Consider the following 72,089-nt stretch of genomic DNA (forward strand, 5'->3'; position numbering starts at 1 on the left):
CGGACTTGAAGATCTACAAGGTCCCTTCTGACTCTACTTCTATGATTCTATGATCTCAGCATGAAGCAGGTCCCTGGCACAGAAAAAACTCAAATACAGAAAGCTGTTAAACAATAACACGGGGCAAACAATTTCGCAAAGTTGTAGACAACTGAAAATATGGTCTTAAAATGGGAGATTCCGTGTTCCAGTGATGAAAGGACTCTGAAATAGCTTGGGCTATGTTATACTAAGACAGTGTTTATTAAAAGCCCACTGAACTGTGGCTTTCAGGTGGTAAGAAGAAGCTGACTGGATTAAGACCCCCTTGAGCCTAAACAAACATTTAATATTCACAAACTAAACAATAATATCATTTATATTGGATTAAATTAGCCTTGAAGGAGATTTACATACAACTAAGTTTTTTTTTCACTATTCAAAAACTTGAAAGTGACACAGAGGAAATAAAATATACATGATTAACATAGGGATTTTATTCCATATGTACAAAAGCTTCCAAACAAAGCCAACTGGCACAACAGTTGTCTAAGCAGAAAGTGTTAGACAGGAACTGTCTTTGCTGGTTTTGCTTCGTCCACATGAGCATCCAACCAGCGAAATCTGCGGTGACGGCGCAGAACTTCAATTGCCTTTTCTTCTAATGGAGTTGGTTGAATGCCCAAGTCCTCAAAGCCGAAAAGATCAGGGAGCTTCTTGTCTGTTGTATGAAACTTTAAAACAAAGCAATAAGAACAAGTTTGCCAGACAGAATAGGCAGACCTATATCATTATTTAGCTATTACAGGAAATTTATCATTCACGTTCTAAATATTACTGAGCTCTCCTTATTCTCTTAGGGAAATAAACTGGTATGGATCACAGCACTGGAAACAAACTTCAGTGAGTTGCATGCAATTTGCTGCAATTGCCACAGTATCACTAAATCCTGAGAGGTTCACCTTTAGCCAGTTGGATCTTAATTTGCAAAATCCCCTTTAGCAAAAGCTGCTGGCATAAGATAGTTCCCCTAGGAAAGACTTATGTGGCATACTGCAGTATATCATGTGCCCTACCCACAAAGAATTAAAATAATGATGAACTTGCATTCACAAGAGCATATCTGGGTTGGAAGCTTTTCTTTTGCACTTTGACAGAGAAATAACACCAAACAACCAGTTTGGGACTTTGTACTGAGCTCACAGCCCTGTACTCATTCTGTTACTGATATGATCTACTAGTATTTAGCTGCCTGGTCCCACCTCTAAGGGCTGATGAAAAACTGTGTCAAACCAAAGCTCCCCAGTGCTTTAGGTTCAAATCTAATTACTCAAGGACAGGGCTGTTAAGAGTATTCTATAACATCGCTGGCTAACTGGCAGATATGGCCCCTGAGGGGCTTACATGCAACACCAGGGCTCCTGGTCTGGGTGCCACTCTCCCCTTTCCTCTTCCACTGCTACTAGAGCCCCTAAGCTTCCCCTCCCTCCTCCAGCTTCTGCTGCCTGTTCACAGAGCGGAGGGAGCCTGTGCCTAGATAGCAAGTAGGAAGAGACTGTGAAGAGTAGAGGCACCAGTCCAGAACAGTAGGAATTGCCTGTGGCATGATGGGGAGGCCGTACAGTGCACCTCTGCAGTGTGTGTTTTTGGGGGGATGGGACACTGCTCTGTGTGCTTCTGTTGGGGGGCAGGCAGGCAAGGGCTCAAGGAGCTCATGTGGCACATTAGTGACTTATATGGCATGGCGGCAGTTGAGGTACACATGGTCCCTGGCAGCTGAGGTTAGATGGCCCTGTTCTACCTCTTCCCAATCTTTCATTTCCCGGATAATACCCAAGTTTGAACTTAAGGTCACAAACAGATAAAGACATTCTGTTAGTTTAGCAACTCTGGGGTTGACTGAGCTAAAGAAAGGGCACCCCTGAGTATGACTGCTGCTCACAGCTAAATACATTAAAACCCCATTTAAGATCAGCATTTTTAGCTCTTCTCTTCACCAACATAGCCATAACACAGTATGCACCATTCACATTCATTTTATTTGCTGTAGCACTTCAGCCTCCCATCAACTGCACCACAGCTCCAAAACCCAGCATTAAAACGCACTTCCACTCCTGCTCAGCCACCTAATGCAGCAACTGCAGCATCAAACACTGATGAAGCTTGGCTGCTGCAGCTGCTCACCTCAAAACAGGACAACAGATGAAGGCTAGATTTGGATAAACACCAATGCTGTAGGCATCCTGCTCTGGTGTGGCCACAAGGGAACCAGAAGTAATTTAACCAACTGAGCTCAAAAGTGGCATGCCTCTGAGCTGAATGAATGCAGACTCTAAAAACCAACATAGGGCAGCTTTTTTGAGGGGAAAGAGATAGTAAAATTTGGAGTATGCTCTGGACTAGCTCATGAATAGAAAAGGTACAGCTACACTTAAAGATATCAGAGTAGTTTCCAAAGAGGATAAGAAACAGTTTTTGTTTCACAGATGGGGAAACAGATGGAAGCAACTTTGTCAAGGTCACACAGTGAAAAGATCTGGAAAGAGGATCCTAGGTGTCTTATATCCCCCCCAGACCATTCTGCCTTTAATTAAGACAGATGCTAGCCAAAAATTGGAAGACACACCTACAAAAGGTGTAAACACACAGTGGCTAACATGCAAATGGAGTACCTTGTCTTTGGTTTATTAACACTGGCTGAAAGCCATGCTTACAGTTGCAACAAGTTTAAGCAATAGCCACTTGACTAAAACCATCTCTTTTAGAGGTGTTTTTTATATGCAAAGCAATATTTTGCTTATGGGCCAGAATATCTTAGATTTCAATGTAAAGTTAGAATTTTGGTCATGCCCAATGCTGAAAGAGTTCACCTTGAGTTCTTATGTTCAGATGGTGCTGTGTTTAAGTCAACGGTCCCTCCTCCCACTATAAAAGATTTTTTTTTAAAGCATCTGCAATGTACTGCAGAAAAGACTGATATAAGTTTAAGTACAATGCAAGAAAGAATATAAAAATATGGAAAACCAAATCTCAGTTGCTGCAACCAGGTGGATAAACCTCTAAAACAGGAGTCAGCTGCACCCCACATATCTATTTGGACTAGCCTTCCCCTCCAGTCATGCCCATCTCTGACACTCCTCCCACACTGCTTCCAGCAGACTGTAGCTCCTTCCTTATGTTTTGAGACAGAAATGCCAACCCTGCCCACTCCTGTCCTTCCAATTCAACAGCGATGTAATCTACTCCTCAACCCACCTTCAGAAGTCTCAGCTTGCCCCTATTTCGCAACACATTCCCCTTGTTCCATGGGCTGCTAACAAGTGTAACAAATAATGCTTTTAACACTTTCCTGAAGACAATTATCTCCAATGGACATGCCCCACACCTACCCGATCCACTTTGTCTCTTGTTATCCAGGGTTCAAATGGATTCATCTCAAATAACCTGACAATTAAACTGTAAGCAAAAAGAACAGTTAAATGAGAGTATTATCATCTTATGCAGATGCACAAAAGAAAATACAAATGAACTTTTCAGACTTAATTTATCAATGAAATTAGCATGAGTCTGTTCTGTATTTAGTTTTTCTAACCAGGAACTCCACTTTAGACCGTTCAAAATGACAAGCAAGGGTCACTGTGGGAGTGAAGAAAGTTTAAAAAAAAACCCACATGAGAAAATATTGAAATTAAATGCTGAAACATAACATTATATGTTTATCCTTGCTCAAAATCAAGTTTCTTTGCAACTTTTCTAACAGCTGGTCCTGCAATCTGAGCCAGTGCGTGGAAAGTTGAGCTGAGTCCTTTCTTTCATCAGTTACATGGTAATGATGCTTCTGCAGACCAATTTGCACCCATTTCCAAAGGGAGCAGAGCAAGGTTTGCTGCTGTAGAATGAGCCAACAGTACTTGATAGAGCTCAAGGGCAGGAAAGATTCCAGTTTATTCCCTCATAGCTCCATTGTCTCTGTTGTGCTAAAAGTTAATTCACTTTGCTACTGAATGACGGACTAAACAAAGGGAGACTTCACTTTGTTTTGATTTACTACAGAGGAGGCTATTCAATAATTACGCAGTGAACATGTAAAGTAGAAAGTTACCTTAAAAGACAACCACAATAAAATGGACTCTGAATTAATTTTTGGCAAACCACAATGGTTATAATATCTCACAAGTGTTTAAGGAAAGTCAGTCTTCAATTCCACACATTGAGCCTATAACAGTATTTAATGACCAGTCACTCTTTACACTCCTACACCATAACAGTTGGCCATCTAAGCAAAGGAAGGAATCTACTTACTGATAGATGGAACGTGGAAGTGGATAGGGACGATATATTCTGTAACTAAGTGCATAAACATATTCTACCAGGTCATAAAGGAGGTATCGATGAGGCCTTAAAAAAAAAGAAAAGAAAAAAGAAGAAGTTGGGTAAATAGGCGAGGTAAGCTGTTTTATGCCTTTCTGCCTCTTATTGCAAGCATGTATGTAGATGACCCAATGTACCAAAATCTCATTTTCATCACTAATTTTAAGAGGGCAGTATAAAAGCAAACAAAATGACTGAAAGAAGATACTGTGCTGTTTGAAACAGAAGGGTACGAGTTAAGTGAAATGAACAAGCATCAAACAGAGCAGGATGATTCATATGTTTCTTCACACATTTTATTAACAAAAGTAGCTTAGCAACACTGAACTAAACATAACCATCAGTGCAAAGCCATTGCCTTCAGTAAGCTTACCATGGGTAAAAATGGACCTAGTACAGTTTTCTGACGTTAGGACTGACTTGCGCATGCCGAGCTAGATCCTATTCCATCCATTAGACTTCTAATCTATACTAAGCCATGTAAACACAACTCTGTTCCACCCCTGCTTGAATCCCTGAAAATCTGTTAATGCAAAAGATGAGGTGGCTCTTCTCTTCCCCTTACTGTTTCTGAGACTTCAGCCTTCAAGTGAAGATGCAGGCTCATTACAAAAGCAAGTTCCTGGAGCAACATGAAATAAGACTGAACTAAAGATACTTATGGTCAGATCCCATTCCATCTATTTGTTGCTTAATTGGACTTAATCACCTAATTGCAAACTTATTCCACCCCCAAGTCCCTGAGAAAAAAAAACCCACTCAATACACCTACTTTTGTAATACTACCACCATCCTAGCTTTACGACTAGATCACAACAAGCAGCGATGAAGAGGACCAACTAATCTTTTGAATCAACCTTTTTTCAGGTACTTAGGCACTTAAGTGTGATCCTATTCCACTCTGCTTAACAGAGAGAAAGGGATCAGGGTCCTTACCTGCTAACTGCCATTGAGAGGCCTAGCAAGTGAATAGGATCTGGCCTGCAGTGTCCTAACACCCAGGGCTTTATTCAGATGGCTTGGAAGGCAAAACACTCTCTCTCACAGGTCACCTATGTTCTGGGGCAGAGTGCCAAAAACATGTGCAATTTCAACTTCTAAGATGTTAGTGTGCAAGGAGCAGATGGTGGCGGAGCTGCAAGGGGCCTGATGCTTGTTGTGGCAATGCAGCCCCAGCCCTTTCCCTGCTGTCCGACCCGAGATGCGTGCGCCAAGCAAAATGCCTTTGTGTACCATGCCCTGGCACCTGTGCCAGGAGTTGCCTACCTCTGCTGTGTCTAAAAGAACTCAGTTACCTATCTTTAGCCCATAGCCTACAACAAATGTCGGCACTATATCTGTATCCTCTACTCTTTTGTTTGACTCAATTTCCCAAAATTTCTTTGCCCAAAAACTTGCTACTGCTTGGAGGATTTGATCCAGCAGGGAAAAAGACAAGGATAAAAAGGAAAAGAAAAAAAAAAAAAAAAATCACTGTAGCAGAAAGTGTTTTTCTGAACGCTAACACTTCTGGGAATAGAGAAGAGATGATGACACTTCCAAAGACACACATCCACATGGCTGAATAAGAGGAATGTAAGCTACTGAATTCCATCAGCCCTCCCTGGCAGTTCAATACCTCTCATTGCATAAACGAACAATTTATACAGTGAGTCTCTTCGCCCTACAGACTTCTCAATTCTCTGAAATAAATTCTTAACTATATTAGTCTGAAGTCAGTCAGAAAGTGGGATAAATATACACTTCTATAAGGCTAACTTAATAATATATATATAAGAAAGAGTGCACAAGCTTTTGTGAACCCAAGTTCATTTCATCAGATGTTGTGAAAGGACAACCTACAGCAGAGTATAAAGTGGAATAAGTGATCAGAATATAACAGGTGAGAAAGCAGGAGGGATATAGGGAGAGTGGCCTGAGGGGCATATAAGCAAAGAACCCATAGGAATGAAGGGAATGGAGTAGATTCGTCACCTAGAGTCCCTTGAGTATGATATTAATTTGCTTGTACCTGGTAAGAAAGATGATATCCAAGTGTACCTGAGCAAGTTTCTTGCACAGATCTATTCTACGTTGTCCTTTCACACCATCTGATGAAATGAACTTGGGTTCACAAAAGCTTGCACATGTGCGCGCACGCACATACACTCTTCATCTCATTTAGTCAGTCTATAACGGTATACATCTATCCTGCCTTCTAACCGACTTCAGACTAACATGGCTCTCTCTACCCAAGGATAGCACCACACTGAGCCAAATGACATGAACTGCAATCTCCATTAGGATTCTTTACCTGCCACTCCCACTGATTTCACCTGGATTTGTAGTCATGGCAACTCTACCATGGATTTCAAGCCAGTGGTTCTTGTACATTGCATTCTTATAAAGACACATAAATTCTATGCTCTACATAAAATGCTAAATGTCAACAATTTATGTCAAAATTTGCCAGAATTCTATCATTACTTCTTATGAATAAATCAAGTTGTGAATCAAATTCTTAAAGCTTTTTACTGAGCTTCCTACTTTCTAAGTTAGTATCAGATTCAACCAGCATAAACTATATTCTATTTTGATGGCTAAAAATCATTTGATCTAATACTGTAGATTTTTGGGTGAGGACATTCAAATACACTACAGCTTTAGCACTTTTTTTCTTTACTGTTCCTTGCTTTTCCATTCTTCTCATTTACCTATTAAACATTTAATTGCAGCAATGCCTATCAAATAATCAGACTAGGTCCTTACTGTATTAGGCACAATATAATCATTCAGGAAGTGACTACCTGAAGGGCCTATAGTTGAAAGGACAATATATAACAAACAAAGGAGATAAACAAAACAGACCAGAGTTGAGAAGTAAGGGGGGGGGGGGAAGGGAAACAAGGTATCAAACAACAGGATGGACAAACTCTTTAAGTGTTCAAGAGCATTTATAACATCACTTGCCTTTCACAATTTAAACACATCCCATAAAGTGAGGAAAGTATTAGAAAATATTTGTTTTTAAAAGTTTAGCACTTTATTTCACAACATTGTTAAACAACTTGAAATAGTTGCCAGTTGCTTCTATAAGAGGTCTTGTGAAGCTTTAGCCAGTCAAAAGTTCAAAAGATGGCCTTCCTGTGCTTTTCCAGAAGTGGCCTGAACTTCAGCTTCAAGAACTGCTTATTAAAAGGCACCTCAGATATTGCTATGTTCTTGAACCTCCAAATCCTTTGCAGAAAAAACCTGACACTCTATCAAATTCCTGCCTCTGACATCTGGGCACTGAACTCGTGGCATCTGACAGAAAGCCAAGATCTTAGACTTTGGAACTGTAAAAATGTTTGGGCGTTAGCTGACTGCTCTCTGCATTCATGTAGAAAGCTTGTCATCTAGCTAACTCCCTCCCTCCCAAAGTCGGGTCAGTTGCTCCTCCTACTGGGCCACAGCGCTGTAGTCCAACATATTTTTTCTATTCTAATAGGACTTTCTGGCTAAAGCTGAAGTGCATGCAACAGGGCTTGTCCTCTTGATTACTCCCTGTATTTCTAATACCAAGAAGGTAAAATCCCCTGTGTTCCTGCTGCCCGAACAATCTTTCAAATCTGCTACTTTCTTGTGTCTACTGTGTCAATCCATCTTCCTCTTGCACTACCATTTTGAAAAGTTAAGCATAATCTTCAGGTAGCATGACAGTTCAGGTTGGTTTCAGACACATAGCCTGGCTGCTAGGACACTGTTGCTCTTGAGTGGCTGTGTTTGAGCGCTCAGCTATATCATCATGGAGAATGACATCATAAAATGAAAATACTAACTCTCAGTGACCTATGCACATAACCCTGGAGAGCTTACATGGTAATAAATGTCATAAACTAATGAATATGGCAAAGCAATCAAGTCATAAATAGGCTTTTTAAATCCCAAACCTAGGCTGCTAATCCTTTTTTTTAGTATGATACTGTGCAGCTTTTCAGGAGAGTGCTTTGTAAACTCAGCTACTCTTTTGTTTTGTTTTCCTTTAAAACAGTAAACTACACATTGTACTTAATTTTGCTCTAAGCCTTGTCACCAATCTTATTTTTCCCTAGCATATTTCCACTTTTCCTACTAAACAACTGCCCAATTTGTTACCCTACTGGGCTCTCCCCGATGTTACCTTTAAATGCCAAACATAACCACAATCATTTAAAAATAAAGAGAAAATGAGCTATCACTACTTCATCAAGAAATTCAAAATGGAGCTGATAACTAACACACTTGTTAATTTTCAAGGAGGAATTCATAACTGACCAAAATTTTTAAATGTAAAGTGTGATGTTAAATTATACTTATTGCAGTGTTATTCAAGTGCTGGTGGTTTTCTGTACTACTAAAATAATGCATAAAAGCTCCTATTTAAAGTTACTCCACTTGCTTTGAAAGACACCCTTGACAGTATATACAGATTATGTTATTTGGTTCTATATAATGAGAGTTAGTGATTATAAGAAATGCTGCCTGCATTAAGCTTACCATAAATCAGAAAGACAAGAGATAAAATCCACAAGATAACATGCTGAATCCTATTTGCCTGTATGCTATTAGCCTTTCTTCTCCCTCTGAAGTATTAAAACTGTGAGTTCTACATGGTAAAACCTCCTATTTCTCTATATGTTCACAATACCCAATTCAAACAAAAAACCAAACTGGAATAAGAATGGGGGGGGGGGGGGGGCGCCGGCTGGGAGGTGGGAGCAGGCAAGAAAAAAAATTCAGCCATTTTATTATAAAATGGGGGTGGAACTTGCTCAGATTCAAACAGTATGCATAATGGGATGGATAAACAGGACTTGTGTTCTTTACATGTGCTGTGCAGTAAAAGATAACTGTAGTACTGTTTTAAGTGCATTTAGAAACAAAAAAAAAATAACCTACCCAGTCAATGTGTATGTTTTTCCTTTAGAATCAGGATCCTTAATTGCATTAATAATTGCCTTGGCTACATCAATCACCTATGAGAAATAAATACAAGTTTGGGGAACAGTAAATTTAAAAAAGCAAATATGCATTTTCAACAAGTAATCTGAAAGCAAGAGATTTTCTTTAACGAGGACTTACATATACAGGTTGCTTCTCTGTCTTCTTGCCAAAAGCAATAAGAGGCACACCACCAAGCCTACGCATGTCTAATAAAGAAAATATATCTGTAACTTTTCTGAATGGAATTAATAAATTAAACTATAGGACAAATATTCAATACATTTCGCTTCAGAGCAAGTTAAAAAAAATCCCAAGTGCTCCTATTGCCTGGATCTACTCTTAATACATGGTGCTTAGGTCAACTGATGAGCTCACAGCATACCTTCAGTTTTCTGTTTGACTAGAGTAATAAACATTATTACTGTTTGTTCTGATTAGCAGTGCAGAGCCCATGCAGTGTTGGGAGAGGGACATAGACTCACTTCCAACTTACACATCAGTAGCCAAATTCCTAAACTGGCTGCAGAATCTTAATTCTTGCTCATGCATAAGCCCTAAAGAAAACTCAGCTAAGATTCTGCAGTCCTGTACTGGAAATTAGGAATGTTGTGACCATACCTGTAAACTGAACTGGCTCTCTCTCAAAGACACCAGATGAGAACAAAAAATCTTAAAGCATAATGTCATTTTATCAGCTAGAAACTCTGAATATTTTTCCAGATCCATACAGGTCATCATTTTAAACACAGAGGTGCAGTTTTATTAGTTGACATAAATCATGTTAGCATGACAAAATGCAGAAAAGTTTTAATACAAATGTACCAATTCCTTTTAAGAGAGATATGCTCCCTTCTTCCTTCTTGGTCCCCCTAGAGGCAGTTATACAGAATACATATTGTTTTATTGTAAGAATGCATACTTGCATAATGATTCAAAAAGCGGTCTTCTCTTCCAAACATCTCAGAGGGCTTCATAATGATGGCATCTGGAAATTCTTCCCTCACTGCCAATTCTCCAACAGCCTGTCAATAAACCAACAGGAACAAAATGACACAATGTCTCATGAATTAGATGCGCTCTAAGCAGCCTGGAGTGATTTACAGTGTTGTTACTTCATAACATGGCAATCCTTCACAACATTCCAGCTACTAACTTCTGACAATATGCTACAATCCTATTTCATTTAGTCATTGGCTATGATGAATGATGTATCAATGCACAGTTCTCAGGGCAAGTCACAAAAGCACAACAGGCAGTTCATTACTAAATTCAAATGTAAATCACAGAGCTAATGTCTTCATTGGCAATAAAACAAACATCTACAGCTACACAGTTCGACAAGCTTGACTGCTGAAATTTTCTCCCATCCACTACTGTTTAAGACCAAGATCTGAAACAGGTCATGGGACTTAGGCCCCCATTAAACTATCCAAACAGTTGACAATTACACACACACACACTCACACACACACACACACACACACACACACACACACACACTTTAAATTCAGTTTCAGCTGACCTGTCTTCAAAACGCCTGACTGACCTATATAACAAGGCCAAACCATTGTACTTTGGTCCTGGTTTTTAAACTGTTGTACTATTGTAAGAAAGGCCACAAAAAGCCTAGCAATTAAAAAAAAAAGAAAAGAAAAGGAAACCTCAAGGTGGGACAGAAGTCATCACAGAAGAAAGGAACAAAAAAAAAAAAAAATCAGTACCTCCTAATAAGGGAGAGAGATCAAGTCCTTCTATGGATAACTGTATTGTAAGAAAGAGCTTATAATTACTGAATTTACTAGAATACAAGACAGTTCCCCACCATTTCACAAGGGTTGGGGGGGAACCCTTGTCTTGAATTCAAGTGAGGCATGGGAGGAGGGGCAAGCTGAAGCTGACTTTGGCCTCACCCAGGCTCAGTCAGAGCTGCAGCCACTCCTCCGCCCCTACCTGCCCCTCACAGCCTCTGCCCCGGTTTCCCCGCCCACCAACTCCAACTAAGGGCACAAACACATGGTTACTTTGGCTGCACATGGTGCATGCAGCAGCAGTGGCAGCAGCTATGGCTCGGAGCTGGCATCACCACAACTGCTGCTGCATGGCCAGGCAGGGCCACAGCGACCGTGTGCTCCATGTCCCAGGACACTGGATAAGCAGAAGCTGGGGGAAAGACAAGCAGCATAGAGGTTCAGGTGCTGGGGAGAGGGGAAGGAAGTAGATAGAGGCAGTAGGGAGAAAGAAGTAAGAGGTCAGGTTACTTGACCACCCCCTCCCCGCTGCCTGGCTCTCTACCACCTGCCCCACCCCCCACAGTAGGTCTGCAGGACAAATTTAAGAAAACCCTCCAATAATTAGCTTCAATGCATGAAAAATTATAACAAATTTATATTTTCCATTTCTGGAATCTAATTATTGGGAGGTCATCCTTCAATTCAAAGTCATCTTCAATTCAGGTACATACAGTAAATTCAATTATATGATCAATGCAAGACCACACTGTTGAAGTTATTCCATTCCTCATCCCCCTAACTCCTTCAGGCTGCCTACCAACTTCTCTGTTCCTGTGCCACATGACTCCCAACCTTTATGTCTGTTCCCAAATCTGAGCCTATTTTTGTTGATCAAACCTATTTCTTTTTCTTTGTGACAGTAGTTGAGATGAGGGATACTTGCAAAGGAAGTTATATTAGAAGTCTAATTCCTCTCATTTCTCCTTGGAACTCACATCAAGAACAAAGTAGATTTTTATATACACGTTAACTGTTGCAGCAGAACCTCATTCATTGGGTGGAAGCCAAACTTTAGGAATTTTCTGTTAGGAAACTGCCTCCCACTAGTTATATTTCAATGTTCTTCAAACAATAGGGATATGCAGCTAAGACTGGATACAAACAGTATGCCAGAAAACACAATTTAACAGAAGGATTCAAAAGTAGAAGACAATCAAATAGATGTTCTTCAAGCAGATCTGACAAATGAAACTTTTCAGCCCTCTGAATAAGTTATGTAAACAGACTTCAGACTTACTTTATTCTTAAGGTACTTGGAAGGACTTTTCATGTCAGCATTCAGGTGAGAGATATGAATAAACTTTTCTACACCAGCTTCCCTGCTTATCCGGGCAATATCTCTAGGAATATTTACAAATGTGTCTTCAAAACTGAAGCTTCTAAAATTTAAAAAAGAGTGACATTACTTTAAGATACTCAACGCCAGCCAAATGTGTTATATGGCTCACTGCTGAGCATTTCCTGACCACATTGCAGAAGCCTGTTACAATACTATTTGTCAAAAAGCATCTTTAACCAAGCAACTGTCAGTAGATTAAAAACACAAAATGCAGCTCAGATGTGGCAGAACAGTACAGTAAAGGCAAACATACCGTGTATTCTTACTTTCACTATAGTTAGACTAATGCACAGCTTGAAAAATCCATTTAAACATAACAGACTACAACAATCCTGAAACTTCCTCCAAGGGAGCATTATTAATTTCAGCAGAAAATACACTTCCCTTTAAAAACATGTTTCTAGCCCTTTTGGAAAGCTACCTTTCAATTAAGTGTGGAAATCTTTTGAAAGCCATCTAACTCCAGCGCCACCACTGCTGCCCCATTTTCTGCAAACTGTAGGATTGAAGAAGGCGTAGTAAAAACTGATGTCTATTTAAAATATGTGGACAGCACCCAACCTGGCAAGAACAGAGTCAGATTCATTAAGCTGCTACTCAGGAAAATCTGAGCAGCTTCAGAGACAGGCTTGACACTATTCACTGAGAAGCAGGACAAACTGAGGCAAGGTTTCAAATTTATCAAATGCCTATTTACTGAGCAAGATAGCAGCACCTTCGCCAATTCTTGCAAGCCAGGCTGATGCACTATAATCTAGCAGGGGTATAGGTTGTAACCATGTTGGTCTAAGGACACAGGCAGACAAAGTTCTTTGTGTAAATCTGATATCTTTTATTAGACCAACTAAAATAGTTGGAAAAAATTCTTCTTTGCAAGCTTTCGGGTACAAACACCTATTGTTAGGCTGAGGAAGCGTCTGCAGTTGGTTTGTGCAGGAACTCCAGCAACCTTCCAGTTATACAAAAGCTGAAAAAGGAAGGATTTGACTTCTCATTCCAAGAGGCTATTGGTGGAAGCACTCGGGCCTTCCATTTACATCCATCTCTGGATACCAGACACCTTGGTCAAATGCCTCTCTCTTCCTATTTGCCAGAACTCTACAGATCATTGAAAAACAATGCCATCAAAAAGTTACTTTCAAACAAGCTAAACGTAATTTGGTGTTGGACAATTCTAGGAATTTATACTTGCCCAACTCATTAAAAAAAAAACAAACAAAAACCAACAAGGATGAACGTTATGTCTTTGGGAACTAATAAGCATCCAAACAACAGGGTAAGACTGGATACAAACAGTATGCCAGAAAACATAATTTAACAGAAGGATTCAGAAGAGAGAGTGTCAAATAGATTTTAAGGCCATTATGATGGTCAGTCTGACCTCACGTACAGCCCAAGCCACAGAACATCACCAGGCAGGCTCCTGCATCAATCCCAATTTTTCAGCTAAAAGCATGTGAGCTACTTATTAATTGTATTATTGTAACAGTCAGGGCCAGGACCCCACTGGGTAAGGCATTGTAGAAACAGACCAAAAAAAGGACTGTTAAATTTTTGTTAATATTTAGTATGGGTAAAAAGTGGTATTTCAATAACCAGAGAATCTTCTCCTAGATAAACCATACAGCAGAGAAAGAGCTGTTTAAATAAGCACATGATCTAAAACAAATGGAGATTCTGTGGGTAGATCAGAGACTGCCTAAAAATGTTATCTACTGCCACAGTTTAATCAATTTTTGCATTTCCTGAGATGAACAACAGGAGTTCAAAGGTATTCTTCCAATTCTAACAATAGTGGGCATGAATCTCTCAACAGTTTAAATATACATAATCATTCATAAACCAAGGGTCTAAAGCAGTGAGTCTCAACCAGGATGCCGCCAGATCCAGTTCTTGTGAGGTGCCACGCAATGTTAGCACTGTTAGGCATACAAATATGATTCAGAAGATAAATCTAGAGATTTCAAAGAGGAATTTATTACATTATAAACATTCTGAGCCATCATGGTCTTTCTGAGATCTTTGCAACAAATAAATTGCTCTATTTTTTTTTTACTCTAACTACAGAAAACTAAGACCTGGAATTTTCTGAAGGATGCCTTCAGTCCAAAATGGTTGAGAACCAATGATTTAAAAAATAAGATATTAAATAATATGGACCCTATTAAATGCCTGGAACAATAGACAAATGGTCTTTGAAGCAAGTAGACAGTAGACTTAAACAGCATAAAGAGGCTAAAATGATTTTTTTTGCAGAAAAAAAGGGGGGAAAAAAAAAGAGTGAGACAGTGCCTTTATAAACTAAACATGAAAGTCAACTTAGTGCATTAGGCATGTCCCTCAAAAGCTACACAGCAGGCTTGTCTAGAGCAGAAGCAGGCAAAGTCCAGCCCACAGGGTGAATAGGGCTCATGGTGGACTCCAAAGCCCCTGCCCGTGTCATTCCAGCCAGTGTCCATGGAAACCCCAGGAACAGCGGGGCTGTGACAGTGCAGGACCAGGTTCTCCATGGACACTGGCCTGAGAGGTGCTGGCAGGGAGAACGGCTGGATGGGGAGATGCTCTGGTGCCAGGATCTTGTGGCTGTGACAACGTGGGCCAGAGGCGGGGCAGAGCCATGATCTGCTGCCTGCATGCCCCTGGGACAGCATAATCACAGCTCTGTCCTGGCTCTGGTCTGTGTTATCACTACCACAAGGCCCCAGCCCCAGCACACTCAGCCATGCACACTGCCAGCGTGAAGAGCCAGTCTCCACAAAGACCCTGGCCCCACACTGTAATGGCCCTACTGCTCCTGGGGTCTCCATGAAGACCAGTCAGAATGATGTGGGCAGGGCCTGCTGGGAAATGCAGTCCAGCCACTGTCCAGATCTGCCATTTTGTCTACCACTGACCTAGAGTCAAAAGTAACTAGAAGTAGATAATTGCCAGTCTGGAAGGCCATGTCAGCTTCAGAACCGTACTCAATACCAACAAGGAGGGGGAAAAAAAGAGTAATACGAATTCAAGTCACACAACTAATATAAAGTCTAGTGGGGGGAGGGGGGTTGTGTAGACAGTACTTAAAAAGCAATGTTAAGCAAGTGCTCAGATTTACATAGGAAGAGATAGAGCCTACTAAAAGTATACTTTCAATTTGAAACAAACATTAGGTTTCAAGGGGTTAAAACTTTGTTCTAAAAATTGCACAAATATTAATAAATTAATGGTATTAAAAATAATGAGGGCATCTCCTTATGAAACTAAGAGCATCCATTACATTTATTTCAATCAGATGGAATTATTTCAGCCACAGCTGGAGGAACTCTCTGCTAGCTAATTACCTTTATTACTGTGTACAAAAGAATACGAAAAACCTGATCAAAACTTATGCTAGGCCAAAATTTAACCCTGTATCAGAGTAGCATTTTTAATCTGAATACCTAGCTCTTGCATCTGCTGCAAGTCCTATGAACACTCTTGAACTACAAATGTTAATCCATGCTTACTGTCTTAATTGCCACAAGTGCCAACATATATTAGGATTCTGAGAGAAAGGGCATCAAGCTCATCCAGCCCCATGGGCCAGGTAAGTGGCATGGGACTGATTTGTGGGCCTGTAACAGGACGGGACCCCATGGGAGCTGTGATGCCTCCTAGTGGCCGTACAATTCCTACCCAGCTCAGTCTATAAGATACCATCCCTTTACTTTTCACCTGCTATGCCTTGTTCTTATTAAGAGATTGAAGAGGGCCTGGCTTCTTGGGCTGCAGCCCTTGTCCCCCCACTTCCTGGAATCTCATCTCTGTCCCTCCTAGGCTCTGGGTCTCCTGGCCCTATTTGCCTTTCACAGTCTCTTGTCAGGATTTGGGCCCCTGGCCCCAGTCTGCTGCTCCACTCTGCGCTGTGGGCTCTCTAGCCCTATCTCCGCCCATCCTGGGCTATGCTGAAGTTTGCATCCTGCTCTGGTAAAGCTAGAGCCTCATGTGCCACCCTGGCACTCTGGAACCTCCACATTTCCCTTTTTAGTCCCACACAGTCCAGCAGTTTAAACTATAAACAAAACTATAAGCTTTCCACCTGTACTACAAACTACCCCACTTCGGTCATATTCCCCTGCCCTACTTGCAGGGCCCTTGTATGTTCAGGAGACCTCCAGGCAGTCCTCTGTAGCCTCTCAGCTTAGGAGCTCTTTCCCTTATGGCTTTCAGGGACAGACTGACTGCTCTGGCTCAGCACAAGGCCTGTATCTTGCAGGACCTAACCTTTTCTGGTCAGGTGACCTCCCCAGCTTTCCACAGGCACTTTCTGATTAAGCTTGTTGGCTTTATCCCATGGTAGCTTACTGTTGCTGCTGCCTAGGTGATGCAGAAGTGTCTCGTCTCCCTTCCCAAATTCAAACTTACTGGACTATTGTGAGGTAACCTGCTCTGCAATATGGCCTTCTAGCCTATATTTTTCCCCCGGCTTACAATTTTCCTTATAATTAGCTCCTGTTATTTGAGGAGGAAGAATCACCAGGAAGAGCTTTCTCACTCTCTGTTACAGGGCCTAATTGGGCCAACAGACCAGCCCTCACAGCCTGGAATCAACGTGTGCCCCAGACCAGCCCTGAGAACAGTATGTGCCAGCCCCTACATGCACCACACAAGGCCAGGGCACGCAAAGCATATGCGGCCTGTCTACGGGCCCAATCCAAGCCAGCCCTGGACCCAGCATACAGGGGTGGTCTAGCACAGTGCCAGTCTGTGAGTCCACTCCAGTATGTGACCTGGATGCACTATGCAGTGCACAGGGTCAGGGCTTGTGCCAGTGCATGCTATGCACACTAACTACATACAGCATGCAGGGCCTGACCAAGAACCACAATCAGCACTGCGGGCCAGAAGATAGGTTTCAGTGAGCAATATCTGGCCCAAAGACCTTATTTTTGAGTAAAGGTGTCTCTCTGGAGTAAAGGTGTCTCTCAGTAACAGAATAGAACTCATGTGCCTTTAACTATGGAAAGAACGTTCAATGTACCACAGCTTATCCTCAAGAGCCCTGTTAACTATTTGAAGAAAGAGAAGAACTGTAACATAGAAGACTTCAGTCTTTTTTTTTTTTTTTAAATACCCATCTATATATATATATATGGGTAAGATAATACCAGAGTAATCATGTATTGCATATGTGCTGCTACAGTACCCAATACCTGTTACGAATCTATCCAAACAGAGACAAAGAAGAAAATTACTTTGTTTCCCATTCTTTTCCAACAAGATTAATGACCACATTGCTGTTTTCCACGGCTCTTTGGATAGTGTCTTTGTCCCTGCAGTCCCATTCCTGTAACCAGAGCATGAAAATGGGAGAGAGATGAGACAGCATACAAATAAGCATGATTAAAAAAAACTCTCTCGTCCATCTTCCATGCAGAATTTAAACAACCACTAGAGATCTTGCGACATGAATTCTTAACAGACTGCCGAGAATAAACCAAATGTAAAACCACTACTAAACCCAAAGCCAAAAGACTTACCAAGAACACAATTTGTCCCAGATCACCCATTGGGCGAAGATACATGAGGTAATACTGATCACAGCGATAGGGTAGGATTATGTTGGATCCAATACGGCCTAAATGTTCCAAAAAAAAGTTTGATTTTTTTCATACAATTACATAACTTCAAAGAGGTACTGTTGTGAATGTATTGCATCTCTTGTTTCAACTATAGTCGGAACAATAGATAAACAAAATATCTCAGAAGCTAGTAGTAGCATAAAAATAAGTTTATCAATGGCCAGTTATAAAAAATTATAGCTGGTATGAATGCATTAGACGTCATCTCTTTTTTTAGGTTTACAGAAGTCACTAACTGCAAGAGAAAAAAAAAACCTGCAATCATTTACCACGCACGGCTTATTTGCTATAATCATACAATTAACTAGCAGAAAAAGTGCTGTATCTAAGGAAATTTGATTTGCACAACGGTTAATTCATATTTCCTAAAAAGAGGAGCATTGCTTGAAAATGTAAATCAGAACAGACAATTTTAAAATGATTCCTGTTTAAATGAAAATTAAAGCATACTACTTCAAAAAAATACCCGCATATAATACATACCTGTTTTTACCCATAGTGTGTGTGTGTATCACCTGACATCTCATTTGTGCCATAAAAAGTTTTATGGAGGCACAAATGGTGAGATAATAAATAGATGGTGCTACCCTTTGTCACATCATGTCAAAGGAAAATCAGTGATGCAACACAGAGTAGTAATAGATTCCACTGCTTTATTGTGACAGACATCTATTAGCTCTATGGTGAGAGAGTAGAGCAGCCTGAGCAACTGATATTCTCCAACTATCCTGGGTAGGGAATCTGGGGTGTTTCTCTGTAAGCAGGGAAGTTGGGGTTCCCTGCTCAACCAGACTCAGACCCCACCTGATTTCAAGAGCAAGTCTGGCTTAGTAGGGAACATCCCTCCCCCAGTCAGCTAGACCATTCTGCCACAATTGCAGGGGGACAGGTCTAGCTGAGTGGGGAAAGCAAGGAGATCACACTGCCCCTTGTTTTGCACTGTCAAGGCCATATCAAGGGGTGATTTATGCTTAGCCAAATGAAGCAGATCAGCTGTGCTGCAACACATCATGGCAATGCTGATCCACCTCATTAGGCAACATCTGTTTCTAGCCTTTATGAACAACACTGAAAGCATAAGAACTACGGGTGCACCGACAGAGATTTTGAGGGCCAATACCAATAGGTGATATTTAAAGAGGCATATTGGCTGACACTGATCCAATTTCTGATACAGCTGTCTCCAGCTGGTAAGTCCGGTGTGGAGGAAGGGGAGGCGGGAGGGAAGAGGAGTTTGGGAGGGGGGCAGATCAAGGCCCCTTACGGTGAGGGATGGGGCAGGGGCAGCTTGCACCCAGGGAGGGCATGGGGGGTGCAACATGTGCACCCTGGATCTGTGCGAGGCGGGCAGCAGCTGCAGGGTGGAGCTGGAACCAGCGCTATTGGGGGGGGGGGGGGGGGGGCGGCTCTTCTTACCAGGGGCTGGGCTCGGAGTGGGCTCTGGTGGTGCTGGGAAGAGGCAGCAGCCACCCTAAATTTTGCTGCAGCTCCACTCCCAGCCCCGCACCATAGCCACGGCTTTTCCCAGTGCTTGGGTGGAAGTAGGGCATTCAGCCAGGACTGCACCAGACAGCAGTGCAGGGCTGGGAGTGGAGCTGCATTGAAATGTGAGGTAGCTGCAGCCTCCTCCTAGCGCCGCCAGAGCTGCTTTGAGCCCAGCCCCCAGCGTGAAAAGCCCCACGTGGCGCCGGCTCCACCCTACAGCTGCTGCCTGCCCTGCACCACGCAGATCTGGGGGTGCATGCCCCCCCACACCTGCAGGGTTCAAGGAGTGGTGGGAGCCACCCCGCGAGCCACGCCTCTGCCCCATGCCCACCCTGCCTGGGCAGCACCTGTCCCTGCCCCCTCCCTCACTGTGGGGGACGTTGATCTGCCCCTCCCCCGCTTCCAATTTACCAGCTGAAGGCAGCTCTCCACACTTCTGGCTCTGCTCTGCACTGCAGCTGCGCGCAGCACAGACATTTATTGGCCAAATTATTGGATGCATCGGGCTGATATCCGATATATACAATTTTCTTTATATCAGTACTAAACTAATATCAGACTGATATATCAGTGTACCTCTAATAAGAACTGATCATAAGCTCCATCTAATCTTTGAATTCACAATTCTCCTCCAGACATTATTCCCATTAACTTTAAAATGTCTTGGAATTCTTCTGTACCTCCTTGTTCATAACCAAAGATCTTGTGAAAACAAGCAAGATCTCACTAGCTGTCATACAGTCATAGAGAAGTAGGGCTGGAAGAGACCTCAAGAAGTCATCTAGTCCCACCCCCCACCTGAGGCAGGATCATCCCTACCCTAATTATTCCATATATTAAACACCAGAAACAATCCTGTACTGGTCCATTCCTAAGTTCCAATGCTCAGATGTCTATCTTAACTGTGCAGGCTTAAACATGTCCCTAATTTGGATGCGTGTCTGCACTTGCAATAGTTATTTATGAGAACATTACCTAGGCGGTTGACAACGTATCGCCCCAGAAACCCTGTGGCCCCAAAGACTGTGGCCACAATTCCACTAACAGAGGAACGGCCGCTTCTTCCATGAGGGAGCACAGCATAATGCACATGGCGGTGCTGCTGAAGGACAGGTGATGCAGATGAAGATAATGCAGAAACCCTAGAACCTAAAACATACAAAGACAGACAGCATATAAACTCACTTCAAGAGGTATTATTTGAGAGATGCAGTTGAAGCTAAGCTGGCTTTTAAGTGGTAGCTTTTTTTTGAGGGTAATAAAATGTAACATTTACAAAGAAACCAACCCCCACTCAAGTTTCCCATGATTTACCTCATGTCAAGATAAAATATTTCAGGGAAGTTAGGAATAGTCAGAAAAGTAGTGGGTTTGGAAGCAGAGAGAAAGTTCAGGGGAATAAAAAAAGCGTAAGCTCATGCTAAGATAAGCAGAAAAGGGGTTAACAGAGGGATATTTAAGGTATTGCTATAAACAGAAAAGGCAATTTTGGTAGAGACCCAGAAGAGAAGAATGTTCTTCCCTCCTAATCCAGAAGGAACCAGCAGATTCACTACTTTGCTACCCTGCTTAAGAAAGATTTTCCAAATTAACTCTTTTGATCCCCTGTGCTTGTTTTTTTCCTTCCTGGAATAGAATAGTAAGAAATTAATCAACTGTATGCAAGTCACAGTGACAAGCTATATATTTGTTGAGGCTAGCACAAACAAACCATCAAAAACTGTCAACATACAGATTCAAGATACACAAGCAAGATCCTTATAAATATACGCAAAGCTACTTCATTATCTTTCAAATCCTTCCATAGAACTCTTTTCCTATTCTTCCCACAAAAGGACTGACAATAGCTTAGCCACTCTGACAGTGATACCACTGTTTATCACATTGACCAAAACAGTCTCATATATGAGAATAAGTCAGAGGAGTACAAGGAAACACCTGCTGTTTCTTGTCTTCATATTTCGCCTGTACGATCTGAGACATGGACTACTTTTTGTTCTGCAGTTGTACATTATCTACAACAGCAAATAGGAGTCTCAAGTACTAGCACTATACAAACGCTAAAAGAAAACAACACCCAGAATCAACATCCAATTAGGAAGCACTGAGTCAATTTGAAGCTCTCTTGCTATTATTAGTCCGTAACAATCTGACCATGGGGTAAAATTTCTTCCTGAAACAAAATATGAGGATTGGTCTAAACCTGAGCAGAGGGGCAAGACCCTCTAATCAGGAACCTCCAGCTTTAGTCCCAGCAGAAGCATTGGCACAGCCCAGTCAAAGTCCCTAGTCTACACTAGAAAATTTGTACTTCAACTATACTGATAGCTGAAGTACAGACAACTGCTTGCTGTATACAACAGTATATATGTCCAAGAAGGCAGGGTGAATAAAAATCAATTATTTTTTAAAGTAAAAAAACAAATAAACAGATTTTTTATTGAAATCAGATTTGTTTTACTTAATCATATTATTTTTAAGATGCTTTTTATAAAAAATAAACCTATGTATAGTTTTAAGATACGTTAAAGTTCAAAGATATCATGATAGAATACAGATTATAACTTCTAATTATATATTTGAGACAATATATTCATGTAACCTTTATAGAAAAGTTTTATTAATAGGTCACAACAGGGCATGGGTTATATTAGGGTCCCAATCTTATAGGGTTCCCAGAGGCTCCTCTATAGATTAGTAAAGACTAAAGAAACCAACTCTACCCAATGGGACTCAGTGCTCAGTCTAGAAGACCCCATTAAGCATCTCTGTGATGCTTAGTTTCAGTTCTCAAACTGTGGATTTGTCTCTCCAGAGATAACATCCTTGTTAACAGCAGTATGTAGAGATAGTTTCATAGTAGCTAGGGTCCGGAGGGACCTGAACAGATCATCTAGCCTGACCCCCTGCCACAGGCAGGAATGAATGCTGTGTTCACAAGACCCTAGACAGGTGATCGTCCAACCTCCTCTTGAATTTGCCCAAGGTAGGGGTGAGGACCACCTCCCTGGGAAGTTGGTTCCAGATTTTGGCCATCCTAACTGTAAAATATTGCCTTCTGATCTCCAACCTAAACCTATACTCCATCAGCTTATGACCACTGTTCCTCGTCACCCCAGGTGGTGCTGGGGAGAAAAGAGCTCTGCCTATTTGCTGTTGATCCCCCCAATGAGCTTGTAGGCAGCCACCAGGTCCCCCCTCACCCTCCTCTTGCTGAGGCTGAAAAGGTTCAGGTCCCTCAGTCTCTCCTCGTAGGGCCTGTCCTGCTGCCCTCTCTCCAAGCGGGTGGCCCTCCTCTGAACCCTCTCCAGGCTGGCCACATCCCTTTTGAAGTGCAGTGCCCAGTACTGGACGCAGTACTCCAACTGCGGCCTGACCAAAGTCACACAGAGGGGGGAGTATCACCTCTCTGGACCAGTTTGAGATGCACCCTGCCTCCAACTGCCCTAAGCCCAAGCCCCAAGCTAGGACAAGCCAGGAAGTACCGGGAAAGCAGAGGCAGATGAGAGACAAGAGACCCAATTACCTTCTCATCAGCCTTCTTGTCTCTCTGCAAGTTTGTGTACAAAGAGCCAAGCCCTTCCCTCTTTCTAAAAGTGCAAAGCTTCAAAAAGTAAAAAGAATAGAGGATGTCAAGCAACAAGAATGCACTTTTTGCAGAAAACAATGATTAAATTGAGGCTTCCTGACCAGCGATTTAAATCACAATTTAAATTGATTTGAGTTAAATCAAATCCACCTGACAAGCAGGGAAGAGACTATTTATAAAATAACTTTAATACCTAGGCTAAAAAACAGGCACAACAGTTGAGGTGGACTGACTGATCTCACTGATTAGGGTTACCATGTTTAGGTTTTCCTGGACATGTCCTCTTTTTGGGTTTTCCCCATCTCCATCCAGGTGTTGTTTTGTTTTTTTTTTTTTAAATATCAGCAAGTGCCTGGGATTTTGCTCTGCCTCTGCTTTCCCGGTACTTCCTGGCTTGTCCTAGCTTGGGGCTTGGGCTTAGGGCAATTGGAGGCAGGGTGATCAGGAGGGATCCTGGTTTTCTTTGATAAAAAAAAATAAAAATCACAAATTCTCTGACAAAATTTTTTTTTAAATAAATTGCAAGTTCTCTGATAAAAACCCCAAAATCCATTATTAAAATTAAAAGCCCCCCTGCAGCCCCTCCCCCCCCGCTGGTGCCCCTCAAATGCCCCCTGAACAACCTCTGAGCCCTGCTGGTGCCACTCACTTGTCCCCAAAGCCATCCCAACCCTGCAGGTGCCTCTCATTACCCCACCCTGCTCATGTCTCTTGCCCCCACCCACTGCCCCAGGTCTCCAGCCCTGCTGGACAGTATCCCACGCTGCCAGGACTATGGGGCCAGGGACCCAAGTCTCCCCAACAGCAGGCAGTTGCAGCAGAAGCAGCATGGAGTTGACTCCCCCACTGCTCTGCCTGCTCGGGTGGGGGGGGAGCAGGCTCCTAGCCCCCCCAGCCCTGTCAGTGACCCCCAGCCATGTCCAGCAACTCTGCCCTGCCAGAGGGGCCCCCAGCCCCCTGCAAGCCCCACTTACCTCAGGCTCCAGGAGCGAAGAGTGAAGCAGAGCAGCGCCTCAGGCCCTGCCCGTCCCCTCCCCCTCGGGGCAGGGCTGGGAGCGTCCTACCCTGTTTGCAGACAGCACTTGCAGGTTGGAGCTCTACCAGCCTGCAGAGCTCTTTGCAAAAGCAGGGAATACGCAGGTCTCTCTGCTAAAAGGAGAAACCCATGCTGGAAAACCAGGATCCCTGGTGATCAGGTGGATCCACGCCCCCAGCAGCTACAGACAAGGTGTGTGGTGGGAGGGGAGAGGGGTGATGCTTGCCCCTCCAGCCGGGGAAGGGGGCAGGTTTGCGGGGGCACCAGGTTCAGGGAGGGAGGGAGGGCGGTAGATGCAGTCAAGAGTGAAGGGCACCAGCAGGGACAGGGGTTGGGGCTGTAGTTTGGGAGTGAGGGGCAGCAGCAGGGCTCGGAAGCGAGCGGCAGGACCTTCGCAGGCACCGGCGGCGGGACGCGCCCGCGGGCTCCGGCCCCGAGGGGCTCCCGGACCCAGGCGGGCCCCCGCCAACCGCCTCGGGCGGCCGCGGCACAGCGACAGCCGGGCGACAGCCCCGCCCCCACCTGCCGGACGGGCCCCGAACTAAGCCAGAGGCCGCGGACACTCACCCGCCCTTGGGAGCGCCAGGAGGACGCGGGGACCCTGGGCGCAGCGAGCCAGGGCCGCCATCTTCTCCTCCCGCAAGCCTCCGCGGCCAATGGATGCCGCAGGGAGACAAACTTGGCCAGAAGTCAGCAACGCAGAAGCACAGGCTTTCCCTTCAGGAGACCACCCCCGAACTGCGCATGCGCCGATCTCAAGGTGAAGGCTTCTCTCGTGACCCCGCAGCGCGGCCAATCCGAGCCCGGGAGCTGCGGGCTTGCGCGTGCGAGCGGGTTGCCATGGTTCCGAGCGGCCCCGCCCCTCCACTTGAAGGACACGCCCCCCGCTCCTCCCCGCCTTGTTCCTTATTCCCGGTCCCTTCCTCACCACTAACCTTTGCGCGGTGGCGGCTGTTCCCAGTGGCCGAGACGCGCCGGAGAGTTGTTGGGCTCTCACCAGAACCGCGCGTGCACTGATACACGTGTAAATAACGTCGCGCTCGGCCCCGAGTAACGAGCTGAGGTTAGGCTGGGATTGTGGGGACACAATCCTTTCTGGGTCACCCCAAGCCACCGCTCTCGGGACGGCCCTTCTGGAGAAGGCGGCCAGGGCGGGGCCGGGCCCAAGCTGGGTTTTCACACGCCGGCCTGCCAGCCCACACCTGGGTGCAATGGGGGGCCTCAAGGAGCTGAGTTTGGGCCGGGCTTGTGGGTAAAACCCACTTCTGCTCACCACAAACCATATGTCTCTGTGCCCCCAGGACTCCCAAAGAAGTCAGGGCAGGTGCCAGCCTGACCCTAAGCTTGGTTTTCACATGCCAGCCTGCAATGTACAGTTCCCCAAATAAGGATCTGCTTTTGGGCTGAGATTATGGATGAAAACCCATTCCATGTCACCACCAACCACACATTTCTGCTACTTGGAGACTCCTGAAGACGCCTGGCCAGGACGCTGCCTGATGCAAAGCTCCATTTTCACACGCCTGACTGCCAGCCCTCCACCCAGGCCTGGGCTAGGTATGTAGTCCCGAATAAGGAGCTGAGTTTGGGCTGGGATTATCAGGCAAAATCTTTTTCAGATCACTCCAAAACAAATGTTTCCATCACCAGCAGACTGTCCTGAAGGAGTGTTGCCTGACCCAAAGCACAGCTTTCAAGTGCCGGCCTGCTAATTGGCAGCCCCACAGGCCTGTGTGCTAGCTACATTTCCATGACGAAGGAGCTGTTTGGGCTGGGATCCAAAACCCAGCTCCTTATTTGGGGCAATGTATTTTTTACACAGGCCTATTGGTTGTAAGGTTGGCACTGAAAAACTGAGCTTCGGGTAGGGCAGGACTCTGCACAATCTTTTTAGGGAGAGTCCCCTGGTGGCAGAGATGTGTTTTATGGTGACCCAAAGCAGGTTTTCCCACATAATCCAAGCCCAAATACAGCTCCTTATTCATGGCAATGTTTAGCACACAGGCCCTGGGGGCCGGCACTTGGCAGGCTGGCACTTGAAAACCAAACTTCAGGTCAGGCAGTGCCATGCTCAGATTTCTTCAGGAGAGTCCCCCAGGAACAGTGATATGTGGCCTGGGGTGACCTAAAATGGATTTTTCTTACATCCCAGTCCAGACTCAGCTACTTACTTGGGCCAGTGAACAGCACACAGGTTTAGGGTCCTGTCAGATGGCAGAGTGGGACTTGAAAGCCAAGCTTCGGGTCAGGCAGAGGCCTGCCCAGACTTCTCCAGGACAGTTCCTCAGTATTTTGGGGTGACTCTAACACAATTTTGCCTAGCAATCCGGCCCCAAACTCAGCTCCTTATTCAGGGTTATGTCCATAGCACATAGGCCTTGGTGGAGAGATGTTAATTGGCAGGAAGGCATGCAAAAACTGAGTTTTGAGTCAGGCTTCTTCAGGAGCATCTCCCGGTGGCAGAGACATGTGGTTTGGGGTGACCCAAAAAGGATTTTCACCCGTAATCCCAGCCCAACCACATTTTATTCAGGGCATTGATCATAGCGCACAGGTCTGAGGGGCTGAAAATTGGCAGGCTGGCATGCAAAAGCAGAGCTCTGGATCAGGTACTGCCCTGCTCAAGAGTTCTTCAAAAAAGTCCCCTGGTGGTGGAGATGTGTGGTTTGAAGTGACCCAAAAAGGATTTTGCCTATAATCCCAGCCTAATCTTAGCTCTTTATTCAAGGCTATGTAGTTGATATATGATATTATTTTACATTTTTATTAGTAAACATATATTTCTGATTAAATTCTAACTCTTTAGCACATCTAATTTATTAATAACAATCTTGACTTGTGTAAAAATTAGCTTTGAAAAATGAAACAGAAACCAGGAATAAGGAACTGGGAATAAGGAACCAACTTCAGCCTCACTGCCATGCTGGCCAGTGTTTACTTCAGCCCCCTCCCCATTATGCCCCCTTCCTCCAGGCCTCTGCTTAATACATGTTAACTCAACATATGTTAACTACTTAAATTGGTGCAAGGCATCCACTTCCCCAAGCTATTGAACTGGGGCCAATCCTGCCTCCCCTTAGCCCCTGATCACTGTGCCCAGCTCAGCTCATTAGGCAAAAGGATAGACATTTGTCAGGTACTTGTGCCAGAAGGACTCAAACTGAGACCACCACAATGGCATTATAATTCAGAAAGAATCCCTCAAGTGGAAAGCTCAGGATGCTGGAATTTGGGAGATGACCCCTTGGTTGACTGAAGAGTAGTTGGTTGGGTAGGGACCAGGGGACTGCAGAGACTAGCCTGCCACTGCTCCACAATAAAAGTAATTTAGTTCTCATTCAGGCCTGACTGTCTTTACTGAACCCAGTAAACACTATGAATGGTCTAGCCCTGATTTAGGCCATGCACATAACCCACTACAGATCCCTAGAACTAGTCAGGAAAACATCAGTAAACCCTCAGCTACGTAAATTGTACATGTTTTCTGTCTCCCGTGGCTAGCCAATGATGCCTAGATTCCTTATGCAATCACCCTTCTTCAGTTGGTTTCTTCTTCCAGTCTTTTTTCTCCCCCATGAGTATGGTTGTGAATGTAGTATCTCAGCCCTACGTAGGGTGCTCTGAATGTGTTGAATACGTTGGGGGAGCTTCCATTATCCCCCCTTTTCTGCTTAGATGTGTTGTAGCCAAATAACCAGTCTTTTGTAATCTTACTGAATTCACTACGGCGAGCTCTCATACTTGCTTACAGTTGTTTAAAGTCATGAACTCAGAGCATTCCAATCATTGTGAAAACACAGAAGGATTTCACAGTAGCAAGAGATGGGCAGGAGCAAGATAGTAAATGGGCTAGAACAGAGGGTCTCAACCATATCTGGTTGAGCGTGGCCAGATCCGGCTCCCAACACCCTATCATTCAGCCCTATAATTTGGCATTGCGGGAGTGGTTCAGGTTCTGACATAAATAGTCATTGTTCACACAAATCCCAGTCAACCAGTACAATTTCTACCTGGTATGAGTAAAAGCTTCAGGATCTGGTCCTACAACAATAAATGTGATAATAGGCACATCTATATGAGATGCTACGTTCCCATAGCAATGAGCTACAGCAACGTAGCTCATCACTATGGAGACGTAGCATTGGCAGGCATGAACCATGACCCTGAAACTAATGAGCAGTAGCAACAAGCTACTGCTCAGTAGTTTGTTGCTACTGCGCAGTAGGGACAGAAACGACCCATGCACTGCTGGGACTGTGCAGTAACAGTGGTTACTGCGCGGTCATTTAGTATATGCTAAAGCAAATAATAAATGACTGTGCAGTAACAACTGCACAGTTGGGTGGATGTGTAGACGCACCCAATGCATGTTCAGGAGGAAACTACAGTAAGTTACAGAGGATAACCAGAAAACAACTTCATTTCAGCTCAGAAATGAATGATGTGTATGTACGTGTGTGTAAGGCATGTAAATAGTTGTGTATGTATGTGTATTTTAGGCACATATCTATGTATTTTAGGCACATATATAGAAACAAATTTTAAAAATACTGAGCACCATTCATTTAACCTACACAACCAGATGGACCTACATTAAGTTCCCAAGTAACTGTTCACTCTCATCTTTTACCTTCCTCCCCCTTAGGAGCTAATTCTCATGCTGCCCTATTGTCTTTGCCTTAGCCTAGGCAGGAGAGATTTTCCTGCAGAGACCTGATCTTGATTTGTGTTCTCCCATGCCATGGAAAAGCAACTGCGGAGATACTGGTTCTATACCTGGATTTTCCACTGACTTCCTGAAAGTCGCCTCACAGCTCTTGTGCCTCACATTCACCACCCATAAAATAATGCTTTCGTATCTCACAATGTTGTTGTAGAGGCAGATTTGTTTGTTCAAATAGTATGCTCAGTTATTAGTGATATTCTTCATAAAAGAGGCTACAAAGTGATACATATGTCCCATTTGCTTTGATAAGACACCACATTGCATAACAAGTAGGGTTATTTGTGTGGCTTAAGATCAACAGGATCTGGACTTATTTAAAAAGGCCTGGGGGGGGAAATGGAGTGTGAAAGAGTTTGGTATATATGAAACACAGGAAAAGAAGGACCAGGCAGCAATAACCAGCCTTGTGGTTATGATCACCTGAGGTATGCAAGGTTCTAATAAAAAAAACAAAAAAACCCAGATTGCAGCTGTATTTCTGCCCTCCCGAGGTAGGAGGAAGCCTTATTGCAGCTTCTATCTTTCCACGCTGGAGGTGTGGGAACCACGTATAAATGGCATGCCTCATTTTCCATTTGCCTGTCAGTCTTGATCTCCTCCTTGTGGTGTTACTGTTGCTATAGGAACAGTGATGCCCCCTCACAGGGCATTGTGATGTAACTCTGCATTCTGGCAAGAGGAGACTAAGAGCATAGATCTTGCCTTGCAAAAACATCCAAACAGTTTAGTTGCTCAGCTTGTCCTTTGAGACCCTTCTGGGCCCTCCGTTTTGATGGTGCAGAGGTAGGAAAGTCTCACTGGGTCTTTAATTCCGTAAGTTTTGACAATGTGACGGCTTAAACAGCAACATGGAGCAATAGAGTATAGGCCTGCTCCTACCAAGGAAATGATGGATGGTGTACTCAGTGGACATATGGGAGAAAGAATTAGACATTACTCCCTACAGGTTCCTCTTCTTGTGGCTCATCACCCTTCATATTAACATAGATGTCTCAATGATTTTAAAAGCAATAAACTAGCATATAACTATTCCCTGCAGAGGCCTCCCTTCCACATAGTCCCAAAGCTCTCCAGGATCCTAATTTGATTTTTGCACTGGGATAGGATACATACCTCTCTTTCCTCCTTGCTCCTTTCTCTTCTCATCTCTGCTAATAAGGTCAGACAGTTTGGGCTGATGGCTAAAAGGATGGACTATGATGCATTATGAAGTAGGATTCACGTGCTACGCATGTGTTCATGTCCACACAAGAATATTCAAACAACAGGATTACCATCCATTCAGAAAGACATCTGCTTGTGGTTTCTCATACAAGAGGTATAATTACTTCCCCAAATTATTAACATTTCACATTTCAGTTAAAAAAACCTTGGATAGAAGGGTTTCCTTTTTTCTGAAACTAAGGAGATGATGGCCTTATTCTGTGGAGATCTGAATACTGGGATGCTTTTAACATTTCTCTTCTATTGTTACTTATGGAGCTGCTTACCTGATGTTTGACCAGTTGCTTTGCATGACAGATAATAGAAATGAGTTCAAGTTGTTGCTGGGATGTAGACCCACTGTGGGCCTGCTGGGTGACCTTGGGAAGTCATGTCATCTTCTTCATAGATTCATAAATGTTAGGGTCAGAAGGGACCTCAACAGATCATCAAGTCCAACACCCTGCCTAGGCAGGAAAGCGTGCTGAGGTCAGAGGACCCCAGCCAGATGCCTATCCAGCCTTCTCTTAAAGACCCCCAAGGTAGGGGAGAGCACCACCTCCCTTGGAAGCCCATTTCAAATTTTGGCCACCCTTACCTTGAAGAAGTTTTTCCTGATGTCCAGCCTAAATCTGCTCTCTGTCGGTTGGTGACAATTGTTCCTTGTTACCCCAAGAGGTAACAGAGCATCTCTGATCCCTTGCTGCACCCCCATAATGAATTTGTAGGGGGCCACGAGATCACCTCTTAGCCTTCTCTTGCAGAGGCTGAAGGGGTCCAGATCCCTTAGTCTTTCCTTTCTTTGTTAGTTTCCCTATTTGTAAAACATTTGAGATAATCATACGTCATGTGTAAACCATTTTAAGGTCTTCTGATGCATTGTATAAAACTTGCTCTTATTATATTATTACTAGTGAATTGCCTGTAAAGGATGACAGGGCAGGGTGGGGGGAAGGGAAGCTTGCACACGGCCACTACCACCATCAGCTACCAGCCCATGCTGCTGCCACTCCATGTCTGGCCGCGCACCCCCACCCCCCGCTTTGCGTCCAGCCCTGCGCCCCTTCCCCTGCCCATTGTCCAGCCCCATGCCCCACCACTGCCCCACTCCCCCCCGCCCCGTGCTGCCGCCACTCCGCGTCCAGCCACTTGCCACGCCCCCCAGCTGTACATCTGACCCCGCACCACCCCCCCTGCATCCAGCCTCATGTCCCCCACCCCCACCCCATGCCCCCAACGGTGTGGGGAAACAACCAATCAGAGTTCTCCATGAGCATTACTGACAGACAGACACACAGACAGACAGATGGACTAAGCCCTTCATATATATAGAATTGTTCCTTTCCACACCCCTGATAGTATATTTTTTAGGATATGATCCCAACTTTGCAACTTCCCCTATTTTTATAGTTACATGTAATTTTTTACCACTTTCATAATACTTTGAATTGTTCCCTCCACCCCCCACCTCATTTGTCACTGTAATAGCAGAAGTGTCTCCCTGCTTCTTTCTGCTCAGGAAAGTGGTAACAAAAATTATCCCCAACTTTGTGAAGAACTGTCCTACTTAAACAAAACATTTTAGCACCCATGTAAAGTCCTGCTTTTAATTGACCTAGCACTAAACTGAGAGCTGTAGCAAGCTGAATTCAGTCCAGAGTTTATGTTCATGGAACCTGATATTCAGCAGTAGGCACTGGGAGCCATGATGTAGGAAATTAAATAGCTTAATGTGCAGGGTGCATACCCTTTTTCTACTATTGGGCTAGGAGAAGCCCAGCACAAAGCGGGTGCAGAGTGAAGGTGAGAAGTGTTGAAGTACCACCTCCTCTACTCTAGGTCTGAAAATTTACATCTTTCCCATGAAAATTCCAAGGTGATCAGGGAGCAACAACAAACTGTACCCTAGCTGCAGCTCAAGGATATAGGCTGCTGGAAGGAGATATAACTTACATTTTCCTGCAGCCTTGATAAATCTAGTCTGGCATCTAAGTTAAACATTGCTGAACATGATTAGCAAAACTCACATCTTTCTGTTGTCTATGCTATATGAATCTTAAGTACATTGCCCTCTCCATAGGCACCAAAGGATGCTATTTGCTGATGGGGGATTCACTTGTCTAGTCAGTCAGATAATGACACGGGGGTGGACCAGGATCAAACTGTTTGTATATGCATAATGTCATAGATCTATTAGATCACAGCATCTCCTGGGTGCCCTGTTCCCATCTGCTTCTTAGCTAGATCTGCCCCAACCACCTTTATATATATAGCTGACAGCACGGGGCTTCCATTCCACTGTCACTCAACCAGGACAGGCTTTCTACCACCACTGGCTCATGGCCAATGTTCATTTAATGCAACTCAAAGAGTGAATAATGCCTCCACACTTCTTTTTTTTTTTTTCTTTTAGGGACACAGTCAACTTGAAACATAGTTCTTTTCAAACAACTTAGATAAAAGTTATTTTGAGGACCACAGCTGTTGCTGAGTCTCCATGACCATTTTTGTGGTTTTTAAGCAAGTTTTTCCAACCATTCTAAATGTTTTTGCCCATCTGTTGCACTTTGTAAAATTCATGAAAATGAGAAAATACAGGAAGTGGCTATGAACAAAACATCAAATGCACAAAGTAACAGAGTTTTTCTTTCTTTCACCACTTCTGGTGATTATAATCTTAGTTGGCCATTTGAAACAGTAGTAGATAAACATAATGAGCAATATAAACAAGAACTTGACAATGGCTCTCTAATTCATCTATTTGCAATATAGATTGTGAAGGGATATGTAATATAATTGAAACCAATGATACAGTGGAAACTGTTTGTGTTTACTTTGTGGCAAGCTTCACCTGAATCCTGTCACTTGCTAGTGCAGAGGACGAGTTTCTGTGGCATCCTCAGATACATAAAAAAAAAAAAGAAGCTTTATTTGTTGAAATACAGCAGAATGGAATTTTCCAAGGAGATGTTTGCATATCCTTAACCTTACATGCTGGAGGTTGAACTCAGTAGAACATCTCACTGGGTACATCTACATGTGTGCTTTACTGTAGAGTTGATTAATTAGCTCTGCAGTAAAGCATCTACATGTGTACCAGTATTAGGACACAGTAAATTAATTAACTCCGCCATTGGATAGTACTGTCTGGGACAGTACTATCTTATGGTAGAGTCATTTACTGTGCTGAAATCCACGTATGGACATTGACCAGGACCACGGCAGTTTGAGCCGGGGAGGACAGGCTCAGGGAGTCAGCTACATGGCTCCACAGTTGCAGCACTCTCATCCCCCAGACAACCCCTCCACTTCTTGACACTGCCACCAAAGCCCGAGGCTGACCCCCCCCCAAGCCTGCTGCTGGCCTGGGGCTGCTCTACCCCAGCTCAAACTGCTGTGCTTCCGAGCACACGTACAGATGTCCATTTCTGAGCTTAATGGCATCTGTGTATAAAATTAAGCACACAGTCTTGATAGGACAGAAGTCTAAAAGAGTTATGAATCCATCTCAGTCTCTCATAATGAATAACACTGGGAGCATCTACACAAGACGTTTATTGCGGATCTGACTAATGAGCATCAGCATCTACTTATGCAGTGCTATTAGGCCAGCATAAACTAATTAACTCCACCATTGGATAGTACTGCCCATCACAAGTGATATCCTACTATTTATACCTTATTTATTCTGCTGCAACACACATGTAGACTCTGACCAGGACTGGCTGGGGCATGAGGGTGCTACAGCGTGGGGCTGCCTGCTGGATAGCCCTTCATTGTAGCACCCTCGTGCCCGAGCCAGCCCTACCACAGCATATTGAGTCAAGCCAGAGCAGCCCTAGGCTGGCAGGCTAACCCCAAGGGCCCCCTGCCAGCTAGGGCTGTTCCACCTCACCACAAGGTGCTGCAGTCCCAGGCACATGTGTAAGTGCTGCACCCAGGATCAATACCATCTAGTGGAAACTGTGCTGCACCTTATTAATTTCACGTGTAGATGTACCCACTGAGAGTACAGTGTCCTTTCAGTTATTTTGAAACTCAATTTAATTTATGTTATGCTTTGTCAGAATATTATGGTGATGCAAGATTTTGTGTTGAAAGTGGATAATGCTCTTAGAAATTACTGTCTGGTATAAGCTGGGCATTTTGAAACTAGTTGAGCACAGCTGAGGCCTTTGGCACTTGATGTGTGGGATGCGATTAACATGTGAAATAAGCCTAATAATTGATTTTGCATAATTAGATAGATTAAAGGCATCTCTCAGAGTTCATGTTTTTAGGATGCTTGACCATGACTATATTGTGTTCATTTCAGTAGGCTACCTCCATTATAAGTAATAAGGTGGCAAATCTACAGCCATGTAGTACATAGCACCCTGACAATATCCAATTGATTATTGACATCTAAACTATTTTTGTATCTTTCTACAATTTTAATAACCATGACATTTGAATCTGTTTTATTTACACTGTAGTAAGAGTACTTGAAAGGTTAGGTATTTTGTCCTGAAATGCTTCTGTTTCTTTCTTTCCTCCATATGCCTCGTATTTTATTTCTGGCATAAAATAGAACTTTAACACAATGACACCATTGCACAATGTGATTTTCAATTTCTTCATCTCATGCATATGGAGACACTTGTAGTCCTGCAAATTATTTCGCAAGCTAGATATAAACTGGAGGCTAATAGTGCCACTTTTGAAATATATTTTAAAATCAGATATATTTTTTCTCTATTTTAGGTTCTGATTTTACATGGCTGCCTACAGGAGCAGTTCTTCAACACTATAAGGACAAATCATTATTTGTTCAGACTTTCCCTAAGTTTCAGAACATGACCTAGAAAAAAGTGAGTTTTTGTATTTTATATTTGTTTATGTTCAGTTCTGAAAATGTTGGGAGAGGTATTTTGAAGCAAAGGTTTGGACTGGAACTTTTTGCTCTTTTGGGAAGTTTATGGAATATGTTCCTTTGCCTAGATTTTCAAAATTTGCAATCTTATTCTTCAAAATCCTGGCTTATTAGCTGACAGTGGGATCCCCTCTCAGACTTTTTAAAGGAGTTCAAGGCATCTCTCAACATGCTCAAGCTCTCAACAGCTGTCAAACACTATTATTTGATATATGTAGTCCTCTATGCAAAATCCTCTCTAGGTGATGACTGCCAAGTTGAAATTTTGGTTTCTGTGTGAAAATTTTATTCATCCTCAAATCATACATCTAAGATTTCTGTAGTTCTTCACTCATTGTCCATGCATTGTACACATTCATCCCTGTCTCTCCTCTTGCAGTGGTGGGACACCATAGTCCTTATCCCCCTACTTTGCTTGTGGTAGGTTAGGCTGATTTTGATGTCCCTAGGCAATATGACTTGTAGTTGTGTGATGGGATTAATTATGTAGTTTTAGGAATACATTAGACAAGCACTTATATGGAATGGCTTGGATAAGGTTCATACTGGCTCAAGCAAGGGATTGGACTAGATGACCTCTGGAGGTCCCTTCCAGCCTTACTTTTCTATGATCCTATAATTAGATTTCTTTTTGTCTTACCATAGATGGCAGATAACATTGACTGGATACAAAGCCAAAGGGGACTCTGTAAAGTGAAACATTATTTACCCGGACATGAAAATGAACAAAACTGGACAGTAAGAAAATGTTTACTTTTCATATTTTATACATTTATTTTCCTTAAAAGAACAGGAAAGAGAAATTGCTAACAAAGCACAACACAAACTATGAAAAGTGAATTGTCTCTGTGTGTTTATATTCAGTTCACCAGAGAATTTATTAGTAAACAGGGTGCTCTGCTGTGCAATTAGTTTGATTGAAAACTAATGTTTGCAATGGTATATCCCAAATTTAGACTCCTTTGAACTGTATATTCTGTATCTTTCATCATGGGTAGATCTAGAATTTTGAAAAGCAGGGTGCAGATGGTGAGGTGCATCATCACATATAAAACAACACATATTCTTCTCGAGTTAAAAAAATAGAAGCTTTACTAATAAACTAGGTGCCTAGGGCTGTATTATCCAATTTAAGATTGAAGTAAAAACAAATATAACTTCATTGGAATGATTTAAAAACCATCTGCAGGGCTCTGAAATAGGAGCTTCAGGAGCAGCTAACAGAAAGTAAAATTTCAGAACAAAGGCTAGCTTGAGCAGGGAAGACAGTGGGTGCATCTATGTGAGATGCTTTAATGCGCAGTAGTGTAGTTCACTGCACAGTGAACAAGCACGTCTACACATGTGCAGTAAACTTCATTCCTTGTGAGTAAATTTGCTACCCACAAATTCAAGTAGCAAATTTACTCAGGAGTAGTTACTGCACAGTAATGCACATGTAGATGCTGACCAAGAGCAAATTTGCTCCCAGTCAGTCCTGCCACTAGCAGGGATAGCCTTAGCTCAGGCCTAGGGCCCTGGGGTTGGGAGCCTCTCCTGCCCCAGGGCTGGACTGCCTCTATGCCTGCCGCAGCCTTAGGCCCTTAAAAACCTACACGCATTTTAAGCCCTGGAACACAAAAGCAGGGAACCTGGGGTGACTGTTGGCCTCTGCTCCCCCTGCACAGGCCACAGGCTACCTGTGGCAGCTTGCCAGCACCCCAGCCCAGCTGCAGGCAGCTCCTAGCCACCAGATCCAGCTCCAGCTGCCCACAGCCAACCCCCAGCATCCTGCCCAGACCCTGCAGGTGCTGTGGGGCATGGCTGTGCCATGCAACTCCTAGAACCATGTCTTGTCTCTGAGTTGGGTGCTGCAGGGAGCTGCCCAGGCCCAGCAGTACAGGGACAGCCACACAGAGGCTCAGAGAGCTGGCGTGGAAGGCCCAATGGCATCATCTCTGATGCCACACCCCACCACCCAGGGCCTCAACTGGCAGAGGAGATTGTCAACCTTGTGGTGCTGTGGGGAAAGGTGGAGATGCAGCAGCAGTTCATGCAGGGCAGGCATTCCATTGTGCATGTTTACAAGGGGCTGTCAAGCTGGATGTGGGGGCACTGGCACAACTGGTTGGCGCAGCAGTCATACATAATGGTCAAGGTCTTGTAAGCACAGTGTGTTATGATCACTGACCACAACTCTCAGTTGGGGGGTGCCCATAAGTCCATGCCCTTTATGCAGCAGCTGACTAACATCCTTGCACCCCAGGACCCAGGCCTCAAGTGTGCTGTGTACTGCAGCACTGGCAGCCTGTCCAAGCCTCCACTCTGGCCTGGCAGCCACAGTGATGTGCCACTGAGGGAGGGCCCCTCGAGCTGCCTGCAACCTGTCCCACTGATCTCCTCTCCCCCAGCCTCCACCAGCAGCTTGGGGAGCCCAGGCCAATGCCTGCCCCGACAGCTCTGAGACCTCAGCCCCAGCCATGAGGCATGAGCAGCCATGTCACTGCTGGATGCCAGCAGCGCCAGCTTCTCCCCAGGGGGGCCCCGGCCTTGGGTTTCACATGCTGCACTCCACTGTCTGCTGGGAGCCACATGCCATCACTGCCAGCCAGAACCAACCAGGGCCACCGGGCACGCCAGCTATGCCAATATGGTAAGCCACACACTGAGGGAAGGCCTTCCCTGGCCCCCAGCCCCTGGCCTCTGGCCTGGGCCCTGCCCTCCTGTCTCCCCAGCCTGGCCACAATCCGCTGGCCCCCTGGCCTCCTCCCCCACAGCAAGTAGGGAGGCAGGAGGCAGTGCAAAACTTTATTGAGCAGCCTGTGCCCCCACAGCTAGATGGGCATGGGCCTCTCACACCCTGAGGAATGCATTGATGCTGGTGGCAATGTTCTTCTTGACTATGGGGGAAACGTATGTGTAGTGCAGCCACAGGTAGCCCTCCACGTGGTGGCTGAGGCTGCAGAGGAACTCGGGCTTGCCCACCACACCATCAAAGCTCAGAGTCCCATGACAGAGGCCCAGGGCACCATGGCACATGCGTCTGGGGCACCATGGCATCAGCAGAAGCAAGGCATAGTGGGTCAGGCACCCTCAGTCTGCACAAACATCTCCTTGTGCAGTGCCCGAGACACATACTGGGAGGCATGCTTGGGGCACAGAGCAGCTGGGGGTGGGGTCAGGGGGCAGGTGGGAATCTGACCCTGGGATGCCTCCCTAGAGAGGACCCCTGTAGGGAAGGTGGGAGCATCAACAGCTCCATGTCCCAGTCATCAGGGAGCCCCATATTCCCCCAAGCCTGGGTGTCATGGGCTTGGTGGCAGCACAAGAGACAGGCTAGCCTGCAGAAGAGGAAGGGTGGGGAGCAGGGTATGAACCCAAGGCAGCAGGTGCTGCCAAGATTCAGGTTTGTCCTGGCATGGGAATGGGGTGAGGGAGTCAGACTACCTGCAACCAGCACTCAACAGCCCGCTGGCCCCTGGGGAGCAAGTGGGAACAGGCAGCTTGGCCAGCAGCCACCTGGGCCTACGCCTGCCTGGCTGATTTACCATGGTTCATTGGCACCCGTGCATGCACAACTCCCGATTTGAGTCCAGGTAGTGCATGGGCCCCTAGTACAGAACATCTTATCTCAGAAATGTTGCAAGCTCTCACAATCAGCTTCTTTCTCATGACTCTGCAGACCCTCCACCTGAATGCAGGGGAGAGGCTGCAGTTGACAGCCAGGATGAAGCCTCAGGGTCACTGCCACCCACAGCCAGGGCCCTGCAGATGCACCAGCTCTGCAGGAGGAGGGCCCAGGGTTGGAACCTCCTCCTGGCCCAGCTGGTGACAGCCATGGAGGATCAGCTTGCGGATGCATGGATGTGGAGGGTGGAGGACATCACCCACCAGGAAAGGTGATGGGTAGAGGACATTGCTCACAAGGACACATGGGAATTCAGGGCACAGCTACTGACCCAGGAGCAGGACGACATGGAGGTGCGGAGGGACCAGGTTGCACTCATGGCCAGGGCAGTGGAGATCACAGAGGAGGACCATCAGGTGCTAGACACCATCCTGGCCCTGGTGGGTGCCTTCGTGCCACTCAATACCCTGCCACCAATCACAGCCCTGCGTACCCCCTGGCAGTTGGCCCCCACCCAGCAGCACAGCCCCCTCATAGGCCTAGGCAGAGGTCCAGAATCACCTCCACTGAGCAGGAGCCCCTATTCCGGCCCCCCGCCCTGGGTCCCCCACCACCCAGCCCCTGCTGCCTGGGTCCAGGCCCAGCACTCATCCTGGCACCATGAAGGCATGGAGCCAGAGCTGCCTGCAGCAGGGCCAGGACTGTGTGCTGGCCCTGACAGCCCTGGCAACCAACTGCTGGAGAAGCCACCTGCACTAGGGGATGAGCCATCACCATTTCCCCTGGGTGAGCCCCCTGCCCACCAGACTCACTGTAGCATGTGCACCCATGAGGGAACAGCCAGAGGCCAGGGTGCTGGCTGTGTGTCCTCAGGCTCTGCCCCCTTAGGTGCCCCCACCCCATGGCCACCCACCCTGGGAGTTCATGCACACAACCATAGCACTTCACTTGTTGTAAATAGCTTGCATTGAGAAGAGGGTGTTTTATTGCTGGTGGAGGGGGTGGATGATGATGGGGCTCTGTTGCTGGGGAGGGAGGGAGTGCAGACGGGCTCTCCTGTTGAGTGGGGAGGGGAGATCTGTTTGTTGTGAGGTCAAGAAAGTATTTTCCTGAGAACTGTCTGCAGTGAGCATGGTGCTGAGGGTGGTTGTCCAGGCAGGCTACAGCAGGGAGTGCAAGAGAAAGTGGTCAGCCAGTGCCTCTCACAGCTGATGCCTTGACTTCCGTTGGCGGGTGTGCAGCTCGCCTGGGGCCTCAGTGTCTGGGGCCAGCAGGGCCAGCACCATGGCCAGCAGGAGCCTGGACACTGGGCGTTGTTGCCAAGGGCAGGGGATGGAGCAGCCATGGCATGGGAAGGCAGTCGCTGCATGCGGGCCCCCAGCCAGAAAAGCGGTTGGCCAGGGAGCAAGGAGTGAGGCTGCCTTTTGAAGATGGCTGCCAGCTGCTGTCAGGTGCAGCTGGAGACTCAAGCAGCAGGGGCCCATTGTAGGGCTGCAGGAAATGGGAGCAGTTTACAGCTAGGAGCAGCAAAATCTGTTCCCACATCCTTGCACATGTAGATGCCTGTCCTGGACCATTTACTCATGAGTAATATACTTGCAAGTAAACTGGTCCTGGTTTAAATGCATGTGTAGATGCACCCAGGGCATGTTTACACATGCATTTACAGCAGCCTAAATTTACTGCACAATAAGTAAGCAGGAATAGGCCAGCATCTACATGTGCAGGTGTTAAAGCACATTAACACTGTGTGTGTGGCTGTCTTGGGACACACAAAGTTACTGCACAGTAACGCATTTACACATGCATTACTGCACAGTAATTAATCAGATGTAAATTCGATACCTGCATGGCACAGATATAAAATTTACGCTCAAGTTGGTGTAAGTCACCATACTTACTGCACAATACGTAAATACTAAAAGATACCTATTCAGGAGAATAAATATTTACATTTATGAATAAATATAAATATGTCTGTTATTGGTTTCACTGGTGGAAATCTAAATTCACTCATCTCGTGATAAGGGGCATGATTCTTTATTTGTGTAAATCCAGACTAACTCCACTGAACTCACCAGACTTACTCTGAGTTAGACTCAGAAGATGCATTTCCTGGGTGCAAGGGCTAGGAATTCACCAAAATTACCAATATTTACAGAATAAGATATGTGTGTATAAGGTTGACAGAAATGGATCCACAGAGAATTTGTGGCACATTCAAAAGCAGAAAGCAAAAATCATAGTGAAAGTTGTTGTTATTCTTGGCTTTTGTTAGATTGACGCCACAGACATTTTCTATCCATTTAGACTTAGGGGGGGTTGTACACCTTCCATTTTGCTGACAGTTTCAGGTTCATTTGACTCTCTAAATAATGTTACAGGCAAAGATCAACATGAAACCAGCAGGCTGTTGCAAAGCTCTTTGTATAACGGATCGGTTTACTAGGTTTCAATCTGTTTGGAATGAAACTAGATACAGTAGATGTGAACATACTGGAACTTTTCATTTGTGGGATGAAACTAACAGTAAGGGAGATGAGGGATAATGAGGGGAGGCAGAAGGATGAAAGATGCACAAACCTGGAATAGTTTTCCTTGCATTTAATCTTTATTTTATTGTTGGTATAGGTTATATGCCTGTGAGCTTACAGTACTTAGGAAATCATGGAGCAGAAAGGCAAGTGGTCCAAAGTGGAAGGGTGGAATGAGGATGTGTATGAAAGGAGACCCACAAGGAGGAAGGATAAGAGGAAGACATGGTCTTATACATATATACACATATGTATGTGTAGTTGTGTGGGAATATCTATATTCATATCCATATCTATCTATCTGGATAGATAGATAGATAGATAGATAGATAGATAGATAGATAGATAGATAGATGTAGCTGTAGATGTTATTTACACATACACATATAGACAGAGCTCTGTCACCAAAAGTATAGTAATGTCCCAGCCCCACCACATGGCTGCCCCCCGCCCCCCCAAGCACCAGCCCTTTGAGGAAAAAAAAATCAAAAACCCTGGACTCACCTTTTCCTGCCTGGTGGGGGGCAATCCCCGCTTCCCCACCCACTGCACCATGCCACATAGTGGGCTCTTCCATTAGCCCCCTGAAACCCCAAGGCCACTGCAGGAGCTGGTGAGCTCTGGGGTTTTTTTTCAGTTTTTTTATTCTTAAAGGGCCAGGAGCTGGGGTGGGCAGGGCAGCCATGGGGGGGGCTGGGACAGTGGGGGAGAGGGCGTGGGGGCTTGTACAGAGCCCCCCATGCAACATGGGCCAGTGGGGAGCAGAGGGCATCACCTCCCCACCCAGCAGCACCCAATGAGTGGAGCTTTTTTTTAAAGCACTGGCAGCTGGGTGGGTGGGACAGCCATGGATGGGGGCTGGGGGAGCAGGTAGGGAATGGGGCCTGGAAAGGGTCCCCCCATAGTCCCCTCCCCCCTCTCCTGCCCCCTACTTACCAGCTCTGAGTCCAGCTCCAGCTCTATGCTGCAGCAGGCGGGGACTGCCCGAATCATCGAAGCTCTCTGAATCTTTTCTGAAGATCTGGAGAGCTTTGAATCAATTCAGACCTTTTTATTGGTCCCCTGATTCTATTTGGATTTGGAGATTTGGCTACCGAATCAGGCCGGATCTCCTCTGAATCAAATCAGCACCTGAAGCTTCGCACAGCCCTAATATGAATGAGATGGTGCCAGTGGTGGAATATACTGTGAGCATGTCTACAAAAGATGCTTTACAGCTCAGCCGACTAATTTGCTATGCAGTAAGGCATCACCATCTACACATGCACAACAATTAGGGTGCAGGAGACTAATTTACTGTGCTGCTGGATAATCCTGTCTGTACAAGTGGTATCCAGCAGTGCAGTAAATTACTGCGCTTAAATGCATGTATAGACGGTGATGTCAGGATTAGTTTACTCCAGCTCAGATTGAACCAGAGTATATTCAGTCACATTAATTCCCCATGTAGACATGCCCTGTGATGTAGCAGGGGAGTAGGGAGCCCCTTAGAACAAGTCACTGAAACTCAACACCAACTACTTCTACTGACCACATCTACAGTGGATACAGCACCAACCAGACTCCTGATATGCTCTTCAAACCAGCACTGGACCTAGTGCTAAATCTGGAGAGATTCTTCAGGTGCAGGCTCTTCGTAGGCCAAAGTCTACAGTCTGGAGGGGATTTCCCCAACATGAAGCTGCTAGAAACTTGTGCTAGCTGGTTCAAAGGAAGAAGTGAACACCTGTGGCACTTCAACTCATACCACTATTGGCCAGGTATTAAAGGGATACTATCAAAATGAAAGCTAGGTCTCTGAACAATGGCCCGCATATGTTTACTCATGTAAGTAATCACATTCCAGGCGATGAGGCTGAGTCACAAAGTTAAGTTAGGCTTGCAGGTGCAGATTGGTAATTTTAGAAGTGAGATAAATATAGCTGGAGATACAAGTCTTGTCCCTGAATCCCTTTGCCAAGTCTCATGGTTTTATAATAACATATTCCTATGTTAAATGATTTTTTTTCTCCCTTGTTGCTGTGAAAAAAAAATCCATGCACAACAGGGGTAGTGTCTGATTGCTTGAGAGTAATTACCAGAGTTAAGCATGTTATGCTGACATGACAAAAGTATTGTTACTAAGTGAACAGCAGCATGAATATAACTGCTGTGTATTTCCTTCACTCTCTACATGGGAAGCTTTCAGATCCACAGTAGGCTCCTTGCTTTGAATCTGAGGAGGTATCAAAATAGACTCATGGAAGAACTTCCTGGCTATTCACTGTGGCTGGGAACATTTTGTTCTTGAGCCCCAGGGAAAATTAGTTAAGAAATCCCTACAGTACAGACCACTGCTAGATAAATTGCCTTCGGAGCTGTGACTAGAGCATTAGTTCTTCAGCTCCACACACAGACTTGTAACTGGTGACACTAGTAAGAATCCTTATCATGAGTGAGCCAACTACTGGAATGTGGCATCAGACACACATTACAGAGTAAGTACATTTCAGAAGGAAGGAGAAATGAGAACAGGTCAGGTTTACTACTCTTCATTCTGTTGTTGCCATTTCGTGACAGCAAACATGCTTGTCAACGCTGCCAGAAGACTAAAACTAAAAAGCAGTCTCCCAGTCTTTAATAGGCACGGGAAATACTTCTTGATGAATCATGTGAATGACATTAAAGTCAAATCTACCTATGCTTTGTACCATCTGTGTGCACAGTCATTAAAACACCAATGAGGCCTTGTCATAGGCTTTTTTCAATCTACACAGGGAAAGAGGCCAGACTCCTTCCAAATACTGTCGCTGATCTAACTCTTACCCAATTCACCAAGAGTCTTTTTATTCACATCATTAGGTGAGTCTGCACTAGAAGTGAGGGGTAGTTCTTCCTTCACTTTATTCACCTAAATGGCAGTTGCAAGTGTAAATGCCATTTTTGTGATTTTAATTGTGGGCAGTGTTCATGCACAAGCATTGCACAAGTGCCCAGGTGGCTCCTGAGCATGCTCAGTAGGACTGCCCTGGCTGGATAGGTGCACAGTTCTGTAAGCTCACCTAGATAAGTGTGTAAGACCAGGTGAATACCAAAATCATAGCTGGGCAAAATCCCAGGTGGGCAGGAGGACAATTTTATGCTTTAGCCTGATAGCAGAGTAGGAGGACCCATCCAAGGAGTAGGGAACCAAGGTTCTAGACCTATCTTATCCATAAATAGTTTGAACTTGCATCTTCCATTTCTCACCAAAGTGCCCTGGCTACTAGGCCATAGATCAGGCATTAACCAGGTTCCTCTTCAGCCCTCCAGTGTAGTATTACTGGCACTTGCTATGCAATTACTCATATTTTGGTACAAAAAAGGCCAGCAAAAGCTACATCAGGCCTTTACATATAACTCCTAGAATTCTGACAGGCTTTTTACTGTAAGAACCCAACTACTGGGGAAATCAACCATTGTACATTTCTGTTTTGTTTTAATCCTTAGACTGATTCAGCAAAACTTTTCAAACAAGCTGCAGCTGATCCACTTAAAATCTTGATTTGGCTCCGAAAAGACCTTGAAAGATGTGCACTTGGAATCCAGGATGTGCTGAATTCTACTGGCAAACAGAATGCTGAGGAAACTGCAAGGGAACCTTCCCTGGGTGGACACAGCCTCCAACCAGGCAATGCACCCTCACCAGATGGTTTTAGTGTCTATGACAAGCAATTATGCATGGACATCAGATCCAACAGTGGATCACCAGAGTTTCATTTGGAAATGAAAAATACCTTGAATAAAAAGGAGCCAAAAGACACCAAAGGTGAACTTGCTTCTGCAGAGGCCCAGCAAGATGGCGACAAGCTTTCTCTTTGTGTCAGTAGACTGTCTAACCTTGTCATTTCAATGGCACATAAAGAGATTAACGAGAAGTCAGATGGTGCCGATCAGTGCATAAACAAGTCACTTTTTGCCACTTTTGGGGAACCAGGCCACAAGTCTATTGGAGTAGGCACTGAGAAAGGCAAAAACAACCCATCAGAGAATTCAGATCAAATGAATGTTAATTTGAAGGAAACCAAGTATGAAGACAATTCATCTTCCAAGAAGAAAACATTATTTTATAAAGAAGTAAACCAACAATCTTCCAATAGAAATGAGTTTTGTCATGAAAGGGGGTCATTGTTCAATGACCAGAAACAATGCCATCATAAAAAGCGCTTTGGCCAAGATGAATTTACGAATACTCTAAGCAAAGGGATACTGGTATATGCAAATAATGTGGTTTCAGACATGATGGTCACAGTTATGAAGACCATGAAAATTCAAGCAAGTGACTCAAGCATAGCTTGTATGGTGCTGAAGAAGGTGTTACTGAAGCATTCTAAAGAGGTTGTTTCAGACTTAATAGACTCCTGCATGAAAAATTTACATAATATCACAGGGACACTTATGACCGACTCAGATTTTGTTTCAGCAGTGAAGCGTACTCTGTTCAACCAAGGAAGTCACAAGGCTGCAGAAATTGTACAAGCAATGCTGAATCATTTGCATAACACTTTAATTGTGCAAAAACCAGCAGGTGATAAGGCCCAGTCTCAAAGCCTTACATACGCATCTGTGAAGTCAGGCTCAGAAACAGCAGATTCAAAGTTTCAGAACTTGAGGTTTGCAGCAACAAAAACTGAAACAGTGACCAAAGAAAAGGAAAAGACCTGTGCAGAAACAATAGGTAACCACATCATTAAGCAGGGGCTTACTCTGTGGCATGAAAATAAAAACAAATGCAACCTATGTTCAAAATTCCAACCTCCAACAAGCCAGGCCAGAAATAAACCACATGAAAACATACCCTTTAGTTCAGAAATTCAAGATATGCCTAAAATCTCAGCAGACTCATGGGCAAAAGACTTGATTGTGACTGCCCTGTTGTTAATACAATATCACTTAATCCAACAGGAGAACGCAGGCAAGGCTTTGGCTGAAGGCAGCAGTCCTAACAAAGCAGGTACCACTGCATTTGGATTCTTCTCTCAGCAGTCCCAGGACAAAGGTGGTGACATGAAGTTCAGGCTATCTTCAGCAAATGATCAAGATCCATCAGCCCAAGCTGATGAATCAGATTCTGAGAAGTCAGATCTTCAAAAGCAGAACCCTGAAAATGGCATGTCTAGTGCCATCTTAATGCTAATCCAGAAGTTAATCAATGAGTCTGGCTGCAAATCAGAAGGGCAGCCAGGAAATTCAGCGATGGATGAACCGAACAGGGATCCTGGCAAAAATTCTGAGGGACATGCCTCTTCTGTCCATTCAGAAACTGAACAGTCCTGTGAGGATGCTATTTCTGGACTGACAAAAATGATTACCAATCAGTTTGACCTAGGTGGAAAAGAGGGGAGCAGTGGACAATTTATTGATAGCTTGGTTGATACCGTCACAAAGTTGTGTCTTATGATAGCCAAATATAGCAACCCTGAGTCTGCTCTAGCAGAGATAGGGAATGGGGAAGATGGCATGGGAGGTATGGATTCTAGGAGTCCAGGGGCAGCTGATGCTGCTTTGGGGTCAGGAGAAGACAGTGCTTCTGGTCACAAAGTGATAGTAATGAATCAGAATCCCCCTGACAACATACATAAGAAACAGCTCTATTCCATCCTCCAGTGGGTGGCTGCCTCTCAGACAAATGTGCCGGTATTATACTTCTTGGATGAGGATGATGAGTTTCTGAATAAGGTAAGTAATGCAGCAACTGGAGAATGGTCAGGGGTGTTAGAACATGGTGGCATTTAAATACTTCTGTTTTCTATTATCCTGCAGAAGACACAAGTTTAGTTGCTATGAAAAGCTGAATTTTTGACATTTTCGCTGTCTAGACTAGTATTCAATGTAGTACTGATGGCAGTAGCTCATCACTGGTCAGAGCAGAACTTTTCTTTACAGTGCACTCTCTGCTACTTTAATTAGTCTACTTTAAATGGACCACACCACTTTGTTTCCATCACTTCCCTTTTACACTCTTAATAGTGGGAAATATTATTTTGTGAAATAAACTTTTCATGCTAAATCCATCTTATAGAAACAACTCAGAAGTTACAGATGGTATACACTCCATTTTTATCTCTCATTAAAAATTTGGCCCATTCTTAACACCAAAAGAGTTTAAAACCCAAATTACTTTTCACTGTATTTGCTCTGTTTACTGTTTGTATTTCTCTCTGTGTGAGCAATGAAAATCAGTTTCAGTCTTTGTGTACTCAGTTTCACTTTCAGGTTGCTGTGAAATTTTGCTTTATACACACAGGACATTTAAAAACAGAAATACGTATTACTTGGGTCATTTAACAGATTATTCAACCAAATCCACAGGTCAGGAGCCAGGTTTGTAGAGGTCAATAGTAACAGGTCTTGTTTCAGGTTTCATTTTCTTAATTTGTGTAATTAAGCTGGGACTGTAATGTTGTTTCATTTTCCATTTTGGATCCAGTGCCACAAAGCTCAGGCTGAGATACAAACTTTCCCCAGTCTTAAAAGCATAGGAATCCATAACCCATTGAAGGCAATGGGAGGCCTTCATTTCCCTCACCAGAAACTAGACCAAGAACCTAAGAAAATCCAGGAGAGCCATTCCCAGTTCATGCCCATAAACAAGCACATACCCTACAGATTACTTCCACAAATTCCGCTCTATTGTTGTTTTCCATAGCCTTCAAACTATGGGTGTTCCTCCACCTGCTGTGATACTTCAGCATGACAGGTTAATGCTTAGCTTCCCCCTTACCATTGAATTTCCAGACGCTTCTTTTGAGTAATTTTTTTTTGTCTCAGTCTTGCTTTTTGGCATTTTATTTCTGTTTTCTTCATGGTGGTTTAAAAATAAATAAATAAGGAATGAAAAGGGATTTTTTTTTTCCCTGGAAGTGACTATGATTGTATTGAGCAGAGAGAGGTAGTTAGTTAGCTGTGTTGGTCTGAAATCAGACAGACAGATGGCAGGGTAAATTTACTTTCTAAACTGAATCAGATACATAAGCTTTCATGAGCAAGAGCTCACTTCATCAGATGCTTTTATTGTCACGGTAGAATTTAGCTAAAGTCTGCTGTCCAATTACATATGTATATAATTTTAAAAAAGGGATTTATTTCATGCCAGACTGTAATACCTTAGGAGCTAGGACATGATGCTTGCCATCAATAGTCTATGTGGGCATGGCTTGCATGGAAGAATGTCCTTAAGTACTTGAAAGGTAGCTGAGTGGTTTGGGTAAAGACACTTTTCAGAGTATAACATGTGGCACATTTTCACGTACCTTTGATTTTCTAAATGCTAAAAAAAAACCCCAAAAAACAATCAGACCTAGAATGACTTGCCAGAAACCAGGAGGTACTTGGAGAAGGTCAGTCTAAGAAGAGCCTATCTCCAGAACCATTGTAATTTCCTTCTTCAGTGGTCTACTATGCTGTCCTTGACTCTCAGAACACAATTTGTTCTCCTTTTCGTAAATAACAGATACAAAAAATGAAGCCAAATAGTTTTTCAAGAGTAATAGGTGCCAAGAAACACTTTCTTAAAATGGCTTAGACAGGAGTGATCCTATGTTCAGCAGGGTACTGGACTAAATGACCTGTAGAGGTCCCTTTCAGCCCTGCTTTTCTGTTGTGCTATGAATGTAAGCATTTCTTGAACAACTGTGCTCTAAACTCAACACTTAGTTCCACAGCCCATGGCATTTTGTTTTAGGTCAAACCCTGTTCATCTCAGGAAGAGCGAGCCTCATTCAAAATAAGTGTGTAACAAGAGTAGGATTTTGGACATTTGTAACAAGTAGCAGCTAATAAAGAGTTTTTTGATGTCCAGCCTAAATTTTCTCTTCATTAGCTTTCTCTCAGTTCACCCAGTGATTTTGCCCATGTATTACACTAATTAATATATTAACATTTGTTTTAGTATTGTGTGAATGATTATCATGTCCCCACTTACCAATGACCTAACCACATTAGGGCTCTGTGCCTCTTTTCACCATCACTATTTAAGTCAGCCTCTTGCAACACTTGGCCTTTATTGTGGGATATCATACACCTCAGAGGGGAGTGCAGAAGTAAGTGAACAAGAGGAACCTCCAATAGCCTCACCCCAGAACTGGTCCTTTAAAGAAAGATTTATGGTATGTCATCATTTGTATTTTGTTTTATTTCTCCTTTGTGCAGATTCAGCAATTGTCCTCAATAGCCATGGAGAAGGGATATAGTGTGGGGGAGATTATTCAGGCTGTGCTGAAGTATGAGAAGGAGAAGCAACTAGAAGAAGCCCTGGGAAACATTACTCGAATGCCAGTGCTGGACTGGCTGCTTAGTAACCTGTGAGCAGGGCCATCTCTTCTCTCAACCACACCAGCAGCAACCATCCCAGCTCCACTAGATCAGGCTCACCTACCTATCACTGATTTGTAGGAGATGCTATTATGAGTTATATTGACTCCTGCTGGGCAAGCATATGAATAAAAATAATAAAATACCTACAGAAGTCTGTTGGGAAAAATCAATTGCAAAATTCCCTTTTGATGGTCTCCATAAGTAGAATGTTAAACCTCACAGGTTGCTCCAACTGTAAAAATTCCTGTTCTGCCCACACATCCTTTTAAAGCAGACTCTGATCTAAAGGAGGGAGATTAAATAAGAGTTTTCAATGTATTTTTGGGATAATTTTTGTCAGAGCTGAGTAGTTACTATGCTTAATTCCCCCACGCACAAGCCAGTTAGTACCCTAGTTTTAACATCCCCGTGACGTTAAGTATTTAAATACAAATAATTGCATCAGTGGCAATTGCATTTGCAAAATCATGGAAAGGTGGGCAAAGCCTGCAATAGGTTACCACAGAAATTGGAAGTTGGGCCTGGTTTTATATAATATTTTTATTAATAATCAGGAAGAGGGAGAAAATAGCATGACACTGAAATTCAGAGATGATATTAATTAAGAAAGAGAAAAGATACCTTTGAGGACAGAGAACCCGTTGTCGAGAGGTTAGGAATAAGGATAGATAATAGCAAATGCAGCTGAACATGGAAAAATGTCAGACAGGAGCAAAAAAATAATCTGAAGCACAAATACAAAGCAGAATCCAGGAAAACAGCATCAAGGCCCATACCACGTTGAGAGGAATTATGTCAAGGAGTGCGAACACAATAGTCCCTGGTTGCATGGCTCCATAATGCCCATGCCTAGCATGGTGAATTTAGTTCTAGACACATCTTCACCCAAAGGAGATGGAAAATTTGGAATGACTTCTGAAAAGAGGAACAAAATAACCAGGGAAGTAGAGGGATTGGTTTTTGAGAAAACAGTTATATATATTTAGGTTGGCTAAGAGATGACTAAAGACAACAGTCTGCAAATGCATAAGAGTAGTAAACATCAAGGCAGGAAAGATATGCATGTAGTACATAAATTATGTAGTAGAATTTATGGTGCGAGAAAATGCAACTAATAGCAGAATGAACTTGCATACTAGTTAGGAAGTCATCAGCTTTCATCAGGATTTACACCCATGCACTTGACAGTAGAAGTTAACCATCTGTTTTTAGTGCTATAAAAACATTTAAATATTCATTCTTAGCTCCCTCTACATGTTACAGGTATCGCACAATTAACTGGTTAATTGTGCAAGTACCTTAAGACCAACTACACATGTAAAGTAGCTATCACATGATAAAAAGTGGCAACCAGCTATAAAGTTAGACCTAAAAAATATGGACTAACTTTATAGCTAGTTACTACTGATCTTTAATTTACACACATGTAATAGTGTCTTCCTTGTGCCTGGGAACCTGTCAGATAACAGGGCTCCCAGCTGCAGAGGTGCACCATGCCCAACATATAACCCCCAAGCCCTGGGGAATGCAGCTGCCATGATCCCCAGGGCTTGCAGGTGCATGAAACCCCAGCCAACAGGGAGCTTTCAGTCCCAGGTATGCTACATTTGCAGCCAGGACCAAGAGTCCCACAACTGACAGGGCTCTCAGTCCCAGCTGCATGCAAGGCACAGCCAGTACTGGGAGCCCCATCAGGTGCGCAGTCTCTCAGTCCTGGCTCTGTGTGACCCCAGCAGCTGGGAGCCTGCTTCTTGCCAGTACAGGGGGAACCCAAGATCGGGCTTTTCCTGCATGTGTAGAAGAGGTCGCATAACTGTATTACTTGGTACTTCTTCTAAGAAATAGGCCAGAGAACTGGGAACTTTCACTGACTTCCCTCAACAGGTGACTGGTAGGAAGGGCACATTGTGGGCATGTGCCCCCCTGACAGGGATGTCCCTGCTGCCAATACCACTGGCAGATTCTGCGGGTGCTCGCCAGCCCCGTCCCTGCCACCACCGGTGGCTTCTGCAGGTGCCCCCCAGACTTAGGAGGCACCAGTCGCCCAAGCTTCCCTCTATTTCTTGTGCTCTAACAAATACTGAATCAGTGCTCTAGTGAAATGCATACCAGCCCCAAATTCTGCTCTCAGTTTCTTTGTTATAAATCTGGAATGACTCAGCTGAAGTCAGCGAGCCAAATTCATCCTCTGTACACTAAGGGGCAGCTGTATTAGAGTTATGACTGTCACAAAAGAGGGCAGCTTTAAAACTCCGCACAGATCTTGAATGGCCTGATTTGCAACCAGCCTTGTTAGATTTCTCTTTTTCTGAGGAGAATTAGCCAGCCCTTTATTTCTTAGTAGGAGAGTGATGTGCCTTATACCTTCATGGATGGCATGCTTTCCATCACTGGGAGCCCACAGCTTGGGGTCCATCAATGCAACCCAATGAATGATTCCAGCTCGTGGAGCTGTCCCATATTTTTACTGGTGTTATTAACATCAGATTATTTTTCTATGTCCATAATACTGAAATGCAAGAAAAAGCCATCAGATAACAAGATTCCCCTCATACTGAGCAGAAAAAGTTTCATAAGTAAAAGCATTCTGTACAGCTGGAGGACCACACAGATCCACTTCATCTGCCAGACTACAGCTGGTGATCCAATTTCAGCATATGATGTAGTTAAATCTGTGAGGTCCTCTAAGCTTCCCTTGGATGGGAAAATAGTTCCAACAGCGGACAGATGAGAAAGGATTGGTTTACTTTGTGACTGTCGTTCTTTGAACAGAATTATGAGACAGACTTGTTGGACTATATGTGCTCTTGTGAGAAATAATAACTTCAGCTTTCCAATGCAAATGAATAATTGCACAGGAATGTCAAGAGCTGGTAGGGAAAATAACCAGGGGCTTTTTAAAAAAGAGAAAGAAAAACTGCCAATGTAAGCCAAGAAAATCAAGCTGATCTTTCTGTGTGTAACATGACCTCTTGCTCTATATGTTATGTTCTATATATGCATATAAAGCAAGCACAAAGAGGATTGCTACAGGATCGTAGATCACACACATGCATGCAATAAATATAAATGCTTTCACTGCTTCTGCCAGCTGACACAAGGCATTTTATGAAGTGGCCCGGCATTTGGATATGAGCTTGTGGAAGGAGCTAGTGAATGTGCTGCTGACAGAATGAAAATCTCTGTTCCTGCAGAAGTCAAAAAGAAATCTCACCGCTGGACAGGGAGAAGAAAAGATAAGATATTTCTGAAAATGACATTTAGCGTCTATGTTTAGAAGCTAGAAATAGTGCATGGAGCTGCATTATGGTGTTGATGTATAAGCCTCCACTGGCTGCTATGCTCGGGCAGACCTCCGACTTCATCTGTGCTGACAAATCCTGGAACTCCTAGAGTTTCTGCCCCCTTTTTGTCTCCATGTTACCACCATCCTCTCAAGGATAAAAGTAGAGTGGTCACGTAATTTTTGTTTACAGGCAGTCCTCGGAGGTAGGACACAATTAGTTCCTGAAAACCGCATCTTAAGTCGAAACATTGTAACTCGGAACCAATCTTCTCATAAGAAACAGTTATAAATGGGTTGGTTCCTGAACCACGGCCTGATACCCTATTTTCACCAAAAATACCCCAGAATTTTGTTCTCAATCAATTACAGATGAGTAATACAGCTACATCAATGTATTTATATTGTAAATAGCAATCATATTGATTTGGAAGGACTTCTTTGAGGTGACTTTGCTGAACTTTTTGAAAGGCTCTTGGTTGGACTTTTTAAAGAGTTCTTGGCTGGAGTCTTCTCAGGAATCTTGGCTGCAGGTTTTTCTGGAGCCTTGTCTGCTTTCTTAAAGAAAGTGTCCAAGGAAGTTTGGACAGATGTTCTCCAGGTAGACGGATAACGCAGTGAACTTGTTCACTGGCACGGTGTTGCATCAAATCAAGTGTTGTAAAGTCAAAAATGACATCAGAAAGTTGAAACAGGGTGTCAATTTATAAATGTAAGTGTGAAATGTTGTAACTCGAAATGTTGTAAATCGAGGACTGCCTGTACTATCATACTGGTTCTCAGAGTGAAGTTACACATTGCATTTAAACCATACTAAAGGCACTTAAACTGCAAGCATCTGCACACTGAATCTTGTTAACTCATGCTAAGTGCCTCCTGAGCATCTCAAAGTTACACTACGTCAGGCAAGGATTAACTCTGGGATATGCTACCTAGCTCGTGTTAGGTACCTTCAGTCTCCTCCACAGAGATAAACTGAGCAATTTCCAATCCTCTAACATCCCAGGATGCATCACTCCTAGCTCCCTGCCCCTCCACGCACCAGGGATAGAGCCTAACCATGCCCCTGCTCACCAGCCCCCTACAGCCCAACTAAGAGCTGTGCAGGCAAGAATGAGTATTAACTTTTAATGTAGGAGGCTTCTGGGCTAGGAACAGATATTCAAACAACCTGAGCCTGAATTGATTCAGTCTTTGCAGGTTAGTCTAACCTGCAGAGAGTGAACTTGTTCGCAAGTGACTAGACATTCAGTACATGCCTGCAGTGGCTCAAGCCAGAAGCCCGGGGGCACTAGAGAAGCCCTCCCTTCCACAGGGAAGCTGAGCTGAAGTGGGGTGCCACACCACTCCTGCAGCTCCACACACCCCATGCTGGTCTCTCCGGGAAAGCAGAGGGCGAGGCTCCCTCCACTCCTGGCAGAGTGCGAGGCCCTGCACAGCAGGGACTGGGGGAAGCAGCTGGCTCCAGTGTGGGGCTTCCTCCACTGCAAGGGCTGGAGCTGCAGGCTCATGCTCAGGGAGCAGAGCATGACCACCCTGACCTCCCCACCTGCTGCTGTACCAAGACAGCGAGGCCTGAATGGCATGGGCGAAGTGTGTGGGGGTCCCTACACCCCCCACCCTCCCTCACACTCCACACACCCACACCCTGCGCAGCTGAGCTTTGCACTCCCGCTGCTCCTATGGGAGGAGGAAATGGAGGGAGAAGAGTTCCCCCCAGCATGGAACAGAGACTCCCCTTCCCCCTCCCCCCACCCCCACTCTGGGGCAGGCAGTATTTCATGGAGCCCCCTCCCCTCTCAGCCCCGCAGTAGCAGGGGGGGGAAGGGGAGGAGGAGAAAGAGTCCCCATCCAGCACCGCATAGTCCCCCTCTCCACCCTGGGAGGAGGAGGAGAGGGAAAAGTTCCCCCAGCATGGAACAGAGCCCCCATCTCCAACCTGCAGGACCACCAACCCAGCATGGTCCCATTAAGCTGAAGGGGGCAAGGAGAAGGGTAAATTCCTCCCTCCACTGCTTCCCTGCAGCTGGGGTGTGCCAGCTCCAGGGGCCACCACTGCAGCCCCCTCCCCTCTGCTCCCTGGCAGACAGGCTGATCCCAGCTGCAGTGGGGGAAGGAGGAAAGAATTAACTCCCTCCTTGCCCACTTTGCCTGAACGCAGCCGTGCCGGCCTGTGTCTCTGCTAGGGCTGGTCCCTGCTCTGGCCAGGGAATACAGGGGTGGGTTCAGCCCTGAGGCTGGAACAGAGAGCCCCACCCAGCCCAGAGAGCATGCTGAGATGCTGGGGGTGTTTGGTTTATCTTAAACCAGCAAGGGGTCTGGGACAGACATTGCATAAACTGGTTTAAGCCAAATCAGTTAAGTTTAATACCACATTCAACCAAGTTTATCTCAAACCAGTTCTGGCCATTTTCAAACTGGTTTATGTGCACTGAACATCTGTTCTGTTACAGGTTTAAACCAGTTTCTGATCGCTTAAACAAGTTTATGTGTAATGTCTGTCCCTACCCCTGGAGACTTCAGTACCACTGCAGTGTGGCTGAGTCTGCATTCACCCTGCAAGGAAGTGAACGCTAAAGAGTCCAATGTGTGCTGACATACACATTTTGTCCCCATCAGTGCCAGAGCCACCTCTTCCTGTAGGGGATGCAAAGAGGACCCTTAGAACAGAGGATTCTATGGGGATCCCATTGCAGAGGTTCCCTAGTTACATTTGAGGGAATCCACCCCCTATTCTTGAAACAGCAGGTATTCTGCTTCCAGACTGTATTGCTCTCATATGATTTGACAAGTTTCTGGGCTAACTCAAAAACTCCCTCCCTACTCCACTTACCAGGTACCACTGGAGCCATGTGGTCAGTGTCTCCTCCAGCTCCTGTAACTTTCAGGAGCCAACGATGAGGCTGTACGAAACGTAATCCAAGGAGAATTACTTTTTCCCTAAGCTTTCCTTCCATATTTCTCTGCCCTAAGATGCCCAGCTCTGCAAAGGTTAATTCCAGAGGCAAGTCCTGTGGAAGAATCAGACCTTCTCTTCCCAGAATAACCAGGGAGATTAATGTAGAGAATATCCTCTACCCAGGATTTCCCCCCACTTCTTTTCAGCGTTTAACAATATCTCCCTTTAATATGCAACCAGATCAGAGCCTGCATTTAGTCTATTTGATCAATTCCCTTTAAATACTTCTTTTGAACCACTGCACAAGAATATTAAATTTACAGTCAATATCTGTGTCAGTATCAGCCTGGGTTGCATTAGCCATTAACAAAATAATCACCAGCTTATTTGAGTGGTGAACAGGAGGGATAAAATATAAATAGAATCCCTGGGGGACTTCCTTCATTCCATAGAAAAGCATAAGCTTGGAAACTTTTCAACAGGCCAAATGCTGGATCAGTAAGATTTTAAGCACTGCTGTCAGTAGTTTCACTCTATGGCTCTCTTTAGAGATTGTCCCTAGTTCCGTGGTTTTATATCCTGATGTGCAGCTCATTTTGTATTTAGATTGCATATGCATTGGAGAAATTCATTAGGATTTCAAGCAGCTATTCCATAGCTGTAAGCCTTTTAACATCCCATACAATGTGTTTCTTATTTCCCTATGGCATTCTGCTTGCATCTGCTGGTATGTAGAACTTCCAGGCCCGCAGTGTTTCAGTGGACCATTTGTCCTCCAGTGACAGAGCACGTGGATGATAATACAAGGCCATGTAAGAATTCATGGTGCTTTTCTTTTCAAGCACGTGCCTTGTGTTGAACACAGTAAGTACTCTTTAGGGACAAGCACAAGGCTGAATTGTCCCACATACCCAGGGAAACAGAAATATAGTGAAAGGCTTGTGCTTCTGAAGACTTCAGATATAGGGATCAAAGAAAATTCAGTTGAACTACCTTATTCTGGGGCAAACAGGGAATTCTTCTTCAGTGGTATAGTTTCTTTTTTGGGGGACAAATATCATGCCTGCCCCTGTGACTACAGAGTCTCTTGGACAACAGAACTGGCTACAATGGACAATGGAATTGGCACAATTCTGCTGTGCCACACCTACAGGAGCACACAGCGGGCAAGGCAAAGGCAAGGGAGGGAAAGATAGGGACATCTTCCTTTACAGAGATCTTCCTGTTCCTCCTTTTTTCCCCAATCTCACTTGCAACAGGAGGCTGGACTCTGGGAATGGAGGTAAGGGTATTCAGGGCTAGATTTATGAAAGACGTTGATACTTAATTCAAAACCCCCACCCAGCTGCTGCCTAAGCTGGGAGGTTCTTAAGTTCCCTACCTGCCCCGTTGACTGCCTGTTCCTAAGCGGGTACATAACCACCCCAATCCTTAACAGCAAGGCATAAGACTAAGCATCCCTCCACTTTAGCAGCAGAGCTGGATCTGTTATGTGGTTTTGTGACCACACCTATTAGACCAGACTCCATGAATAACACAGGCTAAGGAAAAGCCTACCCCTTTCATCTCAAGGGACTGGAACCTACCCTTCCCATTAGCCAGGTGGGTATTCTAACCACTGGGCCACAGAGTCAAACTCGCACTTCTTCACCATCTTATTCTCTAATTAATATTTAAATATTTAATACAAGGGAGAACAGCTTCAACAGGAGAGAGGGTGAGAGATCTAACCACCCTCTCCCCAAGTGTCCAATAACTCAGTGGATAGGGACTTCTAAGAAACAGGAAATCCTCAAACAGGTATAGAAGGGATTTGAATCTAGATCTCTTCCATCTCAAGTGAGGAGTGAATCTCTTCAGTCTTTGGATAGAAAAAGTGGGGGGTACTGCCTCAACTTGGTTGCATTTTGTGAGCAAGGACTGACCTGGCTTAGATGCCTAACTCTAGAAGACGATTCACAGCTGAGAACTCAAATACACCAATCTCCCTGAAATAGGTCCTTGGGTCAGAGCATCCCCCATGAAGTATTTCTATAGCCCAATCAACATACTACTTCTCCTTGGTCTGTCCACCTTAGATCAGCTCAGGCTATTGGCCGGACACCAGGGCAAGCATTTGCAACTTTGGAAATGGAACAATTTACCAAACCTGATCCTCACCTAGGCTAGGACCTATCTGCACAGCTGCACTGAAGCAACCCATGTCAATTTACAGCATATGAGGACCTGATGAAGCTGGCTCTGTAATCCTGCTTGGGGCCTATTCATTTTTTAAAATGTATGTAGCATAATAGCAATTCAAATGTTTAATAAAAAATAGCTCTAGCCTTTTTGTTTCCTGCTTAAAATTTTGCAGAGCAGAAAGGACTGGAGGCACCATTAAAGAGGCTCAGTGTCCCCTCTCACAAATAAAGCGTGTGCAAAGTGTGTCAGCATTTCAACCGATGGCCTTCTCCTGAAGGTCATTAATTAGTGCAGAATGCAGACCTCAGTTCACTTGCCAGGGGAGATGAAAATGATTTTGGAAGGCAGCCCAGGCAGAGGAATTTGTCATAGGTTAGAACAGTTCCAACTCTAAGAACCAAGTGTACAGCTTATGCAAATCATTTTGCTAAACACGGGTCCTGTGTTCTTCTTTTTCCAAGACATTTTTTGACTAGTAACAAGAATTCACTTGCCAGATCTTGTCTAAAATGAAAAAGAAGTAATTTCTTTCCTTCTGAGGGGGAAAAAAAAATCTCCAGTCTAAAACACAATGGGGCTAAAAGCAGGGATGTAAGAATAAGGCGAATATTCATAGGAAGTAGAAATGGAAAAGATCTATGACATCATCTGGCCCATCTGCCCAGGCCCCTCAGTTCCTACCATACAATGTGCCTTATAATACTTTCCTTCGTGCTTATAAAGTCTAATTTTAAAAATCCCAAGCTATAGGGCTTTCAGCACTTCATGCAGGAAGTAACTCTACAAATGAAGACATCTCAAAGTCAAAAGATTTTATTGATGCCAAGTGAGGGCCATTAGCACTGACTTCAGTGGGACTATTTACCAATTACAAAGCTATATAGGGGGACAAATCTTTCCAGGAGCAAGGCCTGTTTTAAAATTATGAACACTGCATGCTGTCAACTAATGTCTTAAGTTGATTGATGGTTTAATATTCCTCAAACTTACTCGGCTGGCAGTAGAAAAAAGTACAAAAATGAATACTAATATTTGTCTATATGATGTGCATTCCAGTTATTTGGATTAAGGGTCAGCTATGAAGGTAGTTTGAATCTAGATTCTGATTAAGTTTAGATAAAATTCCAGAGCTGGGCCTCAAAATAAACTGGAGATAAGTTTGAGATCCATTGGTACCAAACTCTCCTTTTGTGTTCAACTATTTTGGTTCTGTTTTCAATGCACTGCAACTCTGAATATCTGAGGACTAAGCTTTCTGTAGAGATTAGCCACCATTTTGTATTTGGTTGTGTGCAAATTGTCAGACCCACACACTTTTGTCTCTTATGGCACCTTTTTTTGTTTCCTTGTCCTCTTGGTTAATTGTGCTCTTAATTCAAAGTAAGTAATTTGGGCTGAAAGTCTCCTATTTATCTAGGATGAAATAGAAGCTGTTTTGGAGTAAATTTCTTCCCTAAATAGCAGAAATCTCTTTAGATTAACTTTTCTTTACAGATTTCTGCTATCCTGGGTCTTCTATAATTTGGACTCAATGATATAGTAAATTATTTCAAACAATATGGACTATATTTCATGTGCAACATACAGAGAGATTATCGATACTAAATTACAAAAATATGTATCTTTAAAACCTTGAAAAGCTAAAAACAAGAAAAAATGCATTGTGAATCAAAATATTTCTAAATTTAATATAAACTTGCAAGTGATTGCCTGGATTTTTAAAGGAAATGTTTGTTCTTATCCAAAAAGGTGGAGAGTTAATAAACAAACACTTGCTATTTCTCACTTGATATTGATTTTACACATTCCCTACCTGTGTATGAACTGAATTACTCCAGCAGTTTCTGGGTAGAAGGGTATCTTTGAAATAAGAAAAAATTACAAACATGAAGATATGTTTTTCTTTAAAACTGTGGTTCCTCTCTGAAATTTCTTTCCATGAGTCAAGAGAGAGGTTGTTAGCCACGTTAGTCTGAAGTCAGGCAAAAGCAGGGCAGTGTTGTGCCTTTGAGAATAACTCATTCAGATATGTTGAATGAGTTAATCTCCAATCTAAGGGCTCCTATCCACATGCAGGGAGATGGCTCCAACATGCTAGAAATCCAGCGTGTCGGAGCAGAAATTAATGCACTCCAGTCAACTCTAGTGTCATGTGTATCAGCATCCCCACACTGAAAAATGGTAGTGGGGCACTTTGAACTAACACTCGGGCACTTCTAATTAGCAGGGCTCGCTAATTAAAGTGCTCGCCCCATACCTTCCGGAGCACATGTAAACATGCCCTAAGATGCCAACCTGCCCTGCCTTCTCTCTAAAGGTTCTGTAACTATTATTCTGTCACTGACAACTGAGCAGGAAGGTCCATTGGAAAAGGCATTGGACAAAGACTCAGCAGAACTACAATTTGCTTGCAGGTCTCACCTCTGAGTTGCTGCATGACCTTGGATTACTTCACTTTTCTGTGCCACTGTCTTCCCTTCCAAACATAGAGCCAGATCCTATTCCCCCTATTCAATGGCTAAATGGATTTAGGCACCTAAGTATGACCCTCTGCCATCTCCTGAAGTTCCTGAAAAACTGGTAGGTTTTACCCTTTTATATAAACTGGCATCTTAGCTTTAAGACTAGGCCTTAAAAAACTGAGTAAACCTACTCCCCTTTTCCATTCAGGGACTCAAACAAGGTGGAATAGGACTGCATTTAGGCATTTAGGCATCAAACTCCAATTGGTGGGACTCTAACTGTGTTTACAGACATGTTCCAGGAGGTGGGGGGACGACGACGACACTTTAATTTGTGTGGCTCTGAGAGCCATGCTAATGAAAGCACCTGGAGCATCACGTGTATCAGTGTCCCCATGCTGAAAAATGGTGGTGGGGGTGCTTTAACTAACGCTCGTCAAAAGAGCATTAGTGAAAGCACCCCTGCTGCCATTTTTCAACATGGGGACACTGATACACATGATGCTTGAGTCTGTTGGAGCACAGTAATTAGCCTGCTCCAGCAGACTCTGTTAATCAAGTCTGTTCCAATGCACTGTTATTATAGCACGTTGAAGCAGCCTCCCTGCATGTGTATGGGAGCCCTTAGTTCTTTGAAGCAGGAACTAAGAACCTAGAACAGTTCAGAAGGACCTAGAACAATAGAGCCCTGGTATCAGCTGGGGCCATAAAGTGCAACTGTAACACCAGTTATTATTATTATGTCATTTACTATGTTCAATATCAATTCATAAATCTACTGAAGAACTTTCTAAATTCTTTGGTCTTCCCTTTTCATTTCTTAAAATATTTTTTAAAAGAAATAAGCGTAAGCTTTTGTTAAGGATATCTAATATTCGACCACAAAAAGTATCAACATGGTACTTAAGCTTGAGCCTTTAAACATAAATACAGTAGTTGCATAGAAATCAATGGGGATACTTACATGCCTGTTGTTAGGCACATATCTTGCTGATTCAAGGCTTTATTCCTTTGACCTAAACAGGAAATTTGGGTTTAACAATGCAGCAAAGATATGAAAAACTATTGGAAATTTAAAAAAGAAAGTCTTTGACATAGCATGAGTTACAGGAAATGACCACACGAGGGAAGCAGAGAGTCAGAAATGAGGAGAGACTGGCTAGGTCACATCACAACCATCTCTTGAATTTTGGATGCAACTTCTGAGAATTAGTAAATGGACCTCATTAGAAAGGATGAGGACACAGGACAACAGGGAATTCTTGAAGTCTAGGGATTCAAGTAGGAAATCCACCAAGGCACATGGGAAACTGTTTCACAGTGCTCATTTCGGAGCCTCTGAATTTTTTCTTGGGAGTCTCAAATGTGTTGGCATCACAAATGAACATGAAACATTTTCACATTATCATGGAAAAAGATTTGACTGAATTAGTCAAGCAAAGAGCACTGGGAATGTTTGTTAAGGTCTGAAATCTTGACCCCACTCAGATCAGGGGCAAAACTCCCACAGGGTCAGGATTTCACTCAGTGGAAAAAATGAAACAGAATGACCACAAAGGCAGTAAGATTTGAGCAAAGAGAACAATAGATATAAATTTACAGCCTTAACTTTTTGTTTCCATATAAGTTATTACTGACATCCAGTGATCTAATTATAGAATTATTTATAATGTCTAATTATCTTTAGACCTAGTAAAAAAATATTGTTTATTTTAAGACATTCAGTAGAATTTTTGTTTCCAGATGTTTTATGCTCGTTTTTCTTAAAAATTCAGTCACACTTCTGAGGATTTTTTTATTTTCAGAAATTTTATTTTCCTAAAATAAACATGTTTGGTGTTATTGACCAGATCAGATGCTTCGCAGCATCTTCATAGCAAGTGAGATGTCACTTTGGAAAGCTTCTCCATCTCTGACTCAGTTAGCTTCTAATGTGCAACTCTACCCTGCCTTCTGATGGAGGAAAGAGAGAAAGTTTTCTTAAGTCAAGTTCTGACTGTGTCTAGAACTTCAGGGAATCTGGTGTTCAGGGTTATTTGCCTCTGTCTTTTCTAGTAAGACCTCTAGCGTTTTCTTCCCTCCTGCTTTAGGATTAGAAAAGCGAGACAAATCTCTCACTGACATCAATGGGACCAGATTTCACCCCACGCTGTTCTTAAAATGGTGTACTATATACTCTACACCTAAACCACTGCACCTGATCAAGGCTGTAGGCGTTGTAGTGCGAGGAAACGTAGGCACCAACTGTGGCAAGAAAGACATCAGTGGCTGCCTTGTGCAAAGGAAATGGGCTGGTCTGAAAACCAGCTGACAGCTCAGCAGGACCTTTGAAGCTGATATACAGCATTTCTAGGAATTACGTGAGTGTAAGGTGCCTGGTCCCAGTGCTTTAACACCTCTCTCCCCCACCCCCACCTCCTTTTCACAAGTCTGTAGCTTCAGCTCAAAGTAGGTTCGGCTGCTAAGAAAAATAACTGACAAACTGAAGTGAGAGCAAGTCTGACTTTTGCACAAAGGTGTCTGGGAGGTGAAGAGTGAAAGAGCCTTTCCCTCCCCTGTGCTGGAATTATGTCACCATTGTTATTTTGTACTGCAGTAGCATGCACTGCCCCATCGTGCTGGGCACCATAGAAATACACTAGAAGAGAGAATCCCCCACCAAAAGCTCTTCATTTAACAAGATAAAATGGACAAGGATTAGAAGAAATAGTCACCTTCCCATTTTGCAGATACAGAACTGAGGCACAGCAATCCCAAGAGAATTGCCAAGGTCCCAAAGGATATATGTGTAACAGGGTGGCAGGGCATTTACCCATGCTGCTGAGGGAGCAGCTGCCACTCACCTACCCTTGCTCTGTACACATAGATCCTAGAAATGAAGTATTGAGGATGCTCTGGGATGTCTTTGAGCACACAGGAAGCCCATATCTTAAGCTTGAGAACAGGTTCACTCCTAAGCCTCCTCACCATCTAATTTCCAGGAGTGTGAGACCCTGGGCGCATCTACACATGCACTTGAACATGCATTAGCCTATTTTAATGCATATTAAAATGTCACAAAAATATGCTCTTTAACTAATGCACTTTAAAATAGGCTAATGCACCTTCTTCTAGTACCTCGTGCATTACCTAAAGCACATTAATGAACGTGTAAACACCTCAACTAAGGAGGAGTAAATGCATGTAGCTACTTCCTTGGCTACGTGACCATGTGCTTTGCTGTCCCAGTGTTAATCACACTCAAGTAAATGCTCTGGGAGACCTGGGAGTTAGAACTAGACTCCCAGAGTATCAGTCTAGTGCCTTCACCAAAGGAAATGGTCTTTTTAGAAGCTATATCCACTTATGCATGAAAGCTGCCACTGCCTCCAGTTTGTTCTTTCTAGGTCACTACCAAAATGGGCAGACACATGATCCTCAGTCTTGAACAACCACTTCAATGTTTCTATTCCCAATCTCTTCTTTCTCTCTCACACTCTCCCTTCCTGCTACCACTGGGGTTCCTAATCCTCCCTTTAAAAATTCCTTTCAATTAATGATCACTTTATCTTCCCCTCTGGACATCTCCTTGGGCCCACCAAAACCTAGCCCTCTCTTTCTGATTTATCTCTGTTCTCTGCCTTCTCCTTCCAAAAGTCTTTGCCATAAGAAAAGCTCTTGAAATTTTGACAGAAATTATCATTTAAGTTGTGAGTTTCAAAGCTCTCGATGGACTCAGTTTTACTGCAGTAGTTTTAAAATGATGGGGTCTTGTGACCATTTTGCAGCAAATGATGACTCTTCACATCCCATTACAATGAAAAGTGCCCTGTCCCATTAAAAGTTTGCAAGTCCAACAGAGTGAAAACCATTGATTAAACCTAAGGACCTAGAGAGAAAGAAAAGACATGCCCTGTTCATTCAGACTCATTTGTGAATGTAAGGTTCTATGAAAGGGCAGAGGAAAGTTCAACATGAGTGATATGTGCTTTCCCTTCCTGTGTTTGCTATGCACATTTAGTACATGAAAGCACTTTGCAATGTACAATTAACGCCAGGAAGAAGAGATGAGGCAAAACTTCTTACTCTCAGGAGACTGCAGCAGCAAATGTGCCAACAGGCTGTCAACAGTTTCTCTGCTGGTTCAGACTTACCATCCCCTCCCACACATACACACACACATACAGAGCCCCTACCCCTAACAGTTACTTTGCTTCGCTGGATGATTGATCTAGCTGCAAGGCAGTGTGTAGCTTTGGAACACATTGACCCCTCTGAGTTTGGACATTTTACACTGGTTCCAGGGGTAAGTTTGTTCATGAAGTAAATGCAGAGGTTTTTCTACCCTATATCTGAATTCACTCTAAACACATACCTTCTCTCCTAGCTGTAAGCATTATAGACAGTGGAACAAGCTGCCCAGAGAAGTTGTGGAATCTCCATCCTTGGAGGTTTCTAAAAAGAGTCTGAATAACCATTTATCCAGAATGGTTTAGAGATAGAGCATCCTGCATCTGTGTAGGGGTTTGGACTAGTTGACCTTTGAGGTCTCTTCCAAACCTACCATTCTGTGGGAAGTTATAACCATGGAGCTTGTGGCTGGGCTATTTTATATGCCAGATGTGCAAAGCACCATACCTTGAAGGTGAACACATGTGCATAGCATTACTGCCAGGGTCACATGCTTCTAGGCACCCCATTTTCCTAATTGAATAATGAAGGTCATAAATATGATTATGACATGAGAGTTCAAGGTGCTAGAGCTCAATGTAAACAAAGGTCATTGCATGATGTAAAGTATTTGTAGCTCTTAAGAAAGGAGGGTAATGTGTTGAAAGACCAAATTCAGGTCGGGACTGCAGTAGGCATCACTGTGGAGGATCTGCCCCTTACAGCGACTCCTGAAGTAAGGACTAGATTGACCACAGCATTGAAGCAGGACTTTAAGCACATGGTTAATCCACATGGACTTCAGTGGGATTTTTTTCACACAGTTGAGTGCTTTGCTGAATAGGGATGAGCTCATTGTATCCCTAACACTGAACTGGGGCTTTATGTTCACAAAACACAGCTCCATGGTTAGAGCCCTAGTAGACTGAGCAGGTCCTAGCCTCACAGAATTCTGACAAGGCCTTTCAGCCCTTGTCCAGACTGCTGCTGCTGTCCTAGCCCTGGGAGAGCCCTTCTGTGACTCTGTGGTGCCTCTTTATGAAAGAGAAAATATAATTCCAGAGAAACAAGAGATGCAGAGTTGTCAGGGACAGTCATAATCTGAGAGTGACAACCCCAAGGAAAAGAATCCAGGTCTTCACAGACTCTGAGGTCTGTGCCCTACCCTTTGCCCCATCTGCTTCCCATACAATTAGTTGTGAGGACCATCCCCTTTCCATCTAGCCAGCTTACATAGTTCCTGAATTTATTTCCAACACGCACCGTGCCTAAGGGGAATGTTCCCCATGTTCAGTAACCGGGGGGGGGGGACATCCTAGAGCCGGTGAAATCCCTTTCAAATACCTATGCACTTCAAGGCGGCTTGGATTTCACTGACTCTCTGTCAGTGGTTCTCAGCCTTTTTAGGTCAATGTGTCCCTTGGAAAATGCCAGCTCTTCACTTTCATTCATTTTTTGACGTGGAAAAATAATATAATAATTCATCTACTGCAAAGAACTGAGACAGTGCACAACAGGTCAGAGTGTTTTTGACACTATAGATCCCTATTTGAAATCTCTGGGTTTATTCTGTGAATCATATGTTAGGCTAGGGACAGAAATTACACATAAACTGGTTTAAGTGATCAGAAACTGTTTTAAACCTGTAATAGAACATACGGGTGACTCGTGCCTCCTGAGACTGGGGGGGCACAGTTTGTGGGTGGCAGCATCAGTGGCATCAGCAGTAGAGTGACAAGCAGCAACCACCCACAGAAACCAGCAGTGCTGGGGGAAGGTGGGGGCAGGTGGCAAGCAGTGACCGCCCTCAGAAGCTGGAGGTGACAGCCAGTCCGGGGGGGGGGGGCACATGCCCCCCCCCATGCCTCCCCTACCAGTCGCCTATGACAGAACAGATATTCAGTGCACACAAACCAGTTTGAAAATGGATGAAACAGGTTTGAGATAAACCTGGTTGAATGTAGTATCAGACTTAACTGATTTGGCTCAAACCAGTTCATGCAATGTCTGTCCCAGACCCCTTGCTGGTTTAAGATAAACCAGACACCCTCAGCATCCAAGCATGCTCTCTGCTCCACAGCAGGACTGGTCCAGCCCCTCTGCTCCCCGGCTGCAGCTCTAGCAGGGACTGCAGGCTGCTCATGACCCTCCCCTTCACCACACCCTGCTCAGCAGGAATTTCCCCCCTCCCCTCTGCCTTGCAGAGAGGTGTCTGTGTATTAGCTAGCAGAACACATTCTGGCTACTGTCCATGCTGAATCAACAGGCAGAATCAAGATATAGCTGATAATGTCCCTCTGTTGTTTTCTAAATGAGGTGATAAACACTGTTATCAATTCCGTGCTGGGCTAATTAGAGTGTCCTGCTGGGGCCTGGCCATGCCTCCCTCAGCTCAGTACTGTAGAGGGAAGGGAGGGCTGCTCTAGCACCCCACACCTTCTAGCCTGAACCACTACAGGCATGTACCTGCATTTCTGGGATGTCTGTGCAGCTACAAAGTGATTTAGCCTAGCCAGGTTAGACTAACCTGCAAAGATGGAATCGATTCAGGCTCAGGCTTTTTGAATGTCTGTCCCTAGCCTAGGTGTTTGCAGCGCTAATACTGCATGGCACCTAGTGGCACCCTTTAAAAAGGGACCTTGTGGCACCTCAGAGTGCTGTAGCACCTTGGTAGAGGATCATTGCTCCATGCACAAAACAACTTAATAGGGCAGACCTTCAGCAGTACAAATCAGTATAGCTCTGCTAAAGTCAATGGAGATATTCCAGTTTACACTAGTTACTGATCTGAACTGAAGTATTATTTCTTGGACACCACTAATTCAACCTCTAAACCATTATTATAAACCTGGATTGGACTTGGTGTTGTTAGGGCAGAAGAAATGCAGTCCTCCTAGAATATGTGAGGCCCCAGTTCCTAAATAGGACCCATAACTCACCTAACACAGGTTAAATGCTTAGTCCTGAGAATTTCTTTTCTAAATCAGTTCAATGACGTGATTAACTTTATGAGCTGTGCTGTGTGGTCTCTCTTGTAACAGTTGGAGGAATGAGCCATCCCCTTTGTAACATCTGAGTGTCAGATTCGGGGAGTCTGTGGAGATTTGGTGTCTGTGCTTTCTCCTCTGACTTAGATTAACTACCATCTGGTAGTTCTTCAAAGAAGAACTTTTCCCCATTGTCACTTCCTTTGTCTGCTAGCCTGTAACATCTGACCTCTCCTTCTCAGGTCATGGCCTTCACCTCATTTCCTATCCAATAGGAACAATGACAGCAGGGTTAAGTTTATATGATACCTCTGGTAAGTGCTACTTGTGAGTGCTGGGCTTTAGAATCACCCTGTGTTGCTTTGAAGCTAAAATTTCTGTTTTGACCTGCTCTCAACATTAAATCACCTTGCCCTCTCAGTCACCAATCTGGCTCTCTGGGTCACAGAGCTCTGCACTTCTATTTCTCCATTCTGGCGTATGGCCTATGATGAAGACAACCAGCAGTTTCATTCATGCACAGGATTTTTAATGCGTGTGCAGAAGATGTTTAAGAAAAAAAATTATAGCATAAAATTCTGCCTTCAGCTCCCACATTTGGTCCTATTCATTTGCAGTATTGTTTATGTTTTTATGTTTCCTTTGATATTAATGATGCTCTAAAAGTCGTCCAAAATTAATGGTAAACATATAGGAAGAGACAGTTTATGATCTTACAATCTGAATAAGCAAAGCAGGCAAAGGAAGTAAATACAGGGAGCTGCATGAAAGCCTCGTGCCTCCCAAGGCTGAGGGGGCATGGTGACCGCCCGCAGGCGACGGTGGTGGTGTCGGCAGTGGGGGCAGGGTGACAGCGAGCAGGGACCACCCGCAGGCAGCCGTGGTGATGTTGGCAGCAAGGGCAGGCTGAGTGGAGACTGCCCACAGGCGGCTGCAGCAGTGTCGGCGGCAGAGGCGGGGGGAGTGGCAATAGATGACTGCCCGCGGATGCCACCAACAGCATTGCAGCCAATCTCAGGGTGTTCACGTACACCCCCTACATGTCACCAATGGGGAATTGAGTTCAGCAGCAAAACTCCCATTCACTTCAGTGAGGACAGAATTTCACTCTAGGTGATCACTGACTGTCACTGCAGGATGCTCTGCCAGAGTTAGGGATGGAAACCTGTTTTCCTGAACCCTGATACAAGGCTTAAGCATAACACCATCATTCCTCATACAGTAGTGTAAACATATTTCTACAGTTTCACAATGGTACCCTGTTCTCTGAGCTCTGATCTCAGCTGCATGATGGAGAGCAGGAGTGAGGTGGGCTGAAAAACACAGAAAACTAAGAGAACAGAGAGAGGAGGCATGGAGTGCCCAGCAGCAGGGGAGTGAAACTCCCATTTTCACTAGCACAGTCCCATTTTAAACACCAATCCTGAGCAGTCCACAGAAAATGAGACAAAGCATCCATTCACCAAACCACAGGGATGCCCAGGACAGGTATTCAAAGCAAGAGGGGGCATCTACACATGCACTTCACTGCAGAGTTGACTAATTACCTCCGCAGTAAAGTATCACTGTCTAACGTGCAGTGCTATTACGCTGAAGTAAACTAATTACTCCGCCATAGAATAGTACTGCCCAACACAAGTACTATCCTATGGCAGTTATTTAGTGTGCTGCAATGCATGTGTAGACACTGACCAGGGCTGGCTGCAGCATGAGGGTGCTACAGTGTGAGGCTGCCTGCCAGCTAGCCTTGCACTGTGAAACCCTTGTGCCCCAGCCAGCCCCTCCAAGCCAGCAGCCCATAGGTACCTTGCCACCCCGGGCTGCGCTGCCTTGGCTTAACATGCTGAAGTCCTGGTCACACATGTAAATGCTGCACCTGGGAACAATAAACTCTGGTGCGAACTGAGCTGGAGTGTATTCAGCCATGCTAATTGCACGTGTAGATGCACATAGAATGTCCTGGCAGAAACAGGATAGATGGTCACCCTATCACACAGGCTTGGATCCTGCCCTGCAAAAGGCATTGAGACTTTCACTATCAACCTTAGGGGAGCATGGTCAAGAATAAAGCATTTCACTTTCCTGTGTCTCCAAGCACTTTGCCAAGATGGGTAAGCAATCCTATCCTTGTTTGAAGATAAGGCAGAGAGAAATGCAGCAAAGTCAGGACCTTTATAAAGAGAATTTAGGGTGTGAATTAGTTGCTGGTTTGGCAACCTCAGATTCTAAAGTTTCCTTTCCCCCAAAGAGATACAGATATGGCAAGGAAAATGTAATTTCCTCTTATGCTGACCTACCAGTTACGTCTTCTTGTGGGATACTACTTCCTGTGACAAGGCAGGAGAGGGTTTTCATTGCCCATTCAGCCTGGAATTTTCAAAGAGGAGTTAAATGCCCAGCTCCCACCCACTGCAAGTCAGTGGAAATTAGGCATCCACCTCTGCTTAGGTCAAGGTCACCTCAGTTTGGTAAGCTATCACTCTAGTAGGGTAAAGGCATGCCTATTTATGGAACACAAGGCAGTGATATGGCTAGCATCATATCCAGTCTCTATTAACTCCCAGGCATAATGACCAGAGACTAATTTATTGCTGAGTCTTCTGGTCACTGCTCTGGGCACAAGGCTTGAACTCATGGCTTCTGAAGCCAAAGAAAGATGCTTTAAGCATTCTGCCATCACACACCTCAACTTGCCCTCTAGCCCCTTTGAAAATTACAGGCTTAGTCCTTAGTTCAATAAAACTTCCACACAGGATGCTAAATACAGTGATCACTTGGTGATGCAGCCTCCTCTGCAGCAGAAACCAGACAGAGACCACAAGATCACAACCACTCCCTCGGCTGTCACGTTTAATTGAAATAAGTTGTATCAAATTCTATATCATAAAAAAGCAAGGTCTTGTTTGGACCATCACGGCTAAAACAATACTACAAGACAACTTCAGTATGAAAAACGTTGAAACCCACTGTTTAAAATGGATATTTCACAACATGCAGAACCATTGCAGCTACAACAATGTTCCAACAGTAGTGCAACATGGAAGATATCAAAATTTGCTGTTTAAAATGGAGAAATCACAGCATACCGGACCATCACAGCTACTATAGCACTACCACCTTTGAGGTAATTTAGGGTTGTTGAGGGGTCAAATCAGCATATGTTTCCTTTCCTGCTGAAAAGCAGAACAACTCAGCCATTTGGCAAGCTATTCAACAATTGTATCACCATGGCTATGCAAGTGCCACATAAGCATTATATCATTGCCTCATCCACTCACAAAGTGGACTCTGTCCATCCCATTCATCTGTCCTTATCTCCCTTTTTTCTCCTCCTCTTCCTTTTCTTCTAGTGGTTCATTCTTCCTTCTAGCCATTCCCTTCTCACTGCCCTGTGCAGTCTGGTGTTGAAGGCCATACCATTAAAAGAAGGCTTTTTAACAGAAGTAGAGTTAGCCTTTGAAAATTAGAATGGCCTATCCATCTTATCAGGCAGGGTGTTCCACAGCTAGTTCCTGAGAAAACCATAAATGCTCTCGTCTGCTTATGTTGTAGCATCCCTATCCCGTTACACAGTGGAATGTGGAAGAGTAGTCAGTCTGGACTCAAGATAACCCAGACCTAATCTCTTAATAGCTATCTCAAATAGGACAAGGACTTCGCCTTTATTCTGGAGAGAGATTACCAGTGGAGTACTGCTGTGATCTCCTCTGGGCAGTGCTAATTAACTGACTGGGACTGCAAGCCTAGAAAATACTGTGAAGGGATCTGGGTACTTTGCAATTATCTGGTCACTAGGGTTCTGTCAAAAGGGAAGACCCTTATGATGTGCTTATTGTGACAGGGAAAGGACTGACACACTAATGCCTCATTTTGCAAATATTTATTCATATGACAACCTCTGTGCACAATGGTAGACCCCTTGGCTTCAGTGGGACCATTCATGTGAGTAAGGAGTTACAGGATCAGACTAATAGTCTCTTACTACATCATGACTATGGGAACAACAGCACTGGGTTTGGTATGTTAGTATGTAAGATACCACCAGCATTTATGCAAGAAAAACTACCAAGTTCAGATGAATACTGGTGGATTTGGCCTGTGTATGCGAGTTGTAATTGTCTCCAGTTTTGTTTCGCATTTTTTTATCTGTGCATGGAGGGCCCTGATTCCTGGCAGAGGCCTCTGTTGCTACCACCATAGTCAGTTATTATTGCTACTACCTTTTAAAAAATGTCAGAGACAGATCCTCCAGTGCTCAGCATCCCTAAAGTAACCAGACTTTCAAAAGGGCTCTTCTCTTTTTATAAGGCATCAGAATAAGGGCCAGATTCTACTCCATCTACTAAGTACTAAAAGGTGGTCTATGCCCACCCTGCTCAAATCCCTGTGAAACAATTCATTCAAAAGGGTCAGTCCTGTTCCACCTCGCTGCTTTCTGTGACTTAGTCTTAGACCTAAGATGGTGTGTTACAAAAGAGGGACCTGAGCAGAGTAGAATAGGATCACACTTAAAGGCCTTAATCCACTTAGGAACCCAACAGATGGAATACACCTCACGTGTTCAAATGTGACTGCCCCCCAAGAACCTCACTGTGACACCTATCCCCAGATTTTCAGAAGAGCTCACCACCAGAGCTGGCAGAAATTTTTCAAGCTACATTATTTTTGTTTGT

General features: G+C 44.2%; 2 protein-coding genes across 5 annotated transcripts; one reads left to right on the top strand and one right to left on the bottom strand.

The window, feature by feature from the left end:
- Nucleotides 1-454: 454 nt before the first annotated feature.
- NDUFA9 (NADH:ubiquinone oxidoreductase subunit A9) lies at nt 455-24,859 on the bottom strand. Its single transcript, XM_006273556.4, has 11 exons — nt 24,704-24,859; nt 20,487-20,660; nt 17,925-18,022; nt 17,640-17,731; nt 12,322-12,463; nt 10,214-10,316; nt 9,433-9,500; nt 9,250-9,326; nt 4,282-4,377; nt 3,369-3,435; nt 455-713 (listed from the first exon to the last, which is right to left on the bottom strand). Exons 1-11 carry the CDS (start codon nt 24,762-24,764, stop codon nt 543-545), a joined length of 1,149 nt encoding a protein of 382 aa, XP_006273618.1. The 5' UTR covers nt 24,765-24,859; the 3' UTR covers nt 455-542.
- On the top strand, nt 24,198-49,811 carry AKAP3 (A-kinase anchoring protein 3). 4 transcript variants are annotated; one of them, XM_019482186.2, is made up of 5 exons: nt 24,198-24,328; nt 34,809-34,915; nt 35,623-35,715; nt 44,587-46,815; nt 49,288-49,811. In XM_019482186.2, the coding sequence occupies exons 3-5, from the start codon at nt 35,623-35,625 to the stop codon at nt 49,441-49,443; spliced, it is 2,478 nt and encodes an 825-aa protein (XP_019337731.1). In that variant the 5' UTR covers nt 24,198-24,328; nt 34,809-34,915; the 3' UTR covers nt 49,444-49,811. The 4 variants fall into 4 exon arrangements, with proteins under 4 accessions (XP_019337731.1, XP_019337734.1, XP_059582683.1 ...); XM_019482189.2 differs by lacking the exon at nt 24,198-24,328 and adding an exon at nt 24,820-24,896; XM_059726700.1 differs by lacking the exon at nt 24,198-24,328 and adding an exon at nt 24,961-25,693.
- The last annotated feature ends 22,278 nt before the right edge of the window (nt 49,812-72,089 follow it).

Source organism: Alligator mississippiensis, chromosome 4, assembly GCF_030867095.1.
Source record: "Alligator mississippiensis isolate rAllMis1 chromosome 4, rAllMis1, whole genome shotgun sequence".
Taxonomy (NCBI): domain Eukaryota; kingdom Metazoa; phylum Chordata; order Crocodylia; family Alligatoridae; genus Alligator; species Alligator mississippiensis.

What these genes read in the sequence shown, in the direction of transcription:
- AKAP3 (XM_019482186.2), top strand. Translation starts at nt 35,623, where the DNA reads ATGGCAGATAACATTGACTGGATACAAAGCCAAAGGGGACTCTGTAAA. An exon ending in AAAATGAACAAAACTGGACA is followed by an intron (nt 35,716 to 44,586) that starts GTAAGAAAATGT and finishes TTTAATCCTTAG; the next exon opens with ACTGATTCAGCAAAACTTTT. An exon ending in ATGATGAGTTTCTGAATAAG is followed by an intron (nt 46,816 to 49,287) that starts GTAAGTAATGCA and finishes TCCTTTGTGCAG; the next exon opens with ATTCAGCAATTGTCCTCAAT.
- NDUFA9 (XM_006273556.4), bottom strand. Translation starts at nt 24,764, where the DNA reads ATGGCGGCCCTGGCTCGCTGCGCCCAGGGTCCCCGCGTCCTCCTGGCG. An exon ending in ATACGTTGTCAACCGCCTAG is followed by an intron (nt 18,023 to 20,486) that starts GTAATGTTCTCA and finishes TGGAACATTTAG; the next exon opens with GCCGTATTGGATCCAACATA. An exon ending in CTTTTTGAATCATTATGCAA is followed by an intron (nt 9,501 to 10,213) that starts GTATGCATTCTT and finishes TTTCTTTATTAG; the next exon opens with ACATGCGTAGGCTTGGTGGT.